This window comes from Balaenoptera acutorostrata, chromosome 9, assembly GCF_949987535.1.
Source record: "Balaenoptera acutorostrata chromosome 9, mBalAcu1.1, whole genome shotgun sequence".
Taxonomy (NCBI): domain Eukaryota; kingdom Metazoa; phylum Chordata; class Mammalia; order Artiodactyla; family Balaenopteridae; genus Balaenoptera; species Balaenoptera acutorostrata.
In genome coordinates, this window is record NC_080072.1 from 48,802,028 (window position 1) to 48,872,190 (window position 70,163).

At 52.8% G+C, this 70,163-nt stretch overlaps 1 protein-coding gene across 3 annotated transcripts; it reads left to right on the top strand.

The window, feature by feature from the left end:
* Positions 1 to 3,574: 3,574 nt before the first annotated feature.
* LMO1 (LIM domain only 1) lies at positions 3,575 to 43,923 on the top strand. 3 transcript variants are annotated; one of them, XM_057553097.1, is made up of 5 exons: positions 3,575 to 3,719; positions 8,141 to 8,400; positions 38,527 to 38,740; positions 41,303 to 41,428; positions 43,552 to 43,923. In XM_057553097.1, the coding sequence occupies exons 2-5, from the start codon at positions 8,376 to 8,378 to the stop codon at positions 43,655 to 43,657; spliced, it is 471 nt and encodes a 156-aa protein (XP_057409080.1). In that variant the 5' UTR covers positions 3,575 to 3,719; positions 8,141 to 8,375; the 3' UTR covers positions 43,658 to 43,923. The 3 variants fall into 3 exon arrangements, with proteins under 3 accessions (XP_057409080.1, XP_057409081.1, XP_007172875.1); XM_057553098.1 differs by lacking the exon at positions 8,141 to 8,400; XM_007172813.2 differs by lacking the exons at positions 3,575 to 3,719; positions 8,141 to 8,400 and adding an exon at positions 8,692 to 8,966.
* Positions 43,924 to 70,163: the final 26,240 nt, after the last annotated feature.

Consider the following 70,163-nt stretch of genomic DNA (forward strand, 5'->3'; position numbering starts at 1 on the left):
CTCCAAAAAGGTGTAAGACCTTCTAGGAATGCTTACATGTGTTATCCAAGTGCCCTCTGGACACTATCAGATTTGGAGTTCTGGATAAAGCCATTTTCTCTCTAACAGTCCCAGGGTTGGGAGGTAGGGTTGATGGGCTAGGGATACAGATGCCTCCCATATAACTAGAGCTGCTCCCCAATACTCTTGCCGTCTTGTCGTCCATTGCATGCATGTGCTGCCACCAATGCCACCGAGCTGCTGACCCAGTTGCTCTTGTCCCTCTTTACAGTTACCTTTTGTTCCTAGTGACCAGCTCTTTCAGAGGAGGCTTCAATAGTAAAGCCGTTAGTGACTTGCTTCCTCATCTGCACCACTGCCCTCTTCCTATGGGAGTGCCAGGTGGAAGTGAGTCAGGCCTCGCTTTGCGCCATACCTGGAATTGTTGACCCTCCAAACTCCAGGCCTTGCTACTCAGTCTAGATGCCCATGAGGATCTCCTTTCAGGAAGCTCACTGTCTCTCCTCCAGCGTGGTTTCCGTTGGGGACCTTGATCCTTACAGTAGGTCTGTCCATGTCTGAATCTCAGGCATGGACTGAGTTCAGTGTCCTTCACCAGTGCTTGGGGCCCATATAAATTCAGAGATGGGCTGGGCATCTGTTTCAGTATCCCTGACCACCCATCATGGTTAAACTCTCTGAATTTTCTCTTCCTCTATGAAAACCAGGAGGCTGGTCTTCTAAGAGCTCACACAGGCCCTTGGTGTGAGTGAGGGTGGGGGCAGAGGAGGCTGGGTGCTCAACCCCTCAGGCCGGCCTCTTTGAGTGTCAGATCTGGCCAAGCAGATCACTCAATTGCAGGGCCACGCTAGTCCACATGGCGCTTCTGTGCAAATTAGCAAAAAGTGCCCTCTTTTGGTGGGTGCAGCCCATGTCAGGCACATGGCTTGGAGAGCAGAGAGAGGGCAGAATTTCAGCCCCCTCTTGTCCTGTTGGCCAGATGCCCTAGTGCCAGGAACAGCCGGCACCAATCCAGGCAGTGGCCATGCCCAGCAACACAGAGAACTAAACAGCATGGAGATCCAAATATTAGATCCAGAGGAAGCATGCACCTGGGTTCTGGTCCCATGCCATCTGAGATCCTGGGGAGGGAGGAAAGATGGTACCCAAGGTTCTCTCCTTCTGAGCCTCCATTCTTATATCTGAATCCCTCCCCTACCTCTGCAGCTCCCATTTTCTCCAGTGACCCAGTGTAGACTCTTCATATGATATCTGTCCTTCCACTCCAGAGGAGAGCTGAAACTATGCCCTCAGGGGCTGACCTTATACTCCAGGGCTCAATGGAATAATCCACATACCACTCAGTAATCCAGACTTCACATAGAGACACTCAGAGAAACGTAGGGGAGATGTTTCCTTAGAGGGCTTTGAGAGGTGGGCAAGGGCTTTCTAAGCAGAGGGATGCCATGAGAAGAATCACTAGAGCAAGAACCTGCAGGGTGTGTTCAATTACAGTAAAGCGGTCCAGAGGGGCAGAAGTGTGAGATTGTTGTTGGAGATCAATAGATAGCAATTGAATTGAAGTGAAGGGCAGTGGTTGTTACAAAGGCTTCCCCAGATCTCCCAAAGGGCCTGAAATGATAGGATAAGTAGTTAGGGCTTTGTCTTATGGACAAAGGGGAGCCATGGAAGCTTTTTGAGCAGGAGAGTAGCAGGGTCAGGTCTTGGCACCAGGAAGATGACTCTAGCAGCTTGTGCTGGATGGTGAGGAGGAGGATTTGCCAGACCTAGTCATGGCATGGCTATATTCAGTGCTCATGGGAGACTGAGAGCAGCAGATTTGGGAGATCATCCTGAAGTGTACCTCTGAACAGTCCACTTTTCTTTACTGAATTGAATATAATTAATTCAATCATTTCACAAACTTTTCCCAATATGAACTGTGTGGGTCCATGTTCAAGGATGGAGGAGGGCAGGAGGAATCAGGATGAGCCCTCCCTTCCCCCCAGCCCTCTCTCCACCCCTCAATCAGAATGTGTTTTGATAAGTGGGGGCTTGGGGACAGCATAAGGGTGACAAGCTGTGCTTCCCCCACCAATTAAATTTTTTAAAAAGCGGCTATGGAAGGAGCGAATATTAGTTTCCTGATTTATAAAGCCAAATGGATTAAGCTCATTCATGGCCCGAGGAAACAAAAAGGAAATCTTCAATACCTCTGTGCACATTGAGAACAGGAACAATACCGGTCTTTAGAAAGCAGAAACCTAATTTGGGGGAATCAATTACCCTCTGTGTCCCTGCCTCTGTGGGCTCTCTCACTGGCTCTCTCTCAATAGAGATTTCCTGGGAGGTAAAATGTGGAGAAGTTGGTCGACCATAGGCACACCCTCCGTTCAGCCTTACAGACAGGAGGCAAAGTAGTAAGGTTTGTGGAGTTGGGTGGGGGGGTGTGCCTAGATATCAAGCACTTGTGGAAATGGGAGGGGGTGAGCTGGGACTGGGGAGGGCTTTGGAATAAACGCTGGAGAACGGGGGAAGTATAGGAATGTGCAGTGAGAGGGCCAGGGATGGGGATGATGGGAACCTGAGGTTTATAACTGGGGTGAGGGGGAGCATAGTCCAGTCGGTGCACAAACAGGTGATGGGGGGAGGGGGACACTGCCCCAGCCTGGGCACCGCCTCCTGATTCTTCCGGTTTCTCTTGTGTGGTCTGCACTTGCCCTTGTGGGTTTGAGCGTGCAGTGGGCAATGGCCAGGCAATTAGGCGAAAAGGAAAGGGGATGGGTGCCTACCACAGTAGCCAGGGAGTCACATTCACAGCCACACACAGAAGCACTCGCACAATCTCATACATTCCTGCTCTGGGCCTCGGACCCTCGCCCTCAGTCCCCAGACTCAGAGCCACACCCAGCCCGATGCACTCACAGTCGCACACGTGGAGTCCCACACTCACAAGGACAGGGTTACAGACTCAAAACGACACCCCACACACTCCCACCCGAAATCACACACATTCCGCCACCCCCAAGTCCCAGCTGAAGCTCACACAGTGGCTCACCACCCCACACAGCCCACACTCTGGCATGTGATCACACACACACACACACACAGAGTCCCTCACACGCACACACTCTGGCTGTGCTTTTGTGTTTTGTCAGAATTAATGAGAAAAGTTCCCGTGCCCTGCGGGTAATTAGTGTCCTTGGAGTTAAATAAGCTAATGGCGGGCACCTCTGGCCCAAGCAATTATGTTTGTGTATTGAATAATTGATTCAAAGGGGGGAAGGGCCGCTAATCAGATCTGAGCATAATGAATTGATTTAATTAACAGGGGAATCTGAGGGGCCCTGGGAAACGCAGGCTTCACTCGGCTGCGCGAGCGCTGCCAGCGCACAGAGAAGGGCGCGCGGCGGCGGCGGCGGCGGCGGCGGCGGCCCGACTCGGGCAGCGGCTGCCGGATCGGCTCGGCGATCCCGGCCCGGCGGACGCGCCCCAGCCCCGCCCCGCCCCGCCCCCGGGTTGCGCCCGCCCGCGCGAGCTCCCTGTCCGCTGGGCTCAGCTCCCGGCGCCCGTCCGTCCGCCCCCGACCGTCCGCCCCCGTCCGCGGCAGCGCTAGCCGGGCGCGGAGCCCGCGCGGGGCCGACGGGAGCAGCGCAGGCGGGCGGCGGCGGAGTCCGAGCCGCCCGCCCCTCCGCGTCCTCGGCCCGGGGGGGGAACCATGGTGTTGGACCAGGAGGACGGTAGGTGCCCGGGGGCCCGCGGGCCGCAGGGTGGGGGCGGCGGCGCGGGCCCGGCCGAGACCACCCCGCGCGGCGGCAGCGCCCCCGGCTCCCGGCTGCCTCGGGCCGCTAGGCTGCTTCCCGGAAGCCGGGCGGTGGAGGTGCGCGCGGGTGTGTGTCGGGGTGCCGGGCTCAGCCCCCGAGGCTTCTCAGCGGGATTAGGAAGTCACACGGGCCACCCCGAGCCCGCCAGCCCCGCACGCTCGGGCCGGGAACTTTCTCACTGGCTCTTGTCGCCTCGCAGACACGGGAGCGCCTCTCCGATCCGCGCCGCGGGCTTCCCCGCAGTGCCCGCTGGCCCCAGTCTCCCCGCCTCCCACTTGGGTATCTGCACGCCCTCCCCCTTCTGCACCGACTGCGGAACGACTCCCCCAGGGGGATGCCCCGAGAACCCGGCACTGTCCTGGGGTCCCTCAGGTCTGGAACTTCATAGCTGCGGGATGGGTGACATTGCTTCACCCCTGGCAGGGCTGGGGAGGACGCTCGCCATCAGCTCCCCCAGTCCAGCGTGCTGGGAGGTGCTCCGCTGGCTAGGGCCCGTGGATGGGCCATGTATCCAAGATAACAGGGCCGGATTCACCTTGAAGCTAATGAATTTTAAGCTTCAGAGTCCTTCTGTTGTAATTTGTATTAGTGATCTACTGTTCCTTTTCTTAAAATCCCCCCGCCCCAGTTGCATAAGGAAGCTTGGCTCTCCCAAAATCTGGACCACCCCTGGATCCAACTCACACCCTTCCCATTCTAACTACCAGTCTCTCAGGAGAACTCACAGCGCTGCTGGCCCAAGGATCATTGCCAGTTGCTAGGGCAGTTCTTTGGTGCCCAGGAGATGGAGCCCTGAGGCAGGAGGCTGGGAAATTTGGGGTTGGGAGGCAGCTGCTGGTCTGCAGGGAAGGGTCTGGCTGCCTGGCCTTTCTCTCCGGCCCCACTAGTCCCTTGTCCCACCCTACCACATCCCACTACGGTGATTAACTGTCCTGATTTGCCCAGGACCGTCCCTGTTTTATCACTGACAGTCCTGGATCCTGGAAACCCCTCAGTCCCAGGGCAAACTAGGACATTTGGTCGACAGCCTATATCGACAACCTTCTCTGGGCTGTTGTGCAGGGGTGGATTGGACTTCATCAAGTGAGTGGGGAGACTTGTTTTCTGGAGTGCAGATTCTGCCTAGGCACCCACAAAGCCTAATAAGTTATAACTGCAGCTTCCTAGAAGGCCTGTCCAGGGCTTCCAGAAACCAAAAGAGGAAAAGTTTGCCAACCGTGTACTTCTCCACTCTGGCTGGTTGCAAATCTCTGTGCATGGGCTGCTTTTGTGTGAGTAGGGGGCAGGGCAGGGCAGGGCATCTGAACTTGGCCAGCAGGCATCCTGATTGTTCTGCAAAGTCTGTAGATTCACCCTGTCCCGTCAACTGTGGCGGCCACAGGGAAATGGCCTTTGTCACTCCAAATACCCCTTTGAGTGTCACCTGTGAGGCCAGCTTGTAACCCCATCTTGGAGACAGCTGCACTGTGTTGGGAGCAGGGCCCTCAGGCTGAGGCACATCTGACAGGCTCTACTGAAGAGTTCTGGAATATCTGGTCTGCCTGGGCCCTCGGGCACCAAGTTTCCAACCTCCCCCGCAACCCCCAACCCCGATGCAGGAATCCTTCCTCAGGACTTTACTGCCAGGTACAACGACAAAAACTTTGTAAAGCAGCCAGGAGCACCCCCTCTTCCCTCACCGTAACCTAGGGGACTGATCAACTGGCCTCCCTCTGCTGTCCCCAGAGGCATTTCAAGGGCATTTTGGAGCACTCTTGGCAGTATGGAAGTGAGAGTATATGCTCATCACCTGTGGAATGTGTCAGGTGCAGACAACCTCCCCCAGCCCCAGGGGATCCGAGGACTGCACCCTGGTGTTGTGGGCGTGCCCCTGGACCTGGAGGCGTAGGAGTGAGCGTGGGCGCAGGAGTTACCTGCCTGCACAGCAATTACCCATAAGCTGAGAGAGAGGCTGCTGGATGAGCCAGGCTCGTGTCTGGGTTTGTAAACCCAGCAGGCCTCTTCCTGGCTGGGAGCTCAAGTCACCCGAACTGTCCAAGGCTTGCTGGGTAGCTCTGTGAAGCAGAAGGCCTCTGCAGAGGCGCTTCTCCAGGTGAGTGTGGGAACTCAGTGCTCACCACTGGGGCTGCAGAGAGAGCTGCCTGTGGGCACAAGCAGCCAGCCCTTCACACACAGCACCGATCACCTGCTCAGTACCCCAAGGCTGCACCAGTCCCTGGGGTGGGGTGCAAGGCCCCTGACTCCCTAGAGGGATGCTGGCTGTGTGGCTGCTAATTGGGCACCCTGGGGGCTGGGAAGAGCTGGTGTTGGCATGGAGTCCCGAGCACAACACATGGATGAAAGAGTGAGCAAGTGGCCCCAGCTAATGGAGTCCAGGTTTGTGGGTCAGGGCCAGACCCTGAAAGTCAGGAGAAGCAACCCTGGAGGTCAGGAGTAGGGCTGCAGCCCTTGTGGAGTGAATACCTCCAGGTAGCACAGAGGTGTCTACAGCAAGAAGCTACCCCTTGCCAGCCTGTCAGACCCTGTGCTTGCTACACTGTCTGGGCCCCTCACTCAGGCTGGGGTGAGGGGCTGGCACTAAATGTGCCGGCGGCAGCAGTGCCAAAGCCTCCCTCAGACCCTCAGGGTACAGTTCAGCTGCAGTGGCAGGGGAGAGATCAAGCTTGCAGTCCTGAGGGATGGTGAGTCTGAGCAAAATGATATATTTAACATCAAATATACTCAAGGACTATTAGGATTAAGTATTCAAGATGAAGGGGAAAGCGAAGCTCTCTGAGCTGCGGATGAAGCAGCTCATTAGAAGCAGCCTCTCTTCTGTTTTCTCAAAGCTTGACTTTCCTGCCTAAGATAGAGGACCATAGGCTGCGGCACCACTCCCCCATCCCCCTCCCCAGTCAAGCACCCTGCACTGGGGCCTCCCAGGGCTTAAGGGGCATGACCTGGCCTCCAAGTCTCCTTTTTACCCACTACATACCCTTCCATTGTCTGGGGTGCCACAGTTCACAAAGCACATTCACATGCATTATCTCCTCTGGTCCCCACAGCAACCTTGGAGATAGCAGAGCAGGTCTCCCACTTCACAAACAGGGAAACTGAGGCCTGGGGAGAGAAAATGACTTGCTAAGGTCCACTGTTGGTAATTGGCAGAGATGGGATGAAGTCTCAATTGGTGGCCCTTTGCCCCTCCAGGGACTCCAAATTCCTTCTCCTTGCCTGGGTCTAGTCCTCAGAAGTGACTGCGGGGATGAGCCTCTGACACATCTGTCTGGAGAAAAGCCATTAAGATTTTCATGCCATCCTGGAACTCTGTACTGTCAAGAAAATAATGCTCTTGATATGGAAGAGTGGCCTTCCTGGAGCAGGCAGCCTGGGCCCCAGACCCAGGGCTCTGGGAGAGAAGCAGGGGTCAGAGGGAGAGGAGATGAACACTGTCTTCCTTCCTGCCTCCTGAGTTACAGAGCAAGAATTGTCAACTCTGCAATAGCAGGAATCTTTGTTTTCACTGCTATATCCCCAGGGCCTTAGAATAGTGCTTGGTGCATAGTATATGCTCAATAAATAGTTGTGGAATGAAAAAAACCTTTAAGGCCATGCTGTGCTTGCTCAGAGAGAAGTTGAGACAGGATCCCATTCTCTATGGAGTCAGGATGCTCTTGGGAGGGGCTGCTGGGGTAAAGGTGGTGCTGTAAGACAGACAGTGGGAAAATTTGTGCCCTGCAGAGGGTTAATTTTGCCAAACAATCCAGGAAGCAACCAGAAACCTCGGGCAGAGGAAGTAGGAAGGGAGGGCACGAGGTCAGAGAAAGATTGCCCCGTGGGAGGGGGGCAAAATCAAGGTTGAGGGGCTGGGAGTGACAGACAGGTGTGGTCCACCAGGCAGTTAATGGGGATGAGGACCCTGGGTCCTGAGCAGAGCCACACGCCGAGTTGGGGCCGACGGGCCTCCAGGCGGCGCTGCGGAGCCGGGCAGACGCGCGTCTCCACTCCCCATTAACCCGGGAGGGAGGGGGGTCTCGGGAAATGTGTGCATTTATTCAGTAGCAGGAGTGCAAACCTCATACATTGAGGGAGAAAGGCAGCGGGAGACGGCCGCCGAGATTCCCCCATCTCTTTGAATATAATTTTAGATTGAGATTCAGATTAAATCCGAGGGGAAAACACTTTATGAGGCTGAAAGCTGTGTCGTTGCCAGAGCCAGGGTTATGAGCTATCAAATGCAATTACATTAAGACAGATTATACTGGGCAAATTGAGCCATTTAGAAGGTGAGAATCAAAGAAACGGCTCTGATCCTCTCTTCCCCCTTCTCTCTCCCTCTCCCTCTCTCTAAATTGCAGTTCATAGTTCCTTGCAATTCTGAGGCACAAAAGTAGGTGAGACTGCTTTTGTATCTGCGAAGTGCTTCACTCCTGAATGTAATTCTAGCTGAGTGCAATCTAGGTTAAGAGCAGGGCAAGCGGGTAATTAGAGCCCGCTAGCTGCCCGAGGACCGGCCGCCCCGCCGAAGCGCGCCCGGAGCCGGCGCCCTTCTCCCGGCCGAGCCGAGCTGCGGCTGGACACGGAGCGCCCGAGATGATGGTGCTGGACAAGGAGGACGGTAGGTGGCGGGCGGGGGTCCCGACTCCCCGCACACCCGCGCCCCCCGCCGCGGCGCGCGGGAACACACACGCCAGGACACCGGCGCGCACACGCTGGGCTGTGCCGGGCTTGTCGGGCGGGCGGTCCGCCGGGGGCTGGGGCTGGAGCCGGGGGCGGGGGGAGGACCGAGTGGGACTGGCGTGGGGAGATGAGGGAGCCCCGGGCTGCGCGGCCCCGGGGCCGGGACAGGCCGGACCGAACCGCGGGAGGGCGAGCTGTGCGCCGGCCGTGTGATGCTCTGCGGGGCCGCGTGGAGGCTCCGGCTGCCCTCCGAATTCGGCGCAGCGGTGGTTCACGTAGAGCGTTTTCGTCTTTGCGGCTGCTCCTCTCACCGCAGCCATCAGCCTCGCGCCGCCCGCGTAACCCGAGAGGCGCTGAGCGCCGAGCAAATCAGTGGCTTCGGGAAATCGGACTCCAGAGCTTGCGGAGAGCGGGCGCGCGGGGAAAGACGGTGGCCGCCGGGTGCCCGGCAGGCGAGGGGAAAGGCCGGCCGGACCCTCGGGGAGACAGCTGCCCGAAAGCTCGGTGAGAAAAAGGGTTGCCTCCTGTGATTCCCACTGTCTCCTTGTCTCTTGAAATCGGAGGCAGGAGTTTGGCCCAGAGGAAGAAAGTGTCCTGCTCCCGGCCAGTAGCACGAGTGCAGGAGCGGCATGGACTTGCCCTGGTCAAGAGCCTCACTGCACCCGGGAGGTCAGAACAGAGGGACCCATGGTGGTCCCACACACCCCAAAGCCTTCCTGACTGGGAGTGCCCTGCAGTAATTGTCCTGGTATGTGCAGGAGAGGTTGGAGAACCCAGTCCCCTTGAGGGTAAAACCAGGGGTGCCCTGTGACCCAAGGGCAGCCCTCAGGGTCAAGAGGGGCCATTCCCTGGCTGTTCCAGGCCCTCCTGCCCTGTAGGTGAAGGTTACCTGGCTTGTTAAGTTTGTTAGTGTTGTCGGGAGGGAGATGTGATTTTAATTGTTAGCACCCACGCCATCACCTGGGTTCTACTGGTAAGGAACTGAGAAGGTGGGTTTTCTGTGAGTCAGCGGGAATCCTCTTAGAGTGACATCTTCTGACCTCTGCTAGTGAGTAGTAGAGATCTGTGCCCTCTTGCCCTCCAGGTCAGTGGTGCTACTGACATGGTCACTTGGTGAAAATCTGAAGTTAAGTGACTTAAGGTCACACAGGATGTTCACTTTGCTGCCACCATGTGCTGATGCCCCTAGCCTCCCCTCCCACCTTCTGAGACCTCCAGCAGGGAGGGACATTTAAAATATCTGGCCTGGGGGTGGCATGTGCGGGAGCCCTGTGGCCCGCAAGGCCATTTCTCAGCGTGAGTGTGGAAAGAGAGGGAGGGGGAACTAAATGCTCTGGCCAAAAGAATCCATTGTCCAGGGTCTGGCTGGGGTGTGACATCCATCTCCTGTATGCTTTTCTCTCTTCATGGACCCCTCCCCTGGAGCCCCATGTGGGCCATCAGAGGGCTGGGCTGGTGCAGTTGTGTACAGATTGAAAAAGAGAAGAAGGGGTCTGGGGTCAGGCCAGATAAGGAGGGAGGAGACCTTGATTTAGCTCCTTTCTCCACTAACTCCCTGTGTAATCTCGGACCAGTCATACCCATCTCTTCACTTTCCCTCTTGGTAAAATGAGGAGCCAGGGCAGAGGGTCCTTCCTTGGTGTTTGGAGGTACTCCCACCATGGGGAGCATGTGGAAATCAGCGTATGTCTTTAGCCGAGATTGTCTGGCATGCTTGGCTCCCCAGGCCCAAGCCAGAAATCCAGAAGACCCAGGCCCTATACGTGGGCGGCCTCAGGCAGGGAGACTGGTCTCCCGCCAATAAGACGACGCCACCACCACCACCACCTCGGGTCTTGCACTCTGTGCAGGCACCCAGAATGCCCCGGGCTTTGTGATACTAAAGGTTTCCAGGTGAGCCCTGAATGGGAATGGCTCTCTGGAGGTCATTTTAGCCCGTCTCCTGCCTACACCCTGGGCGTATGTATTTTCCCTAGTCTTCGCCAGACCTGTGGAGGAGAGCTCACACTGCCCCACAAGCCCCCCACCCTGTCCAGGCTAAACCATATGGTGCTCTGTGCTGTTGATGTCACTGAGCTCTGGGACACATCACAGCACAAGGAAGAAGGCTGGCTTAGGTCCTGAGGAGCCATTTGATTCTTGTCCTGCTCAGCCTAGAGCTGTCTTCCAAAAGCAACCTTTCTGCTCATAAAATCCACCCTCCGCTCCCCATTGGAGTCTAGCATCTCCTGGTTCCAGGAAACCTTGAAGGTGGTACCTTCAGTTGGGGGAGGGAGAAAGGCTCTGGATATACTCACCCTCCCCCCACACCTGCTGCCTAAATCCTTCCTTGCACTTATGCCCTCCCAGCAGGTGGCCGTCTGGGCTGGGAGTAAGCATTGGTCCCCAGGGCCCCCAAGGGGTGTGTTCCTCAGGGCTGCGGACTGCACCCTTTGTCTGGCTGCAGCGGGAACTCAGGCTCCTATTAACCACCCCCAATGCCTTTTCTCCACCTGACAGCATCTTGTCGGAAGAGGCCGGGGCTCCTCTGGTTGAAGTCAGGTCCGCCAGCTGCTGAGGACCAAAGCTCTTGCTCTGCTGGGCTGCAGGGCTTTCATGTTGCACTTCTGAAAGATAATAAAATATCAATCGCTTTGCCGTAGCAACGGGTTTAAGAGACTTTTTGAAGTATTGAATCGTCAGAAAAAAATTTTTTTTTTTTGCTTTTAAGCACAGTGCATTATTAATAAAGTAATCCATTAGGTCGAGCAGTGAAGGGCCACCACAGAGAGGAGAGATCTGTTTTGCAAACGGTTAAACTTCAGGTTTTAAGATTAATTGCTTTCATTTGGATGCTTGCTCTTGGCCTAGGCAGCTCCACTTTACTGGAACTCAGGGTCCTGCCTTTCTACATGCCGTCGGGCCTGCCTGTCAGCAACGGAAGCCCAGCTCCAACCTTCCTGGAGAAACAGCCCTTCTTCCCCTGGCACCTGCTCTTGGGCTGGCACCAGGCTGTGGGCTTTCCAGGGAGGTTTGCAGCCCCAGGGGAGCAAGGGGAGTTACAGCCCTGAGTCCTGAGAGGCAAATTAGCCCTCACGCTGTGGGAGAAAAGGCCCTTGAGCAGGGGCAGGCAGCAGAGGGTCTGAGCAGCCCCAAGAACTGTGAGAGCCTTGGGTTGTGAGGGACTGGGCAGGGGAGGATGCCAAAGGCACCCCCAAGGGGTGTCCCCATGTGCATGCTGCAGAAGGACAGGTCCGGGTGTAAGCTGCCTCTGCAGAGGCCCAGCAGGAGGGCTGGGGTGACCACAGGAAGCATCAGGCAGGCTGTGGAACTAAACATCAGACATAATTCCTAGGGCATTTTTAATAAGTCAAAAACACCTAAAGAGATTGGAGCTGGGCTGAGGAGGACCAGACGGTGCACCTTCAGTTGTCAACGACTACTGAGTGCAGCGTCCACAGCTGACTCGGTTGATCCACGAGGGCAGGCTCTCGGCTGTGCTTGGGTGCTGACCAGCAGGACCTCCTAGAATATCCCGTCATGCTCTGGACCACAGACGGTACTGGCGGCCTCTCCTGTGGCCAGGACCTCCACAGCCCTGGGGGTAAGGCAGGGAGTGGGCCCTGATGCTGTTCCACACCACAGATCCCAGCCCATCAGCAGGACGGCAGAGCCCAGTGGACACTGCTGCCTGCTGAGGGCTGGTAAAGGCCTTGTGGGGCTGGCAGGGTAGGGACCAGGCCTGGCACCCACTGTATGCCTGGAAGAGGAAGGTCTCCATCTGCAACTACCAGGCCAGCCCGGGCTGCAGCCACCTCCTCACTACAGGGAAACAAGGCCTCACAGAACCTGAGCAGCACGTACAGCCGTGTCCCCTTCCTGCCTGAACTCAGCCAGGCAAGGAGCCTGTAAAGATGGGTCTCCCCCACCCGCTCCCAGAGCCTGGGGTAAAAAAGCAGGTGCTTCTGTCTGTTCCCTGCTCTTCCATTCATCTGCCCACGCGGAGCACTAAGCGGGGGCGGGGGGGACAGGGAAACAACATAAATTGGTCTGTCGTCCAGAATCCGTGTCTTGCTAATGTACCCAGATTAACTCAACTGTAAATTGTCTCCTCGGATGGCAGTGTCTTGCTAAAAGTTTCCCATATGATTCATGATTTGGATTGCTTTTAACGGCTATTGGCTAAGCAAGCCAGTGACTGTACAAGGTGATGCAATTGGCATTAGCAAGGGGAGGCACGGGAGCGTGTAATGCAGTCAATACTGCATTAACTACTGATGCCCAATTACAGGGAGTGGGAGAGAGCCTTTTGGGAGCATTAGGACTGGGGGAAGCTGAGATCACTGGCCGCTGCTCGCCTAAAAGCTTCACCCTTTGCATGCCGGGGCTTAGTGCTGGCCTGGCCACTCACTTGGCCTCTGTGGCCATAGGAACTGCCTCTCTCTCTCTCTCTGTCTCTCGCCCCACAGTGATGCTTTTAGCACACTAGAAATGTGCATTTTTCTAGAGTCGGGGCCTGCCTCTCATCCCTCCTGAGAATTGATTTCCTACCCGACTCCGGGTCCCAGAGTCAGATGGGGTGGTGCCCCACCCACTTCCATTTAAGAAACCACTCAGCAGGCCTATCTGAGAGTAGGACCAAGGGGAGGTCTATTTTGGTCTCTCCCCCTTGGAACAGATGGATGATTGCCAGCAAGCATTGGCGGCCGACCTTCTGTGGCCGAAGGAGACACGAGGTTTAGCCTCAGTGCAGCTGTGCTGCTGGGGCAAGCAAGGCTGCTGGACCTGGGAAGTAGTCCTGGCTGGGCCTTCTGAGTAGAAGACAGAGATGGAGAGGCTGATGGGGGAGTGACCCAAGCCAGGCTGGGGTCCTCAGCAGATGCAGGCCCCCACCAGAGCTGCATCGACACAGGGCAGAGCTGCCCGCATGTAGCCAGGAGGCCAAAGCTGTAGTTGGGGTCCATCTCCAGGGGCCAGAGGGCCTCCCAGGAACCCCGATCAGACACATTAGGAAGTTTGGAAGGAGTTAGGGAAGAAGGTAGAAAAAAGGACCTGGGTACCCCCAGTGTGGCAAGTACCACGGGACTGGGACTGGTTTAGCTGCTATAGTGCTAAACTGTGCAGGTCCAGTACATCCACTGTAGTTCTGTGTCCTGTGCCCACCCAATGTTGAGATTGCTTTGCCTCTATACCTTCTCATCTCTGCAGTGAGAACAACCACATCTAACCGGCGTGATTGTTATCAGGATTAAATGAGATAATGTCCATGTACACCCTTGATAAACCAAGAAGCCTCATGCGTGTGTGAAGAGACAGTGCTCTCTACACAGCCACAATATGATCTGAAATAGTCCTGTGCCCAGGTCAGTGCCTTGCTCACTGCCAGGCACTGGGTCCTAACCCTCCCTCTTCTAGTTTATCCGTAATGGCCATCAGTCACCACTGTCCAGGAAGCAGGGTAGACTCACTACTCACCCCTGTCCAGATTTCCAAGGCGGGTAGCACCATGGGAAGAAGGCTCCAAGATCACTCTTTGCAAGCCCTTCCATTTATACGGGCATAGTTGAGGCTGGGCAAGCGAGTTGCCCAGGGTTATGTAGGGAGTTAGAGCCCAGAGCTTCTGCATCTTTCAGTGTTCCATGCCCAGCTTCCATGCCCTCTGCCTGTACCCAAAACATGATAAGGCTGAATGGTAGAAATCTCCGATGAGGTTAGAAATGTCAGTTGGACCAAGGCCATGTGTCTGGGCATCCTACTCACGGCCCTACTGACAGCCCAGGACGCATGGTTCTGTCCTCAGATGTAGGTGCTCCTGGCAGGTGTTGATGGTTGCTAACGTGGCCTGAGACTTCACGGACTGGAGAAGCCCCAGAGGTGCACGTGGCCTGTAGCCCTTGCGGCCTTCCTGCCCTACCTGGAGTTGAAAGACATTGAGGCACACAGGGCATCCTTCCGCCCTCAGGCTGAGCTTTTCGTGGTGCTGCTAGAGTGAGTTTTTCTGGTAGGTCTGTACTCAAGATAAGACTCCACCAGGGGAGTCAACTTGCACTGGCTTGCAAGAGCTGATTTTGCACATCTTTTCCCTGCTCTGAGTTCAGTGATATCACATGGGTAGCTTGACATCAGCCATAGTGGAAGTATGAACACCACGGAAATTGGCAAACAATACAAATCAAGGGTTTTTTCCCCAGAGAATCAGTTGTGAGATATCTGTCAGCATACCACTGGATTGCATTCATCTGGGACTCTGGACCCAGCTCTTTCTGTTCTGCCACCACCCTTCTCCCATCCCATCTACCTCCTTTCAGAGGACCCAGCCTCTGCTACCCTGACATTCTGCCTGAGACCTGCTGCCACACTAAGCTGGGCAGGTCTAATATGTCCACTCTGGTTTTGTGTCCCATGCAGACCTGGCATTTGCCTCTATACCCTTGCTCATGTTGTCCCCTTGCCGCATCCTCTCCCCTTTGGTTGGCCTCGTAGGAGCCTACAGGCGGTCAAGGCCTCTTACAGACCATTCCAGGTCCTGCTCAGAGTCACATCCACCCAACCTAGCAACAAGCTCATCTCTCATTGGTTGGAGTATGTTTATTTTGTGTTCTGGCTAAGGCAGGAGCCTACAGTGGCTGACGTAACTGAGGGCAAATTAAAAGCAGATGGTAGAGAAGAGTAAGCAGGCTGGTCCAGGTAGCCGAGGCAGATGCCCCAGAGTGCAGGCCTACCGGGTCAGATTGGGTCCCTAGCTCTACCTCCTGCCCCTTCCTAAGTGGGCTTTCTTGAATGGCCTACTGTCTTCAGGTGTAGCCTGCTAGCATGAGTCAGGAGACCTGGCTTCTAGTCCCAGCTGACTGCTGTGTGACTTCAGACAACTTCCTGAGCCTCAGTTTTCACATCTCTACAATGGAAGCAACACCTAACTGACACCTAATGTCCATGTACACACTTGATAGGCCTGGAAGCCTCATGCCTATGTGAAGTGACAGTGCTCTCTACACAGCTACAGGATGATCTTTTTGGCTTCAGCCTCTCAGTCTTTACACAACAGTTCTTGTTTCAGTGAACCCTTAGTTAAAAGTGAGCATTGTCCTGTGCATGTGTATCAGTTAGTTATTGCTATTTAACCAACCACCCAAAAACTCAGAGGCTCAAAACAACAAACATCTATTTAGCTTTCGAACCTGTGGTTCAGTGATGGAGGCTGGGCTTGGCTAAGCAGTTTTTCGGGTCTCGGCTAGACTCACTCATACCTGAGAGATGGCTGATCAAACTGGATGCTGGGGATAACAAGACTATGTCCCTCATCATCCAGCAGGCTCTTCCAGATTGTTCTCAGGCTGGAGGCAGGTCCAGGAGAGAGAATGGACGCAAATCTTCTTGAGACCTAGGCTTGGCTCTGGGATGTTGTCACTTTACATTCTGTTGGCCAAAATAAATCACAAGCCCAGCCCAAGTTCAAGGGATGGGGAAACAGATTCTATCCTTGAAGGAAGGAGGTGGAAAGTCACATCGCAAAGGGAGTGGATAGGGGAAGGGGTAGAGATGTGGTGCCGTGTGCAGGTCTCACAACTCGCAAGCCCAGGGCTGGGCTGGGAACCCAGGCCATCTGCTCTCCTCTGTGCTCTGCCGACTCCCAGCTCCCCCGTTGCGGCTGGCAGTCTTGGATGGGGAGAAGGACACTCGGGGTAGGGGGAGCTCATGGGAGAGGGGTGGAGCCAGCAAGAGGATGACTTGGGGTGGGGGTGAGGGAGGCTTGCAGTTGGGGCACTTGTTGGGGGCTGACATCAGAGCCCTGGCCCATTCCTCCATGGGCGAGCCTGGAGGGGGACCACAGTGAGGTCAGTCCCCGCTGCCTTCTCTGGCTTTCCCTCTGTCCTGCAAAGCCACCAATTGGTTAGAAGGGGCGTGAAGCTCCGTGGTTCCCAGAGCTGATTGAAACCTGGACATACATGCAGATGCAGCCAGGCGAGAATCAATTCATTGGTTAGCCCCTTGCCTCAAAGCAGGGCAGTAGGTGGGCTGGTGAGAGGCCCGTGTACATTCATAAACCAGCTGATTGAAAAGCAATATTTCAGATAAATACAAGCCAGCGATCTATCAGTGGTTGTAATAAAACCCAGGCTTCAGGCTGTGATTTTATTTTGAAATAATAAGAATTGCTTGATTCTTTTTACTTGAGTTACCATGGTAATTCCAGCGTGGAGCAGTGTTATATTGATTTAGAAAGTGGACAGTAATATTTCTTTTGTGTTATTCTGTTTCTAGGCCTTGATTTCTAATTTCCACTTGGAGATTACTTTTATAAATTTCTTAAGTCCTTCCACTTTTTTTCCTCTCTCAGTATAATTTTCCTCTCATACGCCGCTATGTTCTGAGCTTATTGGTTTGCTCTTATTTTAAATTAAACTTGCTGGTTTCAAATATTGAAATGACATCTTTGTCTGTGTCTGTACTTTGGTTTAGCAAAATATTACAGTCTGACGCTTTCTGCTTAATAATTTAAGGGAGGCATTCTGTCGGCCCTCACTGGGTGCTGATAACTTATGACTCAACCAACGCAAGCCTTAAACTCCTGACATTTCAATATTGTGTGGTAGGAGCGGCCACCCCTCTGCTCTGAGTCTCAGTGGAGAAAAATCCATGTGGTACCCCAGAAGGGAGTTTTAATAACTCAACTTTGCTGGTTGGCACAATGACTTGATAGAGAAGGGGAGGGAGGCCAGTTTTTCTCGGGTAAGTGGGAGCAGCTCTGGTCTGGGCTCCGATGGCTCCCACGAGCACCCGTCTTTCCTCTCCCCTGAATCTTTAAAAACTCCAAATCCTGATCCCTTGGTGACAGATTGTCCAGGAAGGATTTGGGGCGGGGGGGGGGGGGCAGGTGCCTGTGGGTGCCATCATGAATTCTTAAACTCTCTGTTTCTCAGTTTTCCCATTTGTAAAACAAGTGGAACTGGCTCGGGCTTTGAGTCAGACAGCCTGGGTTCAAATCCCGCCTCGGCCACTGAATAATTCTAGATAGTAAACTGAATAGTAATTCTTACTGGTAAAATGGGTATGATCACGAACACCTTTTAGGTCTGTTGACCCTTCACTCAGCACACCTCTTGTTGGTCTTAGAGATGGTTGGTGTGGTTTCCCTACCCTTCCTAGGGTTTTAGGAGGAGCAAGGGAGAAAGCGGATGTGGCTGTGCTTTGGAACGTTTACTCTGCTCCAGACATGCCTGGGGTTCAGAGCTTGGCAGGACTGTTCTCTGGAGAGGACCCAGGGTGATGGTTCCACGAGGAAGTGGGTCAGCTCCACCCACTTTCCTGGTCTGCCCACTGGAGAGCAGGGACCCTGCTGTCCTCTGTCCTCTCCTTACAACACTACACAGCAAGGATGGGGCTCCAGAAGGAAGCTCACAGCAGCAGGGGTTGTAGGGCAGAGATCAGTCCACAGGCTCTGTCTCTCTGGCCTGAAGAAAGGTCCCTACTCTCCTGTATGTGTATGCCAGTGTGGTGGTGTATTAGTTATCTCTTGCTGCGTAACAAATTATTTCACAATTTAGCAGCTTAAAGCAACACCCATTTTTTAATCTCACAGCATCTGTGGGTCAGGAGTCCAGGTACAGCTTAGCTGGGTCCTCTGCTCAGGGTCTCTCACAGACGATGATCAACGCGTTGGCCGGGGCTGTGGTCTCGTCTGAAGGGTCATCCGGGGGAGTGAGCTTTCAAGCTCACTCATGTGGTTGTTGGTGGGATTCCGTTCCTCATGGGCTGCTGGACTGAGGGCCTCCATTCCTCACTGACGGCTGATCAGAGGCTGCCCTCCGTTCCATGCCTCGTGGGCTTCCCCATTAGGGCAGCTTGCTTCCTAAAGCCATGAAGAGAGAGTGTCTGCTAGCAAGCAGGAAGTCACAGTCTTTTATAAGATGTGACACATGTAATCACAGATGTGACATTCCATCAGTTTTGCTGTATTTTCTTCCTTGGGAGCAAGTCTCTAGGTCCAGCTCATACTCAAGGAAGTTGGGGGAGGGGGGGTTACACAGGGTATGAAGACCCTGTGTAACAGAGGATCATTAGCACCATTTTAGGAACTGGCCTACTGTGAGAGGTCAGCCTCTGGAACAGCGTCTTAGGCCCCAAGGTGTCCAGGGTATCGGGAGGCCTGGTACCTCTGTTTCCTGCATCACCTCACCCCAGGGAAGGCCACAGATGTCTCAAAGCCTTTCATTTCATCTTCACAGCACCTTTGGGAGGCTGGAGATCAAACACTAGCCCCATTTTGCAGAGGAGTAGGTTATGCCCAGAGAGGGCAATCTTGCAAAGCAGCCATCTGTTACTCCAGGGCCCCTCTTCTGACTCAGAGGAGGTGAGAGTGGTTCCTTCCTGAGCCAGCCTCCCCACAGCTGTTGGACTGAGAGCCTCAACCCCTCGCTGGCTGTTGCCGGGCCAGGTGGAGACGGCGTCTTTGAGGTGGCCTGGGCAGAGGCCACTTCAGCAGTTCCTCACGTGGGAACAGGGCTGAAGGAGGCTCTCCTTTGGTCTGGGACCAGAACTCATGCATCCTCAGCCTGGCTCTACCACCAACTCACATTCCTTGGGTACGTCCCAGTACGTCCCTGGGCAGGCCTCTTTTCCTCTCTGGGTTTACGTTTTCCCACTGATGTTTCAAGGGTCGCTGGCTGCTTGATGCCTAGTGGTACTGTGCATGGAGACGTGACCACTGGTGGGGAACGGGTGAGGTGAGGCCAAGGCCAGGAGAAAGAAACCACCCCGTTGACGTTTCTGTGTCTTTCTTTGGTCTCCTGGGGTCAGGAGAAGTAGAGATCCCAGATGAGAGCATTTGTGGCCTCCGGCCCTCCATACTTGGTCTTGCCATATTTGAATCCAGGTGGACGGTCCCATCCCTGGCTGTTCCCAGGCAGAGCCTCAACTAGGAGGCAGAGGGGACCCTTGGAGTAGGCCCAAAGACTGGAGGCCAGTGAGCAAGTCACAGCCTCAGACCTGAGAGGACCCTGGTAAATTATCTCCTTTTATCGATGGTTGGAGGGCGGGGGGACTGAGGCACCAAGAAGCATCTATTTCCTTTCTCAGTTGACGTTGAGATACTCAGCTGAAATCTCAGCTGAGATACTTTCTGAGTAGAAAAGTCTGGGGCCCAGCAGAGGCTGCATCCAACCTGGGATGGGACATCAGGGCTGAACCCCATCTCTTTGCCTGTCAATCAGAGGCTGTCTCTTGTAGGTGGCTGCTCTCACCCCAGCTAGAAGCTGTTTCCCAACTGCCAGGCATCTTGGCAGGGGCTAGGGCTCCAGAGGAGCAGAGGGCAGTGGGCAGGGCTACCTCGGGCACCAGGTCCTGACCTGGTGGTACTCAGCCCAAGTGCAGAGTGTGATGTTTTGACCTGCCTTTTTGCCCCGAGGATGTGTTCACGCTACTCTTTGATCCTCAGAATGCTTTATCAGAGCGGTGCTAAAATATGCCTTATATAACGAGAATAACATCTCATTAGTATTACTGAAAATGTAAAGGAACAAAATGATCCAGGAAAAAACTTAAATTGGTTGAAATAATTAACACAAAGCAAAACTGGCAACAGCTAAGACTGCACCTGGCAAAATATGTTATTGACTAAAAATTGACAGAGGAATCAAATTTTCCTGATAAAATTTATCTGCCGAAGTTGGCTCAGGAAATATTTTCTGGTAGAAATAATTACTACAAAAGAAGTCTCAGCAGCAAATGGAAGTTCTAATTTGTAAGATTTGATTTGAACCCAAAGCTGATCATAAACCAAATAGTCACTTAAAAATTTAAAAATAATTTATCCCAATGAAAATAATTTCAATAAAATGAAAATGGAGAAAGAGGAAGAAATGGTTTAACTCTAGTGAATAGAAAATTGATCAAGGCATTGAACTGACTTAATGAAGCTCCCTAAGAACTACTTTCTTGATGAAAAATCATCAACGTTGATATAATTCTTATTAACATATAGGTGTTAGGGGCTAGCCCCTAGTAGGTGTTTAGTAAATATTTGTTGAGTGACCTGTGAGTGAATGAGTTAACAGGTGAAGGAGGGCGGGAGGAGAGCAGAGAGGATCATAAGAGTTCCTTTATCCCAGAGAGAGGGCACATTTCCATTTTATTAAGATCATTTGGGCTACTCTGGAATGTTTTTCGACACCACCAAGCTATTCTCCAATTCTCAATGGTCACCTACTGTGTGTCCTACAAATTTAACTCAATTCTGACACTATCTACCTAGAGATGACAGGTTAAGGGCTCAGTCCCACCAGACTGCTTCCACTTCAGAGGCCAATCGCAAGTCCAGGTTGTCACCTGTACTTCTGACCAACACACTGTAAATCGGGGTTCACCCCCTCCTCAGGTGAGATAGTTTCCTAGAATGGCTCACAAAGCTCAGGGAAACATTGACTTACTTTTACCAGTTTACTCTAAGGAAATGATAAAGGATACAGATGAACAGGTAGATGAAGAGGTACATAGGGTGAGGTCTGGAAGGGTCCCGAGCACAGCAGCAGCGTCTGTCCCTGTGGAGTTGGGGTATGGGTGGACATGTTCACCAACCCAGACCTTATCAAATCTTGTTCAAGACTTTGTATAGAACTCCATCACTGGCCACTCCCCAGCCTTTCCTGGAAGTGAGTGGGTGAGGCAGAAAGTTCTAACCCTCTAATCATTTGGTCTTTCTGGTGACCAGCCCCATCCTGAGGCTACCTAGGGCCCTCACCCTAAGTCACCTCATTAGCATAAACTCAGAGGTGCTCAAAAGGGTCTCCTATGAATAACAAAAGATACTCCTATCACTCAGGAAATTCCGAGGTTTTTAGGAGCTCTGTGCCAGGAACCTGGAACAAAGACCAAATATATTATTATACTACATCTACTCTGTGGAGAATAATTGGAGGGCATAAAACTAGGGGCAGAAAATAAAAATAAAAAACAGCCATGATGTAGGAGGGAAGCGTTCTTCCTTTGGAGCTTTATAGTGTGGCCACTGTAGTGTGACCTCCAGCCTCAGACTGCCCCCTGCTCCTTCCTGCAGTTTTCTTCCTTCCAAGCTTGCAGTCTGGGCCTGGGGCAGTGGCGGGGGATGCAGATGGGGTCCAGATGGTCAGAGAGGAGGCAGTTGAAGTCCAGGAAAGAAATGGTGGAGGGCTTGACTAGAGCTGCGGCCTTGGGAATGTGGGGGGCTCCTCTGAGGTCTCCTGGTGGTCAGGATCTTGGCTAGAGCGTCTCAGCTACCAGCAGCAGGGCCTGAGTTTCTGGAGTTGAGCCCCAGGGAAGGCAGACTCTGACTGCAAGCCTGTCCTTACCCACTCTTGTCCCGGAGGCCCCTGCTGGCCCTGCCCAGCTTTGGCCTGAGGCTTCCGCGGCCCCTACACGTCCTCTTCTGTGGCTGCCCTGTGACTGGACCAAGATCCTGGCTTTCCAGACTCCAAAGGAGTGAGCCAAAGCCTGTAGGCCTGAGGCAGGCGGGAGCACACCAGGGCAGGGAAACAGCAAGCCCAGACCTGCCCAGCTACCCACTTCCGAACTCCTGTGATCTCATGTGATCTGTCTGTAAAATGTTTCATGGCCTTCCCAGCCCTGGGCCGGTTTTCTTTCTCAGACTGGCTTCCACGAAAGCTCCTGATTCTGGGAAAGAGCTAAGTCTCCCTACCCTTATCTGTGTCTAATTACAGTCCACCCCCTGATTATATATGTGAGCAGGACTGGCCCGAGAAGAGCAGAACTTGTGTCTAAGTGCACTTCCGTGGGGAGCTGAGTCTAAAGCCCTGCCTCTGCAGTGAACTGTCCCTCGGGACATCTGTGTACAGCACCGCTCCTGCCTGGCTGCCCAGGGCCTAGAGAGCCACCCAGCCCATTCCACACTGGCCACACTCTTCTCCCCATGGCCCACATTCCCAGGTGCTCTGCCTTCCCTTCCAGGGTGAAGGCTTTGGATTCTTTCCTTCAAGAGGAGAGAAACCCTAATAGCGTCCGTCCAGACCCCAGATTCAGGGGCAGCTGGGTGCACCCTGCCACAGCGCAGGCCTGACTCCCTCTGCCGGCCACATGCTTCATCTCGAGTCACCCTCTCAGATTAGCCACAAAGGGTGCTGCCCTAGCCTGGGCACTGAGCTCTCTCTCTCCAGCAGTTTTCATTTGACCCAAAGGCAGCCTTGTTGCCTTCCTCCCTGGCCTACGTGGCCTGGATCTGAGCTTGCATACCCTGTCTTGGGCGGGGCTCTCAGGCCCTGGGAGAGGATAGCACTCTTTACTGAACTTCGGCTGGGAACCTGGAGGACCTCACTCTGATCCTATTCATACTGCATGTACCGTAACTTGTGGTACCCGATGTAGGACAAGCTTGGGGTCTAAAACAGGGACCCTACCCAAGAGTGTGCCCAGTTTGCAGGTGGGGCATAGGCCTCGGAGGATGCAGAAATTTCAACAAAGAGAGATCTAAGAAGACAAAACACAAGTGTAGTAGTGGAAGCAAATGGGTCAGAGAAGAGTGATGGATCCAGTAGGGTCTGAGTTGCCTAGGAGCAGGGCTGGAAGAGTGGGCACAGTCAGATTTCTGGATGGGAGGGACTCGGGAGGGAAGCAAGGGAGTGCTCTGGGGCCCTTCCCTATGAAGTAGCTGGGGTGAGGTAGGGTGACCAGGGCCCAGCCTCTCTGAGGGCTGGCTGCTGGACCTCCCAGGACCCCTCTCCTGATCCCAGGACTTAATTTTTTATGAACTGGTTTCTCCTGTTCTCAAAGGAATATTTGTTTTGTTGTTTGTTTGTTTTGCCTTTCTTTATAACAACTTTATTGAGAATAATTTGCATGCCACCAAATTAACCTTTTAAAAATGTGCATTTCAGTGGTTTTTAGTATATTTAGAGTTGTGTGACCATCACCATTATCTAATTCAAGAACATTTTCATCACCCTAAAAAGAGACTCCATATTCATTAGCAGTCACTCCCCATTCCCCTCCTCCCTGGCAACCACTAATTTACTTTCTGTCTCTATGGATTTGCCTGTTCTGGATATTTCATATAAATGGAATCATACAAGATGTGGTCTTTGTGGCTGACTTTTTCCCTAGCATAATGTTTCCAAGGTTCATCCATGTTGTAGCATGTCTCAATACTTCATTTCTTTTCATTGCCCAATAATATTCCATTATATGTATATACTACATTTTATTTATCCATTCATCAGTTTATGGGCATTTGAGTTGTTTCTCCTTTTTAGCTATTGTGAGTAATGCTGCTATGAACATTCATATACAAGTTTTTGTGTGGACATATGTTTTCATTTTTCTTGGGTATATATTTAGGAGTGGAATTGCTGAGTCATATGGTAATTCTATGTTTAGGGATATTTGTTTTTCACTTTAAATAAACAGTACAAGAGTGTTTAGGAGAGAAAGCATCCTTGGCTATCTGAGCTTTGGGAAAGGAGCTTGCCTGCAGCCTGGTCCCCCGGGCTCCTAAGGGTCAGCGGAACCTTGGGTAAGTCCTTTCCCCTGCTGGCTTCAGTTTTCTGATCAGTGAAATGGGATTCTTATGGATCCCTGCTCGCCTCAAGGGCTTTTGTTAGTAATTACTACTTACATAGCGTGTCAAGGATTGCAAAGCACTCCGCTTGTTTTAGCTGCTTTGCTTCTTTGGCCCCACAATTTGGGTATTATTACTCGAGTTTTGCTGATGGGGAAGCTGAAGCTCAGAGAGGCTGAAGGACTTGACTGAGTTTACATTGTGGGTTAATGGCAGAACCTGAACTTGAACCCGGACTCATCAGAGTTCAGGTCCCTGGCCTGAACTCCTGTCTCACCTGTGTCTCTGGGCAAAGCAGGGCATTATGCAAGGGAGATCCCTGTCTGAGCAGCCATCACGTTCTATTCTCCATCCTGGGTGCTGGGAAGTCAGGGCCCAGACGTGGCAAGGTGTGGGCTCTGAGGCAGAATGGTGCTCTAGGAATCAGGACTTTGCAAAAGTCCCCTTTTACCTGTGTGACTTTGGATAAGTTGCTCCACCTCTCTGAGCCTCAATTTCCCCATCCACAAAATTGAAACAGTAATTACTACTCATAGCACTGGAAGGGGAACATGGTAAGATGTTGTATAGGAAATGCCAAGCACGATGCCAGGCAGGGAGAAGGTGTTAGGTTATAGACCACCCGAGGAGGGCTGGAAGAGGGTGCAGAGTGCTGCGGGACCTTTGAGGAGAAGTGGCTGGATTCTGGGCTGGTCAGAGCCGGTGTTAGGGAGGGAAGGTGAGAGAAAGTGGGCTGTGCCCACTTCTCCAGCCTGGGGCTGCCAGAAACCAGGAGAGGTTTCCAGGGATCTCACAAAATCCTCCCGTCTCCAGGAGAGCTTGTAGACAGGCCCTACTGGCACCAGCAGTCCTCGCCCCCAGCCTAGCCCACAGCTGCCTGAGAGGGGGGCTTGCATGACTGCCTAAGTTAACCCAAATGGTAAGAAAACACTTTAAATTTATTGTGACATTTGGATTTAATTAAAAAGTACACACTTAGGGAAGTAGAACATAATGGGGAGAGAGGCAGGGTGGCTTTTCCCCTCCTTTCTTCCCCAAACTAATTAGCGTTGTATTTTAAATTGTTTATGTGCCGCTAATCATCGTAATAAATCATTTATACTGAAAAAGACACAGTCGGCTGTGCCCGCCACGTAGGTTCCGCTCTCCGGGCTCTATCGCGAACAAATTGATCTGGAAGTGAATTTATTAACCACTGGGGAAGAAATCATTAGTGCTTTCTCTAAACATTCCCCAGGTACACTTTATTGCCGCAGTTTACGCTGTAACTAAAAGGAGCATTACCCAGGCCCATGTTGTAATTTCCTTACAGAGCTGACAGCCCACTCACAAGCCAGGGGGTGGGAGGGGTTGGGGAGGCCCTGCCTCCTCGCCCATAAGTGGTCTGGTGACCCCAGCCCTTTCCCAGGGCTGCTCATTCCAGAAGGGGCCCCTTGAGGTCTCTGCAGGCCCAAGGCCTTGGCTACCTTCCTGCTGCCTCTCAGAGGAAGAGTGGTTCACAGTCGATCGTGTTTCTGTCTCGGGAGTGTGGCTTACAGTTGGGGGTTTAGCCTCGGGTTTGGAGAACTGAGGGGCAGGGGCTGTGAGTCATTGAGGTCCTACAGGCTTGTTGTGGACCAGCTTCCCCACCCGGAGACGGGAAGGCATCAGTGGTAGGCTGATCGTACGCTTAGAGGACCCAACGTGGCTGAGCAGGAACCCCGGCAGGAACAGGGGCTGCCAGGAGCATCCTCTGCCTGCAGGCGTCCCAAGGCCCCCCTCCTGTGGCCCCTGGGACCTCCCCCTGGGATTGGCTGAAGCAGTCTGTTCTGCTCAGCTTCCTGCTGAGGCCCGCTGCCCCGTGTGTCCCCATGCACCTCACAGCACAGGGCCGGGATGGTGCTCGGTATGCCATACATGGTCTGACAGGTGACAGGCAGCATGATTGTCAGCTCCCTGGCCACAGACACCGTGCCTCAGATCATGCAGCCTGTGGCCTTCCAGCAGCCTTCCCAGCAGCCTGGCTACCCTGTGGTGCTTTCTCTCCCTTTGCACTGGGGGCTTCAGACCACTCTCACCTCCCAGGGCCTGCACTCCAAGACCCTCACGGCAGGCTTTCTCCCACCAGGTTTCTTGAAGGGAAATTCACTTCTGAACCAATACCTTCTCCCTAGGAGCTCATGGCCGCTCTAGGATACAAATCCCTGCCTGTCTGACTCCAAAGCTCATGTCCTTAACAGCTTCATCCACTGGGGCCCCATGAGCCTCCTCAGCCAGGTTGGGGGGTGCATGGGGATCTAGCTCACGTGGGCCTTGCCTTCGGCTCTTTTCATCTGGGTCTGCAAAGGAGGGGGGAGCAGCCCCCAAGGCCTCAACAGGAAGCCCCAGGACGGCACCTCAGGCAAGTACCCCAAGGTCGTGCTGGGTCCACAAGAGCCGAAGGCTCTCCTGTCCCTGCGGCTCCCGGGGTCTTTCTCCCAGCTCCCTCACCCTCCCCTCCCTCATGCAGCCCAGTGGCTAGCAGATGGGCCCTGGCTGCTTTGAGAAGCAAGCAGGACCCAGCAGCTGGGTAGACCAAGCCTGCCTGGAGGGTCCCCTCCTTGCGTCTAGCGAACACATTTAAAAGTTTGAATTCAAAATTGATTTTGAAGGGCCCTAATCTCCGATCCCCTGGCGCTCATGGTGTGTCTGCAGCTCCTGCCAGACTCTCGTTTTCTGGTTCAGCGCATTGGTGCTCGCGTCTCTGTTGCTGTGAAATTGAGACTCGTCTGAGAGTCGGTGCCTTCCTCCTCCTCTGTGGAGACTGCAGGCCCCTTGGGAGCCATGTTTCATTAGATGGGTGACGCGAGCTTTCCGGGTGCCCAGGGAGCAGCTGAGTTGCTGTCTGGGGAATGCAGCTTCCAGACGCTTCCCCGCTAGTTCCCATAGCTGTGCATCTCCAAACAGCATCCTGCCAAGGGCTCTGGGGGCTGGCTGCAGCAGCCCAGGATGGGATGGGGCTTGGAGGAGGCTACAGATAGAGAAAGACTGGGACCTGGGAATTTTCTGTAGCAAACTTCAGGGGCTTTTTCCTCCTACTGGCCCTCAGAGGCTCAGACTAGGCGGGGAGCGGGGAGTGGGTTACATCGTTAAGCCAAAAGGACCCTCAAGTGGAGAGTTGCAAGGGCTAGGTCTATGCCAGGGAGGAGGGGTGCCCTGGCCACAGGTACAAAGGGAAAGACTGAACTGCCAAGGTTACACAGATGCCTGAGCTCCAGGACTCCACTGCAACCCGAGAGTTGGGATGTAGTATTTACGCATGAGGAGAGGCACCGAGGGGGGCTTCATTCCTCATGGGTCTGCAGGGTTGAAGGACAGGATTGCTGCCCCTTTATCTAAGGAGTAGAGGGTTTATATTTGCACAGGAGCAGTCATTTTTCAGCTGGAGCCCTGGGGTGGGCCTATTCAAATTCCAGATAGTGGCAGGCGGGACCTAGGTACTGTCACAGTTGAATCTGCATTTGTTTCTCAGAGCTGCATAGCTACAGGTGTGTGGCACGGGGCAGCACCAAGCCAGATTAAGGCTCCCATCTCTGGGGAGCCTGCCTATCTGCGTCAGCCCACTCTGCCCAGCAGACTCTTGCCAGTAATATCTGGATAGATTCCGTTCAGTCTCTTCATTCATTAATTGAACTGATTAAAAAACCGGTTAAAAAGTGACCTCTATGGCGTTCAACCCTGGGGACACAGTGGTGAACAAGACAGAGCCCCCAAAATAGGCCTTCATGGGACTTACATTCTTATAATAAAATTCTTAAACATTTTCTTAGGTAAAATCACAAAAAAGTAAAACAATTACAGATTGTGGTAAAAAACTGAGAAGGAAATGACATGGGAGTCATTTAAATAAGGAAATAAAGAGATCAAGGCTGGCCTCTCTGAGACGATATTTAAGCTGAAACCCCCAAATGAGAAGGAGCCAAGCACATGAAGAGACAAGGAAGGGTGTTCTGGGAAGAGGGAAACAGCAGGTGCAAAGGCCCTGAGGCAGAAGGGAGATCTGGAGTGTAGCTGAAGCACATTGGGGGTGGAGGAGCAGAGGCCAGACCACATAAAGATATCATGGGCTTAATGAAGAGTGTGGATGATATTCCCAGCCCACTGGAAGTTAAGGAAGGGTTTCAAGCTGAGCAGTGACCTGACCTACTTTGTTTTGAAAGATTTCTCCAGCTGCTGTTTGAAGCTGGATTGTAGATACTAAACAAGAAGCCGGTGGGGTGCTTAGCTGAGAGTGCAGTGAAAGATAGTGGTGGCTCTGGAAATGGAAAGAAGCAGGTGGGACGGGGTGAGGACCAAGCAGGGAAGAGGGGATGAGCATGATGGGAGGTCTGAAGATGACTCTGAGTTTCTGGCCTGAGCACCTGGCTGGATGATGGTGTTAGGACCGTGAGGGGAAGCCTGGGTAAGGGTACAGGTTTTGGGGGAGGAGATCTAGAGCCCTATTTTGGAACTGTTGCTTTCTAGATGTGTCTGGGGCTTTACAGAGACAACCTGAGGATGAGAAGAGAAGGCCTACACCCGTGCCGGAGGAGCACACATTGCAGATAACTATGTAGTTAACGTAGGCATCATTCCCTGTGACAAACTCCAAAGAGCACATGCAGCTTCTGATGTTTCAAAGTGCCCCTCAGATTCTGTTTGCAGCTGCTCCCATGTCTCTCGGTGCATTGCCAGGTCCCCTTCAAGTTATCGACTGGGTCCCCTAAAGCCATTGCCTAACAGCAGGCTGTGCTGGGTTCGGCTTCCCTCAGCAAGGAAGACCCGTGAGGTATGTGTGGAAACACCTCAGCCCCTCCATCTCTCCACACTGCAAGGTCCCTGCGGGCTCAGGCTGCTGGACCCACCATTCCTCAGGATGTTTGTCTCTGCCAGAACCTGCTGCAGAAATGCCTGCTGCTTCGGACTGCTGCATAGGAAATGGGTCCTCTGGGGGGATACTGGGGACCAGAGGCCCATCCTTCCCTGATTTGTCCCTGTAAGGTGTGTTTCAGAGCTGCCTTCTTTTGGCAGGGCCCAGTTTGGATCCAAGCAGAAGTTCACTTTCCCCATTGCTTAGGAAAAGAATGACACGATGCTGCCTCTAGAGAGAGCAGGAAGGGGGTGGGGCACTTCCTGGCCAGCAGCCTGGATCCAAAGCCCTGCTTGGCCACTCACAGGATGCCCCTGGGCAGGTTGTGTGATTTCCCTGACCTCAGGGTCATGATGAGAATGAGCGTTAACGAATATAAAGCATTTGGCCCGTAGTAGGCATTCGGTGCGAGGTGTTGTCATGTGGTCAAACGCCGCAGTTGTTTGGGGATGGGACTGGGCAGTGCTTTCCTTCGGCCTCTACTGTGGTGATCTGTGGAGACCAGGAGGAACTTGGCACTTCAGAGACGGCAAGCGTTTGCTGGGCCCCCTTTAAATTTCTTACCTTCAGCTGGGCCCCTCTCCAGCTCCCCCCACACCCTCCCCTCTCCCCTCATTCACACAGAGCCCCTGGCTGTTGACTGAGGCTCCCCGACTCTTGTGGCTCTGGGTCTGGAGTCACCAGCTCTCCCCTCACAGCTCGGCTCTCCCCAGTGAGGCTTCTTCATCTCTCTCAAGGCTGCAATGCAAACATCTCTGCTCTGCCTCTCCATGGCCTTCCTGCTCCCTTCCCAGCCCCTGTGCTGTCTTTGTCCTTAGATTCTGGTCTGTGTCCCCTTTCTGGCCCTGCCAGAAGCCCTTTCAGGATCCTACAGCAGCAATAGCTTCTGAAGGAACAACAGGTGAGAAGCAATAGCCTGTGACCCACCAGAGCCTGGAGACAGTGCACTGCCTGTCATCCCTCCTGGTCTTAGTCCGGGCCCTGCTCTAAGCTTGCCCCCCAGAGTCCCGCCCTAGCATCTCCTGTGTCCAGGCTGCACAGGAGAACCCAGATGCTGCCCCAGCAAGCCTTCTTCACCTGGGCTGTTCCGGGAGGCCACGGGGTGTGTTCTGGGTGAGAAACGGAACTCTGGATTCTGGCAGGCCAGGGCTCCGATCCTCCCCCTGCCGCCTGTCAGCTGTGTGACCTCGGGTAATGGCCTGAACCTCTCTGGGCCTCTGTTGAGTGGGGTAATCATTTAGTGCCTCAGGGTTAAAATGAGGATTCACTGAGACAACAGATGTAGTGAACAGTGGGTAAATGGTGGGTTTTATGAAGAGGCATATAAAGTCTTGACGGAGACTGAGGGGTCCCCTTCTTAGTTTTTTTGTTGTTGCTGAGGTATCATATATATGCAGTAAAAGGCACAAGTCTCAAATGTTCAGTTCAGTGAAGTTTTCTGCATGTATGCACCCATTTAAACACCACCCAGATCAAGATAAAGGACATTTCCAGGACCTCAGCAGGCTTCCTCACACCTCCTGCCAGGTGATGATACACCCCATTATTCTGACATTGATCACCATGGATCGGTTTTCTGTTTGGGAATTACATATAAATAGAATGGTACAGTATGTACCTTTCTGTGTCTGGCTTCTTTTGTTCCACATTATACTGTCTGATTAATGCATATTGTGGTGTGTACTGGAGATTCATTCTTTATCATTGCTGTGTACTATTCTATTGTATGACCATAGCATAATTTATTATCCATGTTACTGTTGATGGACATCTGTGTAGTTTTCAGTTTGGGGCTATTATGAAGAAAACTGCTACAAACATCGTCGTACATCTCTTTTGGTGGATATAAGCTCTCATTTCTGCTGGGCGCATACCTAGGAAGAGAATTGGGGGGGTCATCAGATGTGCATAAGTTTTCTTAGTTGATTTTTTTTAAGCTACTGTGTCCAACATTGTTATAAGTATTTCATGTCCATTATCTAATTCAGTCCTCCAAATAATCCTTTAAAGTAGTCTGTTCTCGTTTAGCGGGTGAGTATATTGAGGCAGAGCTGGGGAGTGATGGAGTCAGAATTCCAGCTGAGGTCATCTGTCTGCGGGGACCACCGTCAGTGTGTACCTGCCTGCCTCTTCTCTCGGAGCCCGTTGAGGGGCACTGCTAGAGTCAAAGGGGCCAGTCCCCCCCGCCCCGGCGCTGACTGCCATCCCGGGAGCCGAGCCCCCCAGCCCCTAGGGGAATTGGAGGCCACAGGAACCCCACTTCCCTCCCTCATCAAATCCAGTGAGCAGCTACCGGTGAGGGGTTGTGCACAGGGGCAGTAATGAGCTTGCTCTAGGTGGCTGTAGCCTTGCGCTTCAACAGTTGTTCTCGTTGGCTTTTGATTCCAAATGAGTAGGAAATGCTATTAGTTCAGGCCTCGCCTGGTGCATGGCAAGGCCCTGGGTTAGGAGTGCAGTGAGACGAGAAATTGTGGAGATAAAACTGGTGTGAAATGGAGGCCTTCGCATGAGGCTGGATGTGTCCGTGCGAAATGAAGTTACTTCTGAGAAAACGAGATTTAAAGAGATTCTGCAAAATTAGATTACACTTTCAAATTTCCTTATTAAACAGGATTGATGCCGAGGAGGGGCCGCTGGCTGGCTCTGTTTGGGATCCTACTCTGCAGTTCCAGACCCGGGTGTGGGCCCCGCTGGGTACAAGCACCTTGCAGGTGGCAGGGACCCAGACCCTACCCCTCCAGCAGCTGACATGGGTGTGACCATTGTGGGACTGATCACTTCTGGATAATTTCCCCTGCTTTGCATGGGTCCATGTGGGCAAAACCTCAGGGCTTGTGCTCCTCCATTTCCTGGGGAAAGTGGAATTAAAAACAGAGCACCAGGCCTCTCATTCAGGGGTTTAGTTCAAATCAGAGCTTGATTTATAGCTACGATCCACTTTCTGGAAGTGTAGTTTTTTAAAAGGCAGTAAATGTGCATGTGACTGCTCAGGCATATGTGTGTATATTTTTATGTGACACCCGTGCACGTGTGTCCTTGGATGCAGGGGTGTGTCTTTTCATTGCAACTTACTGAGCACCTACTGTATGCTAGCGCTGTGCTGGAGCCTGGAATAAAGCTGTTCTGGGGAGAATAAGCAGACACAGTCCCGCCTCTCGTGGACCTTGTACGCATGTGTGTGATTACACGTATGTGTGAAAGTATGTGTGCAGCTGTGTATGTTTGCACATGTGACCTGCATGTGCGTACCTTCTGTGTCTCCTAATTTCTGTGATGTCTCCCTCCCGGGTCTACTAGCATCTCAAGGTAAGCAGCGCCCCGCCTGGCATCAGAGCAGTTGAGTCCAGTGCTCGGGCCCTGAAGACAGGCTGCCAGGGTTCAGATCCCAGCTCTGTCTCATTCTGTGTGACCCATGACAAGTCACAACCTTTCTTGTGCCTTAGTTTTCCCATTGTTGAAATGGGAATAGGTTTCAGCTTGAAGGGTATTTGCTGGTTTCTTTGATGAAAGAGGTGCATTTCATGCAAGGTCTTATCCTACATACGCCTGAGGACATCCTTAGAAGTACATGCTAGAATCGTTCCCACTGTGCAGGTGGGGAGACAGACAGGCCTTGAGAGACACAGTGATTTATCCAGGATCAAGAACAGGGCTCCACACAGGGGGCCGGACAGCAGCTGATCCATGGAGCCCCTGCTCTATCTGCCTGCAGGAGGGGCAGGTGCCCCACATCACCAGCGGAGCCTAGGACAGGCTCAGGGGGGAAACATGTCAACAGTAGACAGCAATGGGGCCTGCATGGTACCCGTCTCATAAAGCAGTTGTGAGCTGAGCACTGCTCAGTGTTCAGTCAGTGATATCTCCCTGCAGAATGCCCTTCGCCCCCAGGAGAGTCCAGCCCAGGCTCCCTGCCTGTCCCCCAGTGTGAGAAAAGGAAGCCCCAGCACTGTGCTGGGCAGCTGTGTTTTGCTGTGTGGGCACGGATTTGGAACAGTACTGAGGCACGTGGAGAGATGATGAGAAATCCCAAGCCTACACCTGCCTGTGCCCCAGGCCTCCCAGGGCACACAGAGAGACCTGCCCTGAGCTGCCACAGCCCCCTTCTCCTCTGACTGGTCCCTGAAGCAGCCTGTGGGACAGATGGGGCTGACCTCCTGCACACATTTGCAGTGGCCACTAGACTATCCTTTGGGTAAGACTGGGCTCTAACCAGTGCCTGCATGACTTTAACCACGGTTGCACATTCAAATCAGGTAATTCTCCTCCAAATGTGCCCATCACTGTTGTAGTGGCCTGAGATGGAGCTGTGACTAAGGTCATCCTTCCCGGTGTGCTGAATGGGGTGACACCAATCAGAGCTAACTTTTGACTGCCAGGTTCGGTTAGTCCTGAGCACTTCACACGTATTAGCTCCTGAATTCCTCACGGGAACTCTATGAGGGCTATTCTCATATTCATTTTATAAGAAAGAGGTACAGAGGAGTTAAGGTCATATAGTCAAAGGTGTCAGATAAACCCAAATTGAAGGAAACTCCATAATAACTGGCCCGTACTCTTCAGAAATGCTAGTGTCTTGAAACACAAAGAAAGGCTTAGGAATTCTTCCAGATTTAAGTAGACTGAACTTGACAACTGAATGAAATGTGTGATCCAGACTTTTATTTTGCCATAAAAGATATTGGGGGAACTGATTAAATCTGAATGGATAGATAATAGTATTAGATCAATGATAATTTCCTGGTTTTGATCATTGTACTGGAGTTACGTGAGAGAATGTCCTTGCTCTCAGGAAATCAAAGTATTTAGGGGTATAGGGGCTTCATGTCTGAAACCAACTCTCAGATGAGTCAGGAAAAGAATTATAGGAAGGGAGGGAGGGAGGGAGGTAGATGGATAGATAAACAGAGAAGGATAAAGGAAATATGGCAAAATGTTCATATTTAGAGAATCAGGGTAAAGGTTATACAGGAATTCTTTCTATTCTTGCAAAATCTGGAAGTTTGAAATGTCAAGATAAAAAGTTAAAAGAGCAAAAAAACAAGTGTCAGAACAGGAAAGGCATCCCAGGGTGCATGTTAACAATATACCAGTTCCTGTTTGTTGGTCCCAGCTGGCTGCCAGACCCTGTGCTGTGGCTTCCTCTGCAGAACCTTATTCTACCCTCACTATAGTCTGGTGGAAGGAGGCTAGTATGGCCCCATTTCACAGATGACAGTTGGAAAGGTAAAGGGGTTTGTGCCAAGCCATCCAGCTACTTGGGACAGTTCCCAGATTGGAAAGTAGGTTCTCTGAGTTCAAAGTCGGTGCTCTTAGCCTCAACTCCACTGTTGACTCTGACCTTTGGGGAAGAGTGGGGCAGGCGGGACAAGGCATTTCTTCCAGGAGCAATGGTGGAGGGAAGGCTCTGGGGCAGAAGCAAATGAGATCCGTTTGCAGGATGGAAAGGGATATTATTCCTGGGATTCTACAGGGAGCAGAGCCAGCAGTGCCAGGCAGGGGGTGCTGGCACGTGGGAGGGGGCCTTGAATGCCAGGTAGAGTTCCCAGTGGTGGCCACAGTGGCTTCCAGCAGGGGAGCCACAGGGCATGACCTGGAGTGACACGGGGCTGGATGGGGTGGGCATTCTGGGGAGGAGGACCTGCCTCAGAGGAGCTCACTCTGAGCAGAGGGAGTGCTCCACAGCCGGGCTCAGTGTGCTGTCCAAACTGGAGGCACGGGTGGGACCGGGAGCCGGTGGCCTTGGCACCTTAGAGAAGTCCCATCTGAGGGACACACTGTCCTGGGATAGGTGGGCAGGAGTTGCTGAGGACTTGGGTCTGGCCTGGCAGACCACTCTCGGGGATGCGGGAAGAGCTGAATGACCTCTGGCAGTGCCTCCCGGTCACCGGCACTGTCTGGCTTTTCCCCAGATTAAAGAGCTGAGGGTAAGTGTCTGGCAGCCGGATGAGTCAGACTGGGAGGCTGCCTCCTTCCACCATCAGCCCGCCCAGGGTAGAGGCGGGGTAGGAGTCTGGCCCATCTCCTTGCAAATGTCGTCCCCCTCACACCCCGAGATTTGGGGGAACACACGGGGCTGAGTGAATTGATTTATTTTGCTGGGTCCCGTGTGTGCGTCTGAGCGTGAGCCCACACGCACATGCAGGGGCAAACATCATCCATTGTAAAATATCAGTGTTTTCATGGGTGAGTGGTAATTACTGGGTAATGCTTTAAAACCTTTCCTGAAGGAGCGCAAAGCTGTTTTTTTCTAAAGTCAGGAGTACATTAAAAAGATTACCATGTAGATTTGATTTTTAGATAACACTAAAATGGGTCCCAAATGGACTTCAGCAAAGGGATGCTATCTCCTTAATGGAAAGTGCATGGCCCGAGGCTCAGCTCCCAGAGCCGGGCAGGGGAGGGAGGGAGGGAAGAGGTGTCTGCAGGGCCGACAGGCAGGCTGGGTGGGAGCTGGGGAGGCAGGACAGGAAGGGAGAACCCAGACCCTCTGGGGAACATCTTGCTCTATTTGGGAGAAGGAGACTATAGATGCCCCTCTTGAAGCCCCTTCACCTTTCCAGGAGTGTTTTCAAGTCTCCTGGGCTAGCCCAGTGAGAGCAAACAGTGTGGGTGCTCGGTAAAGAAGGGAGGGGTGAGTCAGACTTCTCCCAGGACCTCAGCCTTCCCAGGCGACGAAAGCTCAAGGTCCCCAGATGCTCTGGGACCTCCTCAGCCAGGCTGGGCCCGGTGTTCCGTGTCTCAGTGGACATCAGACACTGGCAGAAGCCATGTGGCTTCTTAAAGAGTTCTCCGGGGCCTAGGAAGCAGAGTCCAGCACCCTAAAGCAGGGTATTCAGGCCTTACAGGGCACTCTCTGTATGCCAGGTGGGGGACCTGGGGCAGCGTGTGGCTTTGCTCCCCATATCCTCCCTGCATCCTCTAGGGGCTCGGTCCCACTGGTGATGGAATGACCAGCTACCATGTGGTCCATAGCCCTGCAGGCTCAGCCTCTCTAGGAGCCGGACCAGATGGAAGATGACGCAGGACAGGCGCTCCTAGTGCTGGGATCCCCCTTCATTTGGGGGCATAACTTAGTGGGCCAGATGTATCCCCTGAGTCATGATGTTCCAGCCACTCACCCCCCTCCCAGTGATAGCACAAGTATAGAGCCCTGGGAGGGCTCAGGGCTGCTGGGAAGGGAGCCAGGCCTGCTGCTAGCCCTGGGGAGCCAGGGGAAAATCAGCCGTGGGGGGACTAGAGAGAGGCTTGGTCTGGGGTTTTCCAAGCTGGAATGTATATGCATAGCTATGCTGGCTGGGTGCTCCTTCCACAGGCCCCAGGGACAGTAGTTTTACCCTGGGAGCCCCCAGACCTTTCCATGTCCAGCTCTTTGAACCCCTCCCCTATTTGATCCCCGTAGGCCAGGCCGAGGAAGGAGCCTCTCAGGCCCCCCTTAGCTCTCGGGTGGGCCTGCTCCCCAGCGGCCTCTCTGGGCTGCTCTGAGCTCTGTGACCGGGCTGGCCCCTGTCAGAGGAGACGCAGGCGGGCCTGAGGACACAGTCATCCTGAGCCCCATCACTCTCTCAGACCAATTAACCTTTAGAGCTGCATTAAGGAAATTAGGCAGCAAACTTGCCAGCTAACAGATGGGCCCGCGGGCACTGGAGGCGGGAGTATGCTCTGCCTCCTGCCTGCCCTCACCTGTCCTGCTGCTCCTGGGGGCCGGGGGGCCGCCCCCTCTCCAGGAGAAGTCTGAGGAGGCAGCGAGGCTGAGAAAGAGCACAGGAGGGAGGAAGAACCCCAGAGGCAAGCTTGATCAGTGGCTCACACTAGCTCTGTGGACCGTCTGGGCCTCAGTTTCCCCATTTGTAGAATGAGAGCATTTGCCTGTACGAACTCTGGGGGCCCCTCTCACCTGACATCTGTGGATTCTGAGACTGAGGTCCTTTGGAAGCTGGTTCTCTCCTGGATCCTGAGGAAGGGTCACAACCCAGAAGAGGGAAGGGAAAGGAAGCAGCTCTGACTCTGGGCTGGGGGCAGTGAGGGGGAGGGAGGGAGAGGAGGGATGCCAGGGAATGGGAGCTGAACCCAGAGCCCTGGAGAGTGCAGGGGTCCTGTGGAGACCTTGGGCCCAGGGGGAGGGAGTCTTCGGGGGCTTGCTGGAAAACCGAGGAGGCAGGAGGGCGTGGGCTGTTCCCCCCAGCGGTGACCCCTCAACCCATCTGAGCCCTTGTGAGGGTCGCTTAGACTTAGACAAGTGCAAGGCAACCCCACCATCCAGCTGGGCTCTGAGACTCTCCGCACTTCCCTCCAAGCCTAGTCTTCACCACCCTCGAGCCTCAGGACTCCACGTGGATGTCCAGGTTCCCAGACAACATCTGTCCCACCTCCTTCTCAACTGCCCCTCCCTATGGCCTCCGGGCCGGGGGCTGGGAGCCTGTGCCTCTGTGCACACACATGCCCACGCCTGCACACCTTGCCTGTGTGCACAGGGTATGCGTGAGTGTACATGCTTGCATGCTGGGAGGTCTGCCCCTCCCTCCAGTCAAGGCGATGCTGCGATTCCTGTCTTTTGTACTTACCACTTCCTTGTATGTCGGGAAGCTCATATGGGCCCTGGGAGAGGGCCAGTGTCTCCAAGATTCTTGTAGGATGAGCAAGGATGCTGGGGCACCGATGCTCCCCTTCCTCAGGCTAGGGCAGGTAGGAAGTTTGAATCTAGCTAGAAACATTCCTGAGGAAAGCATCAACTAGGCCAGGCCCAGCTACCTCCCCAAGCACTGACCAGGAGCTCCAGAGCTCCTGCTGCCCCCTGGGAGTATCACAGGGGCATCTCACTTTCTTCTTTTTTTTTATTTTTAAATTTTTTAAAATTTATTTATTTTTGGCTGTGTTGGGTCTTCGTTGCTGTGCGCAGGCTTTCTCTAGTTGCAGTGAGCGGGGGCTACTCTTCGTTGCGGTGCGCGGGCTTCTCATTGCGGGCTTCTCTTGTTGCGGAGCACCGGCTCTAGGCTCGCGGGCTCAGTAGTTGCGACTTGCAGGCTCCAGACGCGCAGGCTCAGCAGTTATGGCGCACGGGCTCAGTTGCTCCGCGGCATGTGGGATCTTCCCGGACCAGTGCACGAACCCGTGTGCCCTGCATTGGCAGGCAGATTCTTAACCACTGCGCCACCAGGGAAGCCCTCACTTTCTTCTTGACGCCTCCACAATCAAGAGGCTGTAGCCTGACGTGTTAGGTTAAAATGGTCAAGCACACAGCAGTGTGAGGAAGTCTTGAGGTGGCAAAAAGATCTGGGAGTTCTAGTGGACCCCAAGCCCGAGATTCCATTCTCAGGGCTGCCGAAAGAGCCAATGGATGGTGGCTGCATGAGGAGGCCTCAGGCCCACTGTGGATCACACGGCACAAGGGGCAGTGGCTGGATGGAGAGGAACCACTCAGGGAGGCGGGCCTGAGGACTAGCTGTGTGCCCTGCAGCAGAGCAGACGCGGGGCTCCCGCAGCTTCTGGAGGACCTTCACGGGGGCAGGAGAGGAGGCCGTGCCGTGCAGCCCACACAGGGCGGGACCCAGACCCAGGGGAGGCGGCTGCTGGGGAGACAGGGAGGGCTCCTGGAAGGGGGCAGCAGAGAGAAGCAGAGGGATGTACCCTGAGGTGGGAGCCACAGGGCCCACCGTGTCCATCTGTCTGTCCATCCGCAGGTATGCCCATGCTCTCCGTCCAGCCCAAAGGGAAGCAGAAGGGCTGCGCGGGCTGCAACCGCAAGATCAAGGACCGCTACCTGCTGAAGGCGCTGGACAAGTACTGGCACGAGGACTGCCTCAAGTGCGCCTGCTGCGACTGCCGCCTGGGCGAGGTGGGCTCCACGCTCTACACCAAGGCCAACCTCATCCTGTGCCGGCGCGACTACCTGAGGTGGGCGGCCTCCCACCCCATTGCACCCCAGCCCTTCTGCTCAGAAAGCCCCATCCTCCGAGGCTGGCACCGTTCTGCCCTGCTCTAGCCCCAGCGTCCTGCCTGCACTCACCCCCGCCCCTGCCCTGCCCCTTGGACTCAGTGCCCAGCATGGGTCCTGGGCGGGCACGTCTGTTACCATTGGGCACCCAAGAGAAGCTTCCCGAGGGCACCAGTCTGGCTCTGGCCCTGCCTTTGTCAGGTGCTCTTGACCCACCCCGTCCCTGAAATGTGGGACGGGACGCCCTGGAGGGGCTTCCAGGAGCAGGTGGGGAAGCTCTGGCTTCCCTGGGCCCCTCTGGCCTGATGGTCTCCTTCTCAATCTCCCCAGGGCCCAGCTCCCCATCTTCCAGGTGGGCCCTGGGATTAAACACCCCCACGCCTGGGGAGCCTGGTAGGTAGCCAGACCCTAGAAGAAGAGGTGCTGATGTTGGAACTTAAAGACCTGGGTTTGAACTAGTTCTGCACCTCTTCCCCCACCTCAGGTTACCCCTCTGCGAATGGTGAAAAGACTAACGCTTCCCCTCCTCGCGTTCCTCCGAGCTCTAACCCCCCCTCCTCCACAACCTGGATTCTATTCCCCGGGGCTCCCCCTCCCCAATTAACCCTCCCTTAGGCCATCTATGACATCAGCAAGGCTGGAGGGAGGCCCCAAAGCAGGGGCCTTGGCTGAGACCCAGCATCTGCATTTGGCTCCCATGCAGGCTGCTGGGTGGCGGCAGGGCCTTGCGGGGAAGGAAGGCCCATCGCGTTAATTAGTAGGTCATGGCCAGGGCTTCTTGGGGCTCCCTCTGCTCAGGACTGGGCATGTCGGGGGGGAGGGTGGGGTTATCAGCAGAGGCTCCCCTATTTCCCCGAAGAGCCTAAGATTTACCTGCCTGCACCTTCGCTTTTAACTTCTGCCTTTGCAGGAGTTTTTTTTTTTTTTTTAAGTGGTGCTAGAAACCAGGATGTGTGACTCAGTGCTCCTGACTGGGGCTGGAGGAGAGATGCTGAGGCCAGGAGGAGGGGTTAAGGATGCTCTGGGGACTCGCCCCTCGACAACCTGGAAGGGGTCTCCAAGTCTGGAGGTTTAGGACATCACCTGGGGGCTGAACCTACCAGGTTGAGGGGAGGTGGCAGACCATCTGACGAGTCCACAGGACCTAGAGGGGGACGACCACAGTGCAGGATGGGCTCATCTACAGAGCTGATGCACCCACAAGCATCCCGGGCCCTGCCAGCTACTGGAGCCTGAAGGTATTCTCCTGGACTCTGGCAGAGGCTCAGGAATGACTTCGGTGCCTGGTGGGCCAGTGGGCCGGGGTGGGCGTGGGTATGGGGCTTCCTTGAGCTGCTCAGCCCCAGAGAATGGCTGTCCAGAGCCTGCCTCTCTGCAGTCACTTCTCATTGGACTGGTGGCCAGAAAGGCCCCTCTTGGCAAGCAGATGCTGTTGGCCTGGCCTTTGTCTGCCTTAATCTGAGCCACAGGCAGCTCAGGCTGATGAATAATGGAGCCAAGCTCATCTGCAGGCGCCCGAGCTTGAGCTGGACAAATCAGGGATTAGAGGGCCTCCCGCCCGCCTCTCAGCCCCCTTGCCTCACTTGGGGCTTGCTCTGCCAGTATGCAGAGCAGAGGCCTGGCTGGCTCAGACCCCTGGAACATTCAGCCAAGGACTGGCCTCCATGGGGAAGGAGTGAGTTCCCTGTCCTTAGAGCTTTGCAACCGGCAGCTAAGAGGAGGGGTGCCTGCCCCAAAGAGGCGTTGTGCCAGATGGCCTTGGAACTTCCTTTTGGCATCAGTCCTGTTTTAGAAGCATCTTTGAACAAGATCATCTAGTCCAGCCTTCCCATTTTAAAGAAGGATAAACTGAGGTTCAAGAAAAGGGAGTTAGGCAAGTCACACCATGAGTTGGTAGCAGAAAAAGACCACCCCATAGGGTTGTTGTCAGGATTAAATGAGTTGGTCTTTGGAGAGTCCTTAGAACAGTGCCTAGCACATAGCAAACGCTACATAGGCATTTACTAAAGGAGCTGTGACTGAGAGGTTACAGTTTTCACAACAAGCCTGTGAAGAATGTATTATGGTCCCCGTTTTACCGTTGAAATAAATGAGGCTCAGAGAGACTCGGTAACTTGCCTGAGGACACACAGCCCATGATCAACAGACTGTCTCTAAATTCAGGCTTGTGTGAGTCTGGAGTCCTTGCTCAGGGCCCAGCCCAGTGTACTTCTGGTGACCCCAGGTACTTGAGGGACCCCAGTGGAAGCCTGGGAGGGGACATTGTCAGTGAAGCGGGGGGACGGGCAGTGTCAGCCAACACCTGGATCCCCAGAGTCTCCTTCCTGGGTGAATGTGCCAATTTCTCTGAAGCCTTCTCTCTTAGCAGAATCTAGACACTGTCATCTGTGCTCCTTCCCTCTTGCCCAGGCCCACCTGCTGAACCAGGGGGAAGGCAGGTGGGGCCCTGGGTGGAGGCAACTCCCCTGTCCCCCACACCACCCCAGCAGGCCCCTGAGCCCTCTGCACCCTTCCCTCTGCAGGCTCTTCGGCACCACAGGAAACTGCGCTGCCTGCAGCAAGCTGATTCCAGCCTTCGAGATGGTGATGCGGGCCCGGGACAATGTATATCACCTCGACTGCTTCGCCTGCCAGCTCTGCAACCAGAGGTGAGTGCTGGCCTGTAACAAACCCAACACACTCAGCAGACCCCAGCTGACACCTGCTGCCACAGACCAGGAGTGCCATGGAGACATGCATGCAAATGCGGGTTCTGTGTGTGCATGTTGTGAGCATGTATGTTCACGTGTGTATTTTATGTATGCCTGAGCCCTGTAGCCAAATGTGTGCCCTCCAATACCGCATGTACATGTTTGTGGAGTATAGCTCTGTGCAAATGTAATGGACGGGGCCATGCATGATCTGTGTGCAGTGTGTGTAGTGTCCCTGCATGTATTTTTATTTTTCATTTTTTTATATATTTATTTATTTATTTTTGGCTGCATTGGGTCTTCATTGCTGCGCGCAGGCTTTCTCTAGTTGTGGCGAGCGGGGGCTACTCGTTGTGGTGCGCGGTCTTCTCATTGTAGTGGCTTCTCTTCGTTGCAGAGTACTGGCTCTAGGCGCACGGGCTTCAGTAGTTGTGGCATGTGGGCTCAGTAGTTGTGGCTCGCGGGCTCTAGAGTGCAGACTCAGTTGTGGCACACAGGCTTAGTTGCTCCGCGGCATGTGGGATCTTCCCAGACCAGGGCTCAAACCCGTGTCCCCTGTGTTGGCAGGTGGATTCTTAACCACTGCGCCACCAGAGGAGTCCCATGCATGTATTTTTAAATGTCCATGTACGGGGCGGGGGGGTGGGGTAGCGGGGGGGGTGTCTGTGTGTGCATAATAAATGAGTATGCCTGTGCATGCGTGTTTTAAATGTTTGTGCACAAGGGTTCTGTATGCATGTCCTGTGCCCTGTGTGTGTGCTACATGCAGGAGCACGCATGGACATTCTAGCGAAAAAGGATTCCCAGACCTGGAGGGTGAAATCCCCTTGGGGAACGGTCACTCACTTCTGTGATTCTGGTTCCAGCCCAGCCTTGTTTCTGGTTTTTTGGCCCCTACTTTGTGCCCCAAGCCCTATGGGAGACCCTAGGGACCTAAGGAGCCAGAGCCCTCAACCCTGGCTGGGGGCCGGGCCCCAGAAAGCAGGCCCTTTTCTCAGGAGCCCCCAGGTGAGGAAGGAGCTCATACAAGTGTTCCCAGAGGGTGAGGTCCAGAGGGACCTGCAGGGAATGCTGGTTTGGCTGGGGCTCTGCCCAGACCTACTGCCGGGAGGGCTCGGTGAAGTTGCAGCGCCACCTGGTGGTTGAAGTGGGATCTGCTGGGACTGAGCCTGTGACCCTGGGGTCCCACTACAGCCTCAGACACCCTGGGGACGTCTTTGGGGGAAGGGCTGAGTCCTCCAGTGCTTGAGGAGGACTGGGAGGGGCAGAGAGGCAAAGCAGGGCCTTCTTTGGCTTAGAGGGAAGATGGTGGGACAGGGTCACCTCCTCCTGGAAGGATGTTCCTGGAAGCCCACAGATTGTTTAGAGGAAGAGTGTCCTTCACTGAGCCATTTGCTTAAGCTGGGGAGGGGAACAAAGGGTTGGAAAAGTCAGCCATTTTATCCCTTCCTCCTGCTCCATCTCTGCCTCTCTCCTTCCCTCTCCTCGGCTGGTCTTTTCCTATTTCTTTGTTCCTTCTCTCTTTCTCCCTCTCTGACACTGAGGTACATTATTTCTACACCTCCCCTCCGACCCCACCCCTGCTCCCACCTCCACAGGAGCTCTGACTATGTGGAAGGGCTGTGCCCCGGGCTTACCTGTCTGTCTTACACCCCAGGCTGCAGGGCCTGGCCGAGAGACTTTCAGGGGTCCCCTCTGGATTGACCGGGTTTGCATGGGACTTTCAGGTGTCCCCTCTGGATTGACCGGGTTTGCATGGGACTTTCAGGTGTCCCCTCTGGATTGACCGGGTTTGCATGGGACTTTCAGGGGTCCCCTCTGGATTGACCGGGTTTGCATGGGGCTTTCAGGGGTCCCCTCTGGATTGACCGGGTTTGCATGGGACTTTCAGGGGTCCCCTCTGCATTGACCGGGTTTGCATGGGACTTTCAGGGGTGCCCTCTGGAAAGCTCGAGGAGCATACTTCCTCAGGACCTCACTTCCCACACGTCCACTTCCTGGCCCGGGTGGGGTCCTGTCTGGAGCCTCCACCATCCACTGGGACCCCTCCATGGCCTCTCTCTCCTGCTTGGATTTTCCAGATTTTGTGTGGGAGACAAATTCTTCCTGAAGAACAACATGATCTTGTGTCAGATGGACTATGAGGAGGGGCAACTCAATGGCACCTTTGAATCCCAGGTTCAGTAACGCCCGGCACCTGGCCTCCCGGCCCGTCTGTCCATCCGCCCGCCTGCCCACCCGCCTGGCTGGCCAGCCACTCTCCTGCCGATTAGAACTCCTCTGTCCTCGATGGGAGGAATGGCCCTTCCTCCACCGCCGCCCGTCTGTGTGTGACCCCTCCTGGGGCCAGGCTGGGCCTGTACAGTCTGTCTTCTGTATATAAATGGGAACATTTATTTTATGAGAAATGTAATGCGATTTTATTACTGGCGTGGATTAAACTTATGAATGTTTCCGGGGAGGTTATTCTGCATTGATCACATGACTGACACAGACCTGGGGACCCTGCCCTTGGCTTGGGAGTAAAACAACACCCTCGCCTTGGTCCTTGGTGGGGAGGGGCCCTGGAGCAGGACACGGGGCTCTAGCGTATGCCGTTGCCGGCAGGGCGGCTCCAGGTGGGCTTTAGCAGGAACAAGCTGGAGGGGAGGGGACAACCCCAAGCACCCCCTCAGCCAGAAGGGGGGGCTAGGCTGTCCTCCCCCTCCCCTGGCAGAGCATATACCCTGGTCCCCAAGATGAAAACCTCCCTTTCCTGGGCTCCTGTGTTACATCCACCATTGAAACCCTCCCAGACTGCCCAGACAGGGACCCAGCTCTGGTCTACCTCCATGGTAGGACCCCAAATCCTGAGCTCCCTGCCATGGGAGCACCATTCTTAAACCCCTCTTAACCTTCATGGGGACAGACAGCATTTGCTGTCTCTTCCTTACAGTTTGGGCCCAACCTGGGGCCTGCCTTTCTGCTCCCCTGGATGAGTGAGAACAATTCTGTTTCCCTGTAACTCAGCCCACGCAGGCGGGAGGTTTTCGTTCATTCAGTCGGCAAATCTGTCTGTCTCAGCCCTGCGCTGCAAGTACCAGACACAAGGATGAATCATGGACTGGACACAGTCCGTGCCCTTGAGGAGAAGGGGGAAAGCCAGGAAAACAAACAGAGCACATCAAGGTGAGGATGAACACCATGGGGAGACCTGGGACAGGCTGGTTCCCTCCAGCAGACATGGGACCATTTGTGACGACTGCAGAGTCAGACAGACAAGTCAACAGACACACAGTCAGACACATACATGTACTGGCAAGCAGGAGAGATGGACACACAAGTAGATGGATGTGAAGGCAGAGATAGGTAGGGACAGACAGAAGGCCGGCAGGTACTCAGACTGGAAGACAGCCAGACATCCAGCGGCTGAGCTAGGCTCACCCAGGGCAGCAGGGATGCTGTCTTGGTCATGGCTGAAGCCATAGTGCCGAGCACATAGCCTGGAACTGAAAAGCTGTCACTGAACAGTATTAAAAAGAGAGGCTCCTTGGGTCCAAAGCCTGAACAGAGAAGGCTATATGGACAGGCTCCTCTGACCATCAGGCCACTCACTCCTCCTTCCCCAGGGATGGTTTTTATCCTGGCCACAGACCAGAGCCCAGATGGAGTCAGCCGACAGCCTCAGCCTCTGCCTGCTCCTGGGCAGGGACCTGGCTGCCTGGGCGAAGCGGGGATGCACTGCCATCTCACGTCACCTGCCCCCGGGCCTGCTTCTCCGCTTGAGTGAAGCGGGAGGATGGCTGAGCTCTAACGGGCGCTTGGAGGAGGCTACGTCTCCAAGATATGATTTTGTGGCCAGTGGCCCAGTCCATGGGAAGGGATCTCTAGGGCCGAGGATCTTGGGGTAGGAGTTCTCTACTTTGGGGCTTCCACCTTCTCTGAAGGAGCTGCACCCGTGTATGTGAGAGAAAAGAGAGGCTGCAGTGGGTATATCTGAGTGAGTCTGGTGGGTATATTTGAGTGAGTCTGGTGAGGCCAGGGAGCTGTCGTCTGTGTGTGACCATGTGAGATTGTGAATGGGTTTGAGCACATGAGCTTGAGGCTGGAGTCTGTAATGAGGGACTTTTTTCTCGCTCAACATGAACATTATTTCCCTGGACTGTAGCAGAGCCCTCAATGCCAGACCCTCCCTGGGCCCTTATGTCTAGGATGGCTGTGCCCACCCCAAGGACCCAAGTCCTAACTTCGGAGTCTGCTGCAGATAAAGTTGTAACAAGTTAATTACATGGTTATCGAGAGATAACGGAGCCACTCGAATGCAGTTTCTGGGCAATTACAATTGTTTCCAACAGAGTTACCATATTGCAGCCATGAAATAACGTGTCATTTTGCAGTAATTATGTAATTAACTTGTCTCACACTCTAGGTTGCACAACAATTAATTCACTCACAATGAGATCAACTCAAAGTCAGGCAGCCGGGCTTTGAAAGCCCCCCAGAGCACAGCTGGCCTTCTAAGATGACCCCAGCCCCACTCTGCTTGCCCCATACCTTGACGGGGTGCTTCCTCAGCCTAACATGGCATGGAACGTTCCAAGTTCAGCATCATGGCTCCACTTACTGCTGCCTCACCATCCTCATCCAGGAAATGGGGATGATCTGTTTCCTGGGACAGCCACAAGGCTGAGATCTACACTGTGAAGTGCTGTGGTTACATGAGCTGGGGTCACCATCCTGGATATCATGAGGTCCTGAGTAGGAAACCCTTTGCACAGGAAGACCCATAGCAGTCCACAGCTGCCCCCAGGAAGAGGCCACACAGGCGTTGCCTCGGCAGGTGTAGAACCAATGGTGGGGGGGAGGGGAGAGAGCCAGAGAGGAGACCAATCTCTCTCTGTAACAGGGCAACCAAGCTGGGGCTGGAATGGCTACTGGGGGCTGGGGATTATGCACCTGGAGAGGATTTGCAACCCCCAGAGGAAACCCAGGAAAAGCCTGACCGCCCCCGCCTCCCCAGCCACTGGGTATGAGAAACTTGTTTAAGTGTAGGGCATGAATGGTCCTGACCTGGTTCTCCTTGAGGCCGTAGCTCACCACAAAGGATTGAAGTTGAGGAAGCCAGGGAGCACTGAACGTGAACCATTAGAGTCTGTAGCAGCTCAAGCCTCAGCTTGGGGCTTGTGGGTAGTGGGGATGTGGAAAGCCTTGCACTAGCTATGCACAAATCCCCTCCATCCCCAGCCAGCCCCTGGGACCCCATCTCCCCACCTACTCTCCTTAGTGCCCTGGTGTCAGAGATACTCTAACAAGGGGCCTGGGACCCATGGAACATGACACCTGCTTATGCCCCCACTCCTTGGTCTGAAGCTGGACCACGTAGTCTGTGTTTGGAAGGAAGTTTGATTCTAACCTTGACACTGCTGCAGGACCCATCATGGAATCTCATATGGGTCCTCTTCTCCTGGGCCTGGTCCCAGAAACCATGCCCCACATCACGAGACATGTAGGAGCCACAGGTGGAATCCACGTGAAATTCCTGCCTGGGAAATCTCATCTCTACATGGAGATAACTGCTCTCTCCCTTAAAGCTGTCAGAGATAGTCGAGGCCAGACTAAATCTGGCACTGAGTGATCCCCAGCACCACCCACCTGCGGAGGCTGCCACCAGGTGAGGGTAGGTTAAGGAAAGATGCTTTGTAGCTGTGACTGGGCATCACTCTTGGTGAAAATTCCAGTGAGAGAATTCTGTCAGTCTGCAAGTCAATGTTTAGCTATATGTTACCTCCCAAACTATAATTAGCTACAAATGAATGAATAAAGATGAGCTGATACGAAGGTAAGTTGGTCCAGAAAAATACTTGATCAAGACTGGTTTATCATGAGAAAATGATCAGATGAACCAAACACATACACGCACACACAGAGACACGTGCACACACAGCTAGAATCCAGAAAAGAGTGCTGGTTCATCAGCACCTCATGAGCAAACCTCATCTCTGCTCCTGGCCCCTGGGGCAGACTCTCATACTGCTTTATCCCAGCAAAGGTAGCAACCTCCTACCCCCAGACACGAGGTTGAAGGGTGTCCAGATCTCTTCAGACTCTTGGTACCTCCAGAGTAGATTGTTCCTGAGCTCCCTCCTGTTGGGGCCATTTTCTGTCACCCAGCAATAGCCCCTCCAACCAGTGGGTCTGCCCGCAACCTAGCGACACCTCTCTGTTTCTGCTGCCGTGTTGAGCCGCAAAGCTCCAGTGAGATCACACTCACCAACTCTCCCCTCAGGGCTGGGTCCAGTGCTGACATAATAAGTTTCACATCAAACTTCTTTCCACCGTGTGGTTTCTCCCTTTCACCACCTGCACCCCCTTCTTGGATCAGGGGATGTCCCTTGCTGGGGCTCCTTCTACCTGGGTTAGACTCTCATGACCCTCTCTAGGGGCTCAGGGCTGCACCTAGGAAGGGGAACGCCATTGCTGCTCCGGGCATTCATCAGGGGTGCAGGGCAGAGGCGAGAGGCACTTTACTATGAAACTGCTGTAGCAGGAAGAGGGAGAAGCTGGGCCAGGCCTCAGAAAGGAGGGAGAGAAATTAGCTTTTAAAACCTATTTCCAGTGGGGGGAAGAAGACCTGGATTCAAATATTCTGGACTCTACAAAATGGTTTTTATTCAGGGGCAGCATCTGTCTTTCTGAGAACTGATGGAAACCCTCTGTGCTGCTGGGTTCCCCAAAACACTGGTTTCTCCCTCTCTCCAGACCCCAGGCTGCGCACCTACCCAAGGCTTCCAGTAGGTGCTGCCTAGACCCCGATTCTCTGAACTCACATGCTCGGAGCCCAAGACAAGCAGCCCAGTCCCAAGTCTATCCCACTGGCACCGGGTTTGGCAGAGATTACGGCCTTTGCAGGGAAAGCGTGAGTCCCTCGGGGGCTCAGGCGCCCTTTGGCTGCCTGTGGCGCCCAGGTTGGGGGTCTGCATCCCCCCATTCCCCTGCCTTTTTTGCAGGAACAACCAAATTCCAGAGGAGAGCTGGGCCAGGGGCTCTTCCCTCAGCTTGACTTACAGACTCACACCTCCTGGGTCTGCTCTGTGAGCAGTGGGAAGCCCTGTGGTGGCCAGAGTTCCCTATAGTTCTGGACGGCAGGTACACTGTTGTCTTCCAGAGTCTGAGGTGCTAAAGGGACTGAGGCAGTTCCCAGGCCACACCTCTCGTTCTACTTGGTCTGCTGCTGCACTTGGGGACCACGGGGGCTCTCCCCACAGGGGGCCAAAGGCTTCCCCCAAATGCCCCAGGCTCCCCTTCTCCCGCCTCCCTCCCCATCTGCCAGCACAGATCAGGGACCACTTACCTGAGACAGAGGAACACAGAGACAGGGAGAGGTGAGGGAGGGAATGAGAGAGGGGGCAGGGAGGAGGAAAGGAGAGAGTGAGGAAAGGGAGGAGAAAGGGGACGTGGGAAAGATGAGACAGAGGGCAGGAGAGAAGGGAGAGAGAGTGGGCAGAGTCTGGGAAGAATCTTCTAACTGCAGGGAAGGCGTGGGGTGAGGGCGACCATGGTGGCAAAGGACAGTGTGGCATGGTGGTGGCATGTGGCTCAGGAGCCAGATTACGTGGGTTCTGATCATAGCTCCTCTGCTTGGCAGCTGTACAGCCTTGGGCAGCTTACTTAGCTCCCATCTTACAGATGAGGACTTTTCTCATCCTTACAAAGGGCGTGTTGATGGTACCTACTTCTCAGGGCTGCCTTGAACATCAGCTGAGTCGTCCCACGGACAGCACATACTCACAACTGCGACTGGCTCGTGGTAAACACCAGAACATGTAGTCACTGCTGGAACATTCACTCTACACAGCCAGGTCTAGGTCCACTTGTTCTGAGGCCTGGGACCCTCCCACAGGAGGCCTGGGCTCCCCACAGCAGCCTCTAACTGCACCCCACAGGCAGTTCCTGGGCATCGGTGTGTGCTTTCTGGAAAGGGCACTGCACCCTGGGACCAGTGTGGGACAAACTCAGTGGGCTTTCCTAAGTAAAAACACGCCTAACCCACTTGAGCCACTCTGTAACTCTATTTGGGAAGTGCTATTTTTATCACCCCCGTTGCTATGGGTGCTATTATTATCATCATCCCCATTTCGCCGTTGAAGAAACTGAGGCGCAAAGAGCCATTCTAGAAAGTAATAGAACCTCGATCTGAATTCAGATCTGGTCTGACTCCAGATTCCAGACAGGTAATTCTCATGTGAAATGGACACCTAGAGGCAGCCCTGTGCAGTGGAAGGATCTAGGAGTGCACGGTAGCTTTTACCCATGACAGAGCCCCTGGACCCCCTGCCCCATCCCTGTTTCTCACTACAAACCATCCCCCAACTGAGAACTTGTTTCTTGGGTAAGGAGGGCCCTTGGGCACTTCTGTCCCTTATTGCCCATCCTAACTGAGCCTGTCACTGGTCCTGGCCTATGCTGGGCGCTGAGTGGGATGAGCAATTCCAGATGATGGAGTCAGAGGCAGTGCAGGGTGGAGCAGTGGTGGGACTCCAGGCAGCTCATCCAGTGCCCGGGCTGGAGGTTTCTCAGTCATCCAGTCGCTGCGCTGGAGCTTTCTCAGTCATCCAGTCCCTGAGCTGGAGGTTTCTCAGTCATCCAATCCGTGAGCTGGAGGTTTCTCAGTCATCCAATCCCTGAGCAGGAGGTTTCTCAGGGAGGCAGTCCCCAGTGCATCATCATTCATTCAGTCAGGGAACCAGCCTGCCAGCCAGTGAGCAGACATGAATCAAGTGTCTGCTACATGCCAGGCATGGTGCTGGGTGCAGAGGAATGGAAATGCCAGTGGAGAAGGCAGACAGGGTCCTTCTCTGTGTGTAGTTTACAGCCTAGTGGGGGAGACAGATGATAAACAAATAGATCAATAACAAGCTAAATATAGTTCTGAGTGGCTAGAGGGAGGCCTACTTTAGACAGAGTGGGAAGGAATGAACTTTTCTGGCCCATTCTTATGGACCATCTTAATCAAAGGGCTCACTTTGGGGAAATTGAGGACCAGAGAGGAAGCAATGGCTAGGGCACACTGTAGCCAGCCTGGTCTGGAAGCCTGACCTCCTGGCCCTCAGCCTGGCCCAGGGCTCTGTCTCCTGCATCCTGAGACCTGCATTCCAGCCAAGGGTCCTACTTGGGCACACAGTGCATGGAGGAGAGAAAGCATCACTCAGCCCTGACGCCTGCTCGCTGCTTCTCTCCCTTTGTTTTTCAGGTTAACAAGAAATAGTTTTCCTTAAAATACCAAGAAACTGGGCTTGGGTTCTTGGCTGCCATCACAGGTCTCCCTGCCCCATAATACCACTAACTTGGGACATGTTGGCTGGATCCATGGCTTCTGGGGAATTCTAGCCTGCTTGTTCTGAACACCTGGAGTTACTGCCCTCCACAGAGGAGGCATCAAGAAAGTAGGTTTCTCTGCAGACTCTGCATGACCAGTTTTCCAGGGAAAAAGAAGATTTGCTGTAAAAGCAGGAATTGGCAATGCACAGAGGGCCACAGGACAATAGGACCAGCATGACCAATCCTCCCTTTCCTCTTCTCCAGACCTCACCACCCTCAGCCTGGCTGGTCTGTTCTGAGGGGAGGAGGTCCAGGTTGAGGCTCAGCCTCAGGGTTCCTAATGGACTGTCCTGGCGCAGAGAGGGGCCAAGGGAGGTGGGTTTCTCTTACCTGTGCGTCACAGAGCTGAGGCTGGGGGCTCCTGCTGCTGCCAGCAATGCACCCCATCAGGTGCCCCCCGGAGGAAGGGTTGTTTTGTCTGGCTCCTGTGGACACCGCTCCTGCTTCATCCTGGCCTTTCATGCAGGGCCACGGATTTCCAGAATCCAGCTAACACTAGAGCCCCTTGCTTCTAGGCTGGGGACACCAGGCGGCCATCCACCCCTACCCTCTCACAGTGAAGAACTGAGGGGAACTTGGCATAAAGTAGGGTTGGGGTGGACACTGGCTCCGTGAGGCTCAGGAGACCCTGGACCCCCTTCTCCAAGTTCCCACAGGCTGGCCGCCCCTCAACCTGGGGCCCAGCTGGCCTGGCCTGGTCTTCACGCCCTTCCCTGCACCTGTCTTCTTGTTTAGGGCCTGTTTGGAAGCTAATCCCTGTGTTCATTAACTGACCCCTCCTCCCGCCCCTCTGCTTTCATTAGAAACAAGAGAACGAATTACTAACCGATCTGAGGCCCCACCACAGGCCATTTTAGAGCCGACGTGGCCCTTAAAATGGGATTTAAAAATCTCATTTCCTTGTAATGAAACGGGCTATCCTTCCCTCCCTGTTAAGGCTAATTACTACCACTTCCCATCTGAAGAGGGGCCCTGCTCTTCGTCCTCCCACCCAGCCTCAGGCCGTGGCTTTTTACAGAAGCCTCCAGGCTGTTGGGCAGGGACACAGTGGAAGCATCATCAGAGGATCCTCTCCCTCCAGGCAGATGCCCCAGTGAGTTCAGGAAGGCTGAGCTTGGAGGAGACCGGGCAGGATGGGCCCGAACTGGTAGGGTTGGATGAAGAGAGAGTGTTGAGGAGGAGGGGTAAAGGGAAAACCAGTGCTGAATTGTGGCCATCATCCCCTCTGGAGCTTCAAAATTTCCCTGCTTAAAGGCAAGGCTTGAACAGGCCCTGTAGAAGGGAGAATGGGATTAGGGCTGTGGCACTCCCTGGAGCTCTCCATGGTCCTGAACTTTTTGAGGCTGAGCCCTTTGGTCCTCAATCGGCCGCAGAGTGTAAGGCGTGGTGGAAAACACCTCCAAGTATTACGATGTGGGCTTCGCCTGGAAGACAGGAGCTCACCGCTTCCAGAAGCAGCTGGATTCTAAGGGAGGCCCCTGTTTAGGCCCCTCTAACTCCGGGAAATGATGCCAACAGTGCCCTTCATTGTGACCTGTCTTCTTCCCCTCTGCCTCCTGTCTGGGACCTGCAAGGTGGAAAAACCAAACTAAAAAAGGGCAATTTTTTTTTTTTTTTTTTTTTGCCATGCCATGTGGCTTGCGGGAGTAGTTCCCCGACCAGGGATTAAACCCGGGCCCCCTGCAGTAGAAGCACAGAGTCCTAACCACTGGACCGCCAGGGAATTCCCAAGGGGCAATCTTAATTTTGTCATATGTGTAAGTTTGTTTCATTTCAAAAATACGATTTTCTTTTGCACTTTAGATATTATATTTATTTTAAATCATACAGGGGGATGCCCTAACATTGTTTCCTTAATTTAGGGCCTCTAACTTGGGCTCCCAACTCCATCTGGCTCTGCTCCCCTGTGTTCACTGGGGGATTTGCTACATAATCCTAGAGGTCCCTCCCCTCCCACATTCTGGGAGCCCTTGAGTCCCCTGTCAAAGGACATGTGGTGGTATGCTGTTACTGCATGCTCTCTTCCCAGCCCCACCAGCAGTAGGCGTCCACCAATGTGTAGCCCATAACCTGTTAAAGTGGGAATATAAGAAAAAAAGTGGGGGCTTCCCTGGTGGCACAGTGGTTGAGAGTCTGCCTGCCAATGCAGGGGACACGGGTTCGAGCCCTGGTCTGGGAAGATCCCACATGCCGCGGAGCAACTGGGCCCGTGAGCCACAATTGCTGAGCCTGCGCGTCTGGAGCCTGTGCCCCGCGACGGGAGGGGCCGCGATAGAGAGAGGCCCGTGCACCGTGATGAAGAGTGGCCCCCCGACTTGCCGCAGCTAGAGAAAGTCCTCGCACAGAAACGAAGACCCAACACAGCCAAAAATAAATAAATAAATAAAATTATATATATATATATTAAAAAAAAAAAAAAGAAAAAAAGTGGCATGGCCTGTCCTGCTGGGGACCCCCAAGCCTCCACAGTGCAAGCCCTGCCTCAGGCCAAGCAGGGGTCAGACTCTACCTTCCACCACTGGCTTTGTCTCTTGTGACCCTCACCACCAGCAGCACTTTGAAGAGTGAAGCATCGTATTCCTAACCCCCCATCCTCTACTCTACCAGTCCTGTACACCTTCAAGCTTCACCTTCTGATTTTTGCAGGAAAACAGGCAAGGATCAAAACTCCACACAGAGGAAGGGGCACAGATCCCAGAGTCCCACAATACATGTAAATTCTGGGCTCCTGACCCCACCTGGGTGATGAGCAGATCCCCATTACACTTCTGGTTGCCTTTATTCCCTAAAGGAATGCTCACATTTCTACCTACCCCCACTGCTCATCAGTAGCCCCTTTGTCCAGCAAAATAATGCCCTTAGGCCTGAAGAGACTTTAGAGGCAGGATGTCAAGAGCCCCTTGTTCCCTGTGGACCATCTACATTCCTGAGGTCACAGGCCTGTACCCTCTGGGAACTTATCCACCCAACAGCGCAAATGACAACTCCCCATAATGGAAATGTCTCTGCTTATTAAATCCATGTCCCCTCCATTGCTGTATTTGTCTCACAACCTCCCTGGGAGAGCACAGGTTCATATGCCCATTTTACAGGTGAGGAAATAAAAGACATTGTAATGTGGCCAAGTGGTGCAGAGGAGGGAATAGAAGTCAGCTCTTCTGTATCTTGGGACAGGACGCCTGCTCTGTGCTTCCTCAGGCATACATCATCAGTATAAGCCATCCACAGTGAGGATGAATGAATGAGTATCACGTTGTGAGAACTCTGAAGAGGAGGTGTGGTAAAAAAATATCTGAGAGGAGGTGGATACAGAGTTGCTTCTTACAGAAAGAATAGCTAGAAATATGAGGGAAGCCCTTACAGGTACAGGGGGAAGTTGACTGGTTGAGACCGAAGCCGGGACATGGGGAGGTAGAATGTGTTTGGAGATGACATGGGAGACAAGAAATTAAGAAGAGTTTAAGCCTTTATGTACAAGGCAATAGAGAGCTATAATAGGTTCCTGAGCAGGACACATGGCACACAGGGAAGTAGGCTAGAAGTAGAGAGCTACAGTTCACAGAGATACTGGATGGTCTCTGGCTTGGGGAACAAGGCACATGATTCGGGTCAGGGGGTGCCCTTTACTGCGGAGGACTCTGAGGTCTGATAGACCAGAAGTGTTCAACAGGTGGCAGAGTTCAGCACCATGGGGTGATATTTTTAAACGCTGCCTCTCCCAAGGGGTAATAATGCTAATTGCAAGCAGAGATGATCACTCTCTTGGCTAAAAATTGGGCATGACGTGGCCCAGGACAGAGCTCTGTGGCTGGTCACTAGGCACCTCCTATCAGGCTACCATTATTTGGTGCTCTTTGGGGGCAGTTCCTCAAAGAGCTGAGTAGTACCATGTCACACAATTTTCCATCACAGGCACGGATGAGGTTGTGAAAGAATTTATCTGAAGTACAGACATCGCAAATCATCCCTGATAGCTGTCTAGTGACACAGGCAGAAAAGAGTGAGGTTGGTTTAATTCCTCCATCCATCCTTCCCTCTTTCCATTCCTCTTTCCATCCACTTTTCAATCTATCCAATGCATGTTGAGCTTCTAATATAGGATAAGGCAAGAGAGATACAAAAGAAATGGAGCAAAGTCCCTGCCCTCAGAAACTTTCACAGAAAAGAGGGGAGTCAGGAGCCAGCCAGTGAAAAAGTCATAACTCAGAGTTGTCGGTGTCATGATAGAGCTTCAGAAAGAAGGGAGAGAAGGTGACTAACGCAGCCTGGGAAACAGGAGAGTTTCTGAGGAAAGGACACTTGAACCATCAAACAAGGGAGGATGAGCAGGGCAGGCACTGGTAAAGACCCAGAAGTGGGAGAGAGTGGGCTTGGGTGGAGGGTGTCTGGGAGCTCGGTGTGCCTGCAACACAGAACACAGAGGCCCCAGGAGAGAGTGGCCAGGCTGCTTGCAGGGGCCCTCATGCCAGGCAGGGGAGATGGGCCTTTATCCTCGAAGCAACAGGGAAATGTCACAGCTTTGTAAATGGAACAAGGACATGATCAGATTTGTGCTCTATGAAAGATCACTCTGGGGTGATATAAAGGGTGAATCAGAGGGAGCAGACACCAGGGGTGGGGACACCTGCAGTTTCAGTTGCCCAGGTGAGAAATGAGTTTTGCATAACTTGCTCCTCATGGGCCCCTGCTGGGATTTTTTATTTTTATACCCATTCAAAACCCATATACTAGAACCCTCCTGGGGATGCAGAGGTGAAATGCTCTACCTGCCATAGCCTCTCAGGTCTGTTTTTTTCCCTTTTCAGAAAACCCAGCCTCCCGTATCTCCTCCCAAGGACTTTTACCCATGTTCTGCTCCTAGGGCTTCTGCAAGCACAGAGAATAAAATAGCCAAAGGAACGGTGTTCATATTGGGTAAACAATTTTTTATGAGTTGAATTGGACTGTGGCCACCTCCTCAGTACAACCCCCCATTACTAGGGAAGACATTTGGGGCTTACAGAGCAAGGACTTGAGAATGGTGCCAATATCTCAAATGACTCAGGGGGGAGCATTGTCTGTGAATGGAGGAACCTGTGAAAGCAGGATCAGAACTGAGTCAAACACTTCCTTAGTACAATAATTCCAGGTCGTAATTATTGGAGAGAAATAAAAATCAGGTTATTAGGAGGAATATGCGTTCCTCTGGCGAGAATCAGCTTTGTTGCAGTGGTGAATTTCTCTTAGGTAAATCCAGGAAGACGCAGTGTATGTCTGGTTGAGAGACTGAAGTGGAGCCAAAGCTTGAACATCTTTTTCTCTCCCACAGGAACAAGGGAGCAGCTCCCTGAGACACCCTATATGGTGGACAAATATGGTTGACTCCCAATCTCCGTCCCACAGGTGATCAGTCTAAATCAAAGGAGTACACCTGGCCCCTATTATTGGCCCAGAGTGAGTAGGTATACAAGTTGTCTTGAGGAAGCTCTGTTTGCCACTGGAAGCATCTTATGACCGCAAAGGAAACCAGCCTTAGAATGAAGCTGACACTCAGGAAGGCAGAATGGAGGAATGGAAACCCCTATGTCTTTGATGGCTTCATTAAGCTGCTGGAAGTACATACTTGGGGCACGCCCTATTTCTGGTGTCTTTATTCTTTTTGGCTCCTTTTCAAAACAATGAATCTGAACCTTGGAGGATAGGAGGTGTTGGGAGGAGTAGGACCCCTTGCTAAGAACTTATTGCCAGCTAGGCTGCATTAACACAATATAGTGTCTAAAATGTGGAAGGTGATGGGTTCACTCTGCTCTCTCCTGGCCAGACCACCTCTGTGCTTTGCACATCGGAAAGGAGGTCCAGGACAGCAGGGAGAAGGGAGACCTTGCTAGATGACGAGCATCTGCAGCAACTGAGCTTGTTTGTTTGTTTGTTTGTTTTGCTGCACCAAGCGGCTTGCAGGATCTCAGTTCCCCGACCAGGTATCGAACCTGAGCCCCTGCAGTGGAAGCACGGAGTCCTAACCACTGGACCGCCAGGGAATTCCCAGCAACTGAGCTTGTTAACCACAGAAGAACAGCCTCCAGGCCATGGTGTTCCTGTCTGGAGAGTAGAGTTGTCAAAAGTGGTGTCTGGCAAAGTGGGGTTTGGTGTCTGGTGCTGTTACTTTCATCAGTGACCTTGCCTAGGTTACGTCACATGTCTGTGCCTCAAAATCTCACTTACCTCACAGGGATATTAGAAAGACTAAATGAGGTGGTGCATGATCGGTCCCTAGTACTGTGTGTGGCACATAGTAGTTCCTCAATTAACGTTAGATACAATTATGATTGTTGCTGTTATTAGCTGTATGGTTGTCATGGGGACAGGGAGATTCGGGCTGGGGTGTTAGAGGGAGGAGCATGCAGACTCCATACAAGGATGACTCTTATTATTAAAGCTTCCCTTCCCTGGAGGTCTTCAAGCAGAGACTGAATGACCCCCCTCCCCAACTCTAAGAGCCACCTCCAGTTCTTAGTCAGACTTTTGGGGTCCCTTCCACAACTTTTGCACTTGGTGGGGATGCCCATGACATCTGTCAGGCTGTCTGCTGGGACTTTATTCCAGCCCAGAGGAAAGGAAATGGGCAGATGGCATGATCCCAGCCAGTGTCTGCACAGGGGGATGCAAGACCTTCTTCCTGACTCATCTCTCTGCTCAGAAAGCCCTCAGAATTCCTCTTTCTGAACACAAGCAGCAGGATAGGGACAGGGACGAGGGCAGGAAGAGGTGGCTTAATAAAAAATCCCAATAAAACTCTGCAGCCCCTGGTGGCCAGGAGCAGGTTCTGGGTATAAGCCTTCCTTAGACCCACCCACCGGGGGGCCCTGACTAATATTCCTGGAGCCTCCGTCTGCCCCCGGCTTCATTAATGATTCTGAAGGGGGCTGAGACGTCCAGCGGGGCTCCCCAGTGCTACCTGACGATATTGCTGAGCCCTCCACGTAAGCCCCACTCCAGCACACATACCCCGCCCCCCATTCCAGACCCTCTGCTGAGGAATGGGTTTGATTCAATCAGCCATATGCCTGTGGGACCGCCTGGGTCAACTTATGGGCAGATGCCGGTTCCAGGGAGTCAGACAGCCCTGGCGTGGAATTTGGAGCAGGCTTATTAAAGAACAGCAGAGAGATGCTGGGATGGGGTTCTGTTCCCTCAGAGCAACCAGACCCAGGTAGGCTCCGGCTAGGGAAGGGCTGGGCTGCAGCCGGGAAGGGCAGGCGGGAGCCGAGGTAGAGCCCACAAGGGGCGCTGCTCTGCTCTTCAGAGCTGGCCTCCCTGCTGGGAGTTCTGGGTGGGACAAGCTTGGACCTTGTCCCCTCTACCTACCCCTAATGTAAAGCGCAATGCTTTAAGGAGTCTGGGCTGCAAAAAGCGAAGTCTGGCCAGTCTGAAGACAGCTAGATAAAGGCCTGGTGCGGGACCGCGCAGAGTGCCTCGGCCCTCAGCTGCCTATATAAGGGAGGAAAGGAGTGCGGACGTTGCAGTTTAGCTTAAAAAACAAACCTGTGAAACAGAACCAGCGCCCCTTCCCCTTCCCCCTCGCTCCAGAATTAGCAGGAGGGGCTGAAAACATTTGTTCAGAGAGAGAGAGGCGGGAGGGGGGTGGGGGGGACCCTAAGTGCTTCTGCTTCCTTTTTTTTGCCAAATCATGCAGAAGATGCTGGCAGCTGCAAAGATTCAATTATGCACAATGTGAAAAATCATTTACAAAAATAATGGCACTCGAAAAAAATGGCCTCTCCAGAAATGGCGTGGAACAATAAATCCGTTAATTAGCTAATTAATATTCAATTGGGGTCAGTGGGCTTAATAGAACCTTTCTTGGAGACCCAAGAAATTCTAAACTGCCGCGAGGCGCCTGCCCACTGCCATTATCTCGGACGAGCAGGCCCTTATCGAGCCGCCAGCTGTCCCTGAACAATGCGGGCCCTTATCAGCTGGGGCAGCAGCCCTGGCCGCTCGCTCCGGCTCCCTCCGCCCAGAGGAGCACACAGCCTCTTGGTAATTGATATATGGCGCAGCTTTGTCTGAGGCTGTTTGCTCTGCTGGTATTTAAGGCAGTGCGGGGGGCGGGGGGCGGGGGGGTCCTGATTGATTGCCATTGGCCAAGTTTCTGCCGTCAATGACAACCCGTCAATGAGGCACCAGCCAATGGCAGCGGCTGACACTCGATGCCCCGGCCATCTGGGCCAGGCCAGTGGCTTGACACGTGGCCCAATTGGGTCTGGCTTGAGTTTTGTTACCCTCCTCAAATGGGAGCTCGAGCCCTCAGACGGGTGTTTGAATGGCTGGCCAGCATCCCCTGCCCTGTTTTGCTGGCCAGAGGTTGGATGAGACCCTTGCGACTCTTAAGTGTGGTCCATGTACCTGCAGCATCCATCATCCAGGAGCTTGTTAGAAACACAGATTCTTGGTGCCACCTTAGATCTCCTGAAGCTGAATATCAGGGGATGGGGCCCGGGAATCTAGGCTTTAATCAAGCCCTCTAGATGTCTCTGATACTTGTTAAAGTTTGAGAAGCAGTTAACAAGATCAGAGTTCCCACTGCTGGCTGTCTTAGAATCACCTGCGGTGGGGGAGAATTAAATATACAAATTCCCACTGAAGTGTGTGCCTTGAGCACTGGTGGGTACAAGGTACTCTGAGAACACCAGGGCTGGCCAGCAAAGAGGCAGGGAAACAGGCTGCCATGGTCACGGGCCTCCGGGGGGCAGGGGTGGGGTTCTTGTCTAGTGTGGAACAAAGCTGCAACAGTGTAGGCAAGCTCTGGCTATACAGGATTTGGGCTCCAGGAACCCACCTGGGAGCCATTAGGTATTCAGAATGCACTCTCTACAGAAATGATGTTCCACATGGGAGAATGGGTCCCCAGGCTAGTCCCCAGACGCCATGAGACCCATAGCGAAGCTGTCTCAGCACATCTCCTTAACAGGCGGGGCCGTGGGATGGGGAAAGGAAGAGAAGGAAGTAGAGAAAGAGAAGAAAAGGATGGAAAAGGAACTTGTCAATTCTCTTCCCAGGGTTCACAACACAGAGTCGGGCCTTGGCTGCTCTCTGAGTGGGCAGTTGCCTCTGTGTCCTACATTCCCATCCTGCCCCATCTTCTCTCTTCACCCCATCCTCTCTCACTGCACCCTCTCCAGCCTGCCCTCACATGTAGGGCTCAGAGTCTCTGCCTTCTGAGCCCTGCCTTCTCCCAGCCCAGACCCACGTGTCCAGAGTCACAATACTCAGGGGACAGCTTGCTCATGTCTCTACGTGTGAAAGAGTCTGAGTCACAGGGGTAGAAGGGATTTAGGGGGACCTAGACTTGGAGCCCTCCTAGGATGAGGAGTTTGGGAGAGCCCCCCCGCCCTGATCACACCCCATCTTCTCTCTGGGGCTGAGTGAGAATTAGTCAAGCAATAGGAACCAGGTGGCCACAGGGAGGGCCAATCACCAGGCACAACCCAGCTCGGGCTCAATGCCCTGATCCCACACAGTGCAGAAGTGATCTGCAGATCGCGGGGCTTGGTGATAGGTATTCACAGCCAGGGCCAGGTGCAAGGAGGGCTGAGCATCAGCAGGCAACAGGGCCCCAGCCAGAGGGGCCATGGGCAGGGCTGGTGGGGCAAAGCTACTCTAAGCAATGAGCAGGTGACCTGCTGGGGCCTCGAGCCTCATAACAAGTTAGAGTGAAGGGATCAGCCCTGGGGCCTGAGGCAGGGACCAGGTGCGATGCGAAGTGAGACCAGAGTGACGCCTCCTGGGCCCCACTGAGGCCACAGGTGGGGTCGAATGGCTGATGAGAGAGGGAGGGAAGCAGCAAGCAGCCAATCCAAGCCGTTTCCTTGCCTTTAATGAGGCTCAGCAGCAAGGGCTCAATGTGCTGCTCCTCCCTGGTCATTTCCGTCTTGAGAACCCGGGGCCTTGTGGGCCTTGACCTCTGTGTGGGAGGATCAACAGGCATTTCCAGAGCCACCCCAGGCCTTGGGGAGGCTCAGACGCGTGCTCCGTCTGTGTGGGAGTCACCGGCACGCAGCAAGGGAAGGAGCACGGCTGATACTCAAGTTTTCTACCAAATGATCCCTTCATCGGTGACTTCTCTGCGGCTCTTGGTGGCATCGAAAGGCTGTCGAAGCATATCAAAGGCAAGTACCCGTCATCCATCACTCTACTAGGTTAAATGACTGCCATTTTGATGTGTGAACAAACCCTAATAAGAAAAATAACTTTTTGTTAAGTAAGCAAACCACTAACTTGGGAACCCACGGATTAACCCAGGCCCTAACCTACCAAGTGAGCAGTTAGCTTCTGAAGCTGCCCCAAACACCAAAAACAGTCCCTTCCTTCTCTGAACATATGTGCACACACATGACTTTTACCCTCACGGTGCCCCTTGATCCCTCACAGAGCAAGTCTGCTCTTTTGGGCAACTTAGGTTTGACCCATATCGTCAGATCTTGGGATTGGAGGCCAAAGGTGGTGTGGAGTCTTGGCCCCATCCCCTTTGGGGAGTGAACACGTGATCCCAGGTCGGGGGTGCGGCCCTGCACAAGCTGGTGAAAGAGCAAGATACCCCGATCTTCCTTTCCCAGATCATATCTGCTCTGGTTTCAAGAGGTCACTGAATGCTGGCCCCCTTTGGAGAGCCCTCCATAGCCAGTTGTTGGTGGGAGAGAGAGAGTGAGAGACTAAGAGACAGACTTGGGAGGGGCAGAGTGAGCTGGTTGGTTTGTGTGAGAGCTGGGGGGAACGCTAATCATTGGTTAAATTATCCGGACTCTCCTTTGGCTGTCACACAGACTTCCTATGTCTACGATGACAGTTGCCAGGATGTGAGTTATAGCAGGCTGGGACCCTGCAGGTTTTCCTGACTCCAAATCCCTTTTCTGATCTTGAATCTCTGGCTTCCTGCAAGCCCAAAGTGAGTTCTTTCTTGAGCAGGAAAAAGGCTGAGCTTACTCGCAATCCCCTTTGCCACTTTTCCTTGAAACACTAGGCTATTGGGAACCTCAGACCAGCATTCACCCCAAGTTACAGATGAAGAAACTGAGGCGGCCCAAGTACACACTACACACATGAAGTCAGGTGCTGGGCTGGGATGGCACTCCAGGAACTCCCTTTCTCTTTCACCTTTACCCATCTACCTGCTTCCCACCCTCTCACACCCCTCACTAGTCTCCATGGCGGGGGAGTCCAGGCCCCACCACCAGCGGAAAGAAAGTCCTGCTCACCTGAAAACGAGCCAGAGGAGCAGGAGACCTGAGTGCCCCTACAGAGTTTGGAGCTCCCTCAACTTTGCGACTAATTGCAGAGAGGCGTGGGCGGGCTCTTGGCAAGCGATTAGCTGTCCCACTGCATGAATAATTTGCATAGAAAATACTTTATTTTGGCAATCTATTAAAGGGCCCACAGTGCTGTGGCTTATCTCCGTCTCACAGCAAGGAGAAGGCTTGGCTATCTCGTTAAGTTCTGTTGATGCATAACAATTTGAAATGGGCACAAGCTAGTATGACATTTAAAGATGCCTTCACTTAATTATATTACACAAACATGGGGTTGTTTATCCTTGGGAATAAAGTCTTTTTGAAGTCAAAGATGGCATGTGCATAAAGGAAGGCATTTTAACTGATTTTTCAAGAGGGGGCCTCCTCACTTCAAACTTGGGGGGTTGCGTTTCCCTAGGGCCTCGTAACACAGAGGGCTCTACGGCTGAGATGCAGGCTTTGAGATTGGTTCTCTTGTTCTTCTTCTTCTCTGGGGGTGGCCTGCAGTTTGGCACTTAATACAGAAGTGTGGAAAGAAAAGCTTATTAGAGCAAGGAAAAGAGACTCACTGTGTGACCTTGGACGAGCCCCTCCCCTTCTCTGAGCCTCCATTGCCTCACGTGCAACACGTGGGGTGGGACTTTCCAGCTCGAAGGCAATGACTGGCAAACCGCAGTGTATTTTTGCTTTCTGTTTGCCACTCAGCTTGTTGACTCTGTAAATAAAAATATAGCCTCTTTGGTAAAAGCCGAAGGGAATTCAGGGTCCTGGTCATACTCTAAGGACTGGAAACATGCTGGAGGAGGGAGATGAGGAAAAATAGGAAGGGGCCTGCAGCTGCAGCAGGTATCAGTATGTTTTTGCTCTTCCAAGCCGGAAAGCCCCAGGGGACTACAGAGCTAGCAGCTTTGCCTCACTTCCGAGACAACTAGGAATTGGGCCCTGGTCGGAGGAAATGCAGGGAGAGCCCTAGGGCGTTGAGGAAACCCAAGAAGCCCTGAGGAAGGCTGCCTTGCAGACAAGGTGCTCTGCAGCAGAGCGGAGACCAGCACTGCCGTGGGAGGAGGCCCGGACACGAGGTTAGGCGGGCTGGTTTCTGGCACGGTAGGATCTTTGATGTTTCCAGTGACAGTGTTGCCTGAGTAGCTCACTCAAGAGAAAAAGATGCAGAGAAAGGAGGGCTTTGTCCATGGCCGTGATTTCCGGGCTCTGTGTTCCTCCTGGATTCAAGCTTTCTGGAAAGCCGACGCTCATTCCACCTCCCACTCCCCTTTTTGCCCCTCTAGGACTGAGGCCTGCCCACTCTTCTCTGCTCATAGTGAACTTGCTTCTGCTTCTGCCTCTTCCTGGCTCTTGAAAAAATATACTTGTGATTAATGGACATGTTATCTGTGGTTAAGCATAGAGACAATTCCCATTCCATTATGATTTCCTAGAACGGCAACTCTGTTAAAATAATTGAGGGTATTAATTAGCATTAGTGGTTAACTTTATATTTAACTGATGTGTACCACTTTGAATAAGACCTAAAGAAATGCCAACTTCTAGGCACAATTAGGTAGCTCCTTGGCTAGTTTTTAACTGTGGCAATCACTGCCTGCTCTAACGTGATTGTCCATAGTCTTAAGTAAAACTAACCCACTGAGTGTGTAAACCTTGAGTCAAAACCTTCCTGGTGGTGCTAGAAAGAGCTTCGTCTCCAAACATCAGCACTAGACAAATAGTCGAGGTAAGGGAACTCACCGTTAGGCTTGTACCATCTGGATAAGAAGAAGCAAAGGTACTACTTACTAAGCAGCTGCTCTGTACCAAGTCTTGTGCTAAGCACTTAGGTTAAAACCATATGACATTAGTGTTTTTGTAGTTCAGAAGCAGCCAGCTGGTGGCAATTTCATATTGTTCAACCTCAGATCTCATTTAACTCTTACCATGCCCTTACCATTGTTGTTACTCTTTCCATATTACACATTAGGAAAATGAGGCACAGAGAAATTAAATAATTTACCCAAATTACGGAGCAAGTAAGTGGGGCCAGGTGCCGTCTTTGGAAGACCAAGAGCTCTGATTCCAGAGGCATCCAGCTCTGATACTGTACCTTTCATCAAAATGTTCCCACAAGTATTTCATGTTTCAATCAACAAAAATGGTCAAAATGAACCTGGTACATATTGTGTGCTCAGGTAATGCTTGTTAAATAGATGGATGAATAAATCCAGAACTGATTGCAGGGGTGTCTGAAGCTCCAGTATCAGAATGGTGTGCAGGAACAGGCTAGTTGATTACTGCTAAGCCATCAAACACTTGGCCGAGTCTCCTCACATTCTCTTCTCCAAATCTGACCACCCACACCAGGTTCATTTCCAGAGTCAAATATGGGCCAGACATGGCTGGAGGGGTGGGGTGGGGGACAGATAGACCCAGAAGCTACATGACTATCAAGGCAGAGCACTAGGGCTAGAAGTCATTTTGGAGGAGCAGAGAAAGGGAGAAGAGGGTGAGAAGAACCATAATGCCATGAGACATGTGCTTCAGTTGGGAGAAGTAGAGCCTCCCTGGATCTGGATTCCCTCTCCGGACGATGTGCAAAAGGCTGTAAAGTGTCCATGAACACTAGAGAGTCCTTGTGCTGCATCCTTCACTCTCTGGGGACTGGGAGTCCTTTCCCTCTGAGGCCCGGGTCTGTTCTCTGGGCTTGGGTTAAATCTGCCCTCTCACAGCCACCTACACCTCAGCTGCTTCTCCTCACATTGGCCTGTGACAGTGCCCAGGGGACTGAGGTTGAGCATCCTCAGCGGTCAGCTGTGGAGGGAGGCAAAGCCATGTGGGCATTGATACAGCAGACCCAGAGGGTGCCCCATAGTCCCATGCATGGTATGAATCAGTGGGGTTGGACTGTAATTTATGTATTTATCAATTTTTGGTCAAACATAGCTAAGAAATTGCAAACTGTAAAATGACACATAATTATATGCAATTGAATAGCTTCGAATAACAAGAAATGTTGCTTTTGGTTCCGCATTAAGTAGTGTTTCAAAAGGGAGAGGTTGATTAGCAGATGCTGGTGTCGCCCATCGCCTTCCCTTTGTGTTGCCAGGCACATTGCACACAGTGATGACAGTAGCATTCCATGATGACAGGAGTCCAGAGGAGGCAGCTGGTGAAGAGGGAGGCTTCAGATTCTAGGCTGTTTCCTTGAGGCCCAAACGGATGTGTAGATGGGTGCCCAAGCAGGAACAACTAATCCCTGGAGAATAGCAGGATGGAGAGCCTTGCCTTCTTTGGGTCTAAAACCTCTAGATCTAGGTCACTACTAGGGGTCTTCCGAAGAAAGAAATTCAGTTCCATTCAATGACTTACTCAGCATCCATGTACTGCTCTTATTGGGTCCTGGGAGATGCGAGAGGAGAATCACCCACGTGCCCTGCCCTCAAAGAGCTTGTATATTTTGCCTGGCTAAGACCCTAACTTATCTTGGATGTCACACTCAGTATCATTACCATCACATTCCTGTCCCCATGCACCATGTTTTATGATCTGTAAAGCTCTTTAATTCATTAGCTTGTTTAATTTTGCAATGACCCTATAAAGGGAGAAATAATTAGTCCCAGGGGAAACTGAGGCCCCAAGAGTAGGTGACCTTTTCAAGCTTATTCAACAAGTCAGTGACAATGAAAGGACCACAATACCAGTGTTTAGTTCCGAGTCCAGAACTCCTCCCATAAAAGCACACGGCCTCCTGGGAAGGGGTGGTAGAGAGGAGGAGAACTCTGCTATGCCAGGATTGATCCAGTGTGGTATGAACAGGGTAGAACTCATCTGGCCTCTGGGACCCACACAGAGAGCATGAGTCTTCATGAAGCCAGGGTGCAAACAACCTTATATGGGTGGAAGAAAGCAACAAATGGACAAATCATCTTCCAGACGTTCTCACACATGTATGAGTGTCCTGAGTCATTTATCATTCATTCAACAAATATTAACTGAGAGCCTACTGTGTGCCACATGCTGTCCTGAAAGGCGTTTGGGGTATGGAAGACATCTGTCACAATCCCCAGACTCTGCCCCCTCCCTCCTTCCCACTTTCAGTCTGGCTGTCACAACCAGCAGACATTGGTACCACGACAGCTCAGTGAGAGGGATAGGCCAGGAAGGAAGGCAGAAGGCGCCACCCACCTCCTGTCTTTTCAGGAACATCCTCACTTCCTCTGGGAGAATCCAGGGAAAACCTGACCTCACCCTACATCTCCCGCACATTAAAGTCAATTTATACCCCATCCCTTTAGCATATGGCACCCAACGGCCAAGAAAGATTATCTGGATGTTCCAAGGCTGCTCAGACAAATCACCCAGATCTGTTCTTATTCCTTATTCCTTCCCCATCTGCTTTTCTTTGTGACACTATTTTATGTGACTCTGAACTCTTGCTCCACAACCCAAACTCTGATCCTGCCACTATCCTTTTGGACTTCAAGTTTTTTCTGGGTGTTTCTAGTGCATGAGCTTTGATTTTTCCTAAAATGGGATCTGATTTAGCTTTCCTCTGCCTTGCCTTGAATAGGAGCTCCCACATGGCACCCAGACCCACAGGTTAGCCATATTCTGTGTCCCCTCTAGACTAAACCTAAACAGACAATCGGTGTGGGCATACCTTCAAAGTAGCTCACTAGGAGAGGAAGGAAAAGCTGGAGTTTAAAAATAGAGTGAAAGCCAATAGACAGGAGAGGTTGCAATTTGTTATTGATAGAGAAGGGCATGAAAGGAGTATCCATATGAAGTTTTCTATTCTTTAGAGTTTTCTGATATGAGTGAAGGGAGGTTAAAGGAGAGGGAATAAATTCTGAAATTGTTTCTGCAGAAAGCTGGAGATAGACATACTGGGGACCAACAGAGGGATGGATGGGTAGTGTTGAGGGTCTGGCAGAAAAGAGACTATAGCTTATAGGATCCTGGTCCTTGTGTTTGGGAGATTGTCCCCAGTAGCACTCAGCTCCTTGCATGCAGAGAAGGAATGATAAATGCTTGGATTGACCCAAGATTAGGGCAGTGGGAAAACAGAGGTCAATGGGGTTGAGTGTGTTGGCAAGACAGTGGTTAAAGTGATGGATCATGGGCTTCCCAGGTGGTGCAGTGGTTAAGAATCTGCCTGCCAAGGCAAGGGACACGGGTTCATGCCCTGGTCCGGGAAGATCCCACATGCGGTGGAGCAACTAAGCCCGTGCGTCACAACTATTGAGCCTGCGCTCTAGAGCCCGCAAGCCACAACTACTGAGCCTGTGTGCTGCAACTACTGAAGCCCATGCGCCTAGAGCCCATGCGCCACAAGAGAAGCCACCGCAACAAGAAGCCTGCGCACCGCAACGAAGAGTAGTCCCCGCTCGCCGCAACTAGGGGAAGCCCGCGTGCAGCAAGGTAGACCCAACACAGCCAAAAATAAATAAAATAAAGAAATAGAGGGCTTCCCTGGTGGCGCAGTGGTTGAGAATCTGCCTGCTAATGCAGGGGACACGGGTTCGAGCCCTGGTCTGGGAAGATCCCACATGCCACGGAGCAGCTGGGCCCGTGAGCCACAACTACTGAGCCTGCGCGTCTGGAGCCTGTGCCCCGCAACGGGAGGGGCCGCAGTAGTGAAAGGCCCGCGCACCGCGATGAAGAGCGGTCCCCGCACCGCGATGAAGAGTGGCCCCCACTTGCCGCAACTAGAGAAAGCCCTCGCACGAACCGAAGACCCAACACAGCCATAAATAAATAAATAAATAAATAAAGTAGCTATAAAAAAAAAAAAATTAAGAAATAGAAAAAAATTTAAAAAAATAAAGTGATGGATTGCTGGAAAGATCGAGAGGAACTAAAGCCAGGAGAAGGCTGAAAGACTTCTAGGAAAAGGAGGACTTGAAGAGCTGCCAGGCACAGTAAGGACCAAAAGAGTAGAAGCAGGGGCAAGGAAGTGTGAATACCCTGAAAGTATCAGGTCGTGGTCACAGGGGAATACTAGAGAATAAGGCTTCAACAGATAAAGCAGTTTGGGTAAGGACAAGGTCAAGAGTGTGCCTATAGAGAAGGAGCATGGAGGTGAGGGATGGAGTGATGTGCAGATAGAAGAAGGAGGTGGAAACACTGAAAGGTCAGGGTATTGAGTGGGTCCCCATAGATATCAGAGACTCTCACCCCACCCCCGTGATGGCTAAGACTGTGTTCTAAAGGGCATAAGTTTCAGGGAGCCATTGACAACTATGAGAATTTCATTTATAAGAATTGTGAGAGCAAAGTTGAGGCACTTAGTGAAAAAAAATCTCCATGGTTTCCTTCCCTGCCATCAACACCCATTTAAGCCTACATCTAAAAACACTGGATCAATATACAAGACTTAGGAGGAGTCCCATTGTTATGTCTCTTATGCTCTACCCATAAGAGCTCCCTTGAGCTATGCTTAGGTCCCCTCTCTGGTCACCATTTCTCAGCCTGCAAAGGAACGTCATGGTCAGAGTTGGGGTCTGTGGTAGGTTGCAAAAATGGCTGCAAATTATTCTTCCTCTATTTCCTCTATTTTGAAATGTGACTTGTAGCATCTCCCATCAAAAGTCTTTTTACTAACCCTTGAATCTCGGGCGGTTTTGTGACTTGTTGGCCAAAAGGATATGGCAGAAGAGACATTGTACGAATTCTGAACCTAGAACAAAAGAGGCCTTGCATGCTTCTTTCCAACTTGAGCAGCCATGTGAACAAGTCCAGAGTACCTTGCTAGTTGATGAGAGACATATAGCCCAGTTGCCACTGTTCCCCCAACTGACAGTCAGCCAATGTCCAGAAGCAGAACTATCAGCCATATGAGTGATGCCATCCTGGGTCATCCAGTCCATAGCTAAGCCTCTAGGTGAAGGCAGACACATGAAGAAGCTTAGCCTATTATCAGTGAAACCAGGTGCAAATCAGCAGAACCACCCAGCCAGTCCAGGGACTCATGAGCAATAATAAGTGGTTGCTATTTTAAGTCACTAATTTGGAGGAGTATCTTAGTCAGCTTGAGCTGCTATAACAAAACACCGTAGACTGGGTGGCTCAAACAACAAACTCCTATTTCTCACAGTTCTGGAAGCTGGGAAGTCCAAAATCAAAGTGCTGGCTGATTTGGTTCCTGATGAGAAATCTCTTTCTGGTTTGTACATGGCTGCCTTCTTGTTGTAACCTCACATGTGGGAGAGATAGAGAGATCATCTCTTTTGTGACTCTTCTTATTAGGGCACTAATCTCTCATGAGGGCTCCACTCTCATGACCTCATTATCTCCCAAAGGTGTTACCTCCAAATGCCATTACATTGGGCACATTGGGCTTCAACATGTGAATTTGGAGGAGACACAAACATTCAGTCCATTGCAGAGAGAGTTGGTTTGTTATGCAGCAAAGACTAGCTGATACAGGGTGGCATGGAGAATAGATAAGAGATGCATTGTCCTAAGTAATAAAAAGATTATGTGATAATCACAGTATCTGACTCATCACAGGGCCACTTCTCTTCAGCTAGAGGTACCCTCTTCTCCCTTCCTCCAGGTTGGTGCAGCCCCACACAAAGCTGTGTGGCTTGTTAAAGAGTGTGGATGGAACGTTAAACCCCACCTGCCCCCTCAGCCAGACACGCTTGTACAGGGCACCCCTTACCCAACTGTAAGCAGCCCCCTTGCACGCCATCCCAGTGTCTGATATCACCCCCTCTAGGCAGCAAGTGTTGTGCTATGTAAATTCCCCAACACAGGCAACTGGACAAGACTTTGATATCTGACCGGGAGCTGGCAAATGAGATTCTTGTGTTTGGAAATCTGGATTATAAAATATGAAGAAAATCACTTAGTAGCAGGAGCAAGAAAGTAAAAAGATGCATCCAGAAAGGACTTGCAGTTGAGTGTGTGGTCAGGAGTCCTGAAGGGCCATTGAGGGTTAAGGCAAGTGGAAATTGACGAAGTATGAGTAAAAAGGAGCTGGAAACTCAACAGGCATACAGAGGGTGTGTGGGAGAGGAGGGGCAGACTCGCAGGGTTAGTGACGGAGCATGGCAGTGAGGAATATGAAGACCAGC

Excerpts from the sequence above, each read along its gene's own strand:
- LMO1 (XM_057553097.1), top strand. The coding sequence starts at position 8,376 with ATGATGGTGCTGGACAAGGAGGACG. Across the intron at positions 8,401-38,526 it reads GGTGCTGGACAAGGAGGACG|GTATGCCCATGCTCTCCGTC; the intron begins GTAGGTGGCGGG and ends GTCCATCCGCAG. Across the intron at positions 41,429-43,551 it reads TGCCAGCTCTGCAACCAGAG|ATTTTGTGTGGGAGACAAAT; the intron begins GTGAGTGCTGGC and ends TGGATTTTCCAG.